A 70,236-nucleotide genomic window follows, 5' to 3' on the forward strand; every position below is an offset into this window, starting at 1 on the left:
CCTACAGGGCGTGAGAGTCGAAACTCACACTAGAAACTAATTCGTCCACATCCCAACCCTCTGAGAATGTGGGGATTCGAACCTCCCACTCCACCCTTCCATGTTGGAAAGGTAGCCATTGAGGCAAACCCAAAGTGGTTTATTGACTGAAATACTCTCTCTCTATTTTTATTTATTTATTAGACTAATCAACAAAAATGACTTTATTTCTATCATTTCTTTAATCCATTTCATAATATAAATGCATTATTATAGCTAGCAAGACGTCATCTTATCTTTTGTTATCACTTTGCTTATAGAAGGTTGTTAATTTTAATTTATGACCTCATATTTTTTATCTTTAAATCTAAATAGAAGATTATAAATTTCTATTTATGACAGCCCATGAATTCACAATCAATTACCTTTTTTTTTTTTTTAAATTCAAATAGTTTGAGCTAATCTATATTTCAATGCTGAAAATTAAATTCCAATCTAATTATTTAGCCGATCTTGACCTTATGAGTGTTTTTCCCAATTAAGTTTGTAGGTTTCTAAAGTTAATATTGCTTATTTTGTGCTTTCTTTTGGAACTTTTCATATTTTAATTCAAATTGCAAGATGAGGATTGAAAATCTAGTTACATCTCTTTCACTTTCAAATTCACAAATTATTTTGGAGGAAAGTTTTAAGCATATTTTAAAGTTTTAATCCACATGCTATGAGAATAAATCTTTAATTGATATTAAGTATCTAATTCATGGTAGATGTACAATAAGAGGTTCCCTCTTTTTTTTTTCCCTTTTCGTGCTTATGCTTTGTTAATATCTAGGTATGATTCAAATATAAACATGTTTAAAATTTGATCATGCTTCTAACACATTAACCTTTTCCATAATTTGATCCATTATTTTGTTTTTTTCATTTTTTATCAAGATCAACTAGATAATTAGATTGAAATTTAATTTTCAACTTTGAAAAATAGTTTAGCTCAAATTATTTAATAAAAAATAGGCAACTGAACGTGTATTCAGAAGCTGTCATAAGTAAAAAAAAAAAAAAATTAATCTTCCATATAGCTTTTGTGAGTAAAATATTAGACCATAATTAGAATGAACAACTTTCTCTAAGCAAAGTGATAAGATAACATGATGCAGGATGAGATAATATCTCGTTGGGTGTAATGAGGCATTTGTAAGTGATAAGCATGCGGTCATCTGTTACTTTTGCATAGGGTCATTTTGGTTCCAAAAATCATTTTTCCTGAATTAAAGCTGTCCGAAAGAGGGCAAACTTGAGAAAGAAATTATGAAAGAAGAGAGAGCCAGAGTTTCGAAATTTAGGGCTGACTCAGTCGGATATGACCCTCACCGGCTCTAAGTGGAGGGGAAGAAATTAAAGAAAAGAAAAAAGAAAAAAAATTTCAAAATTTCAAAAAATATTATTTAAAAGGTCCTCGTAGTCAAAATTGGCCAACACAAATGCAAATTTTTTTAGATTGAATTGATAATAAAAATATTCATAATTGAATTGACACAATTACAATATGTTTACGATATTTTTGGTAATTCTCTCAAGCTCTTGTGCATTTTTGTAACATCTTAACGTTTTGTGTCGAAACAAAGATGTTTGCAAGAAAGTGACAATACAGAGAAAGCAGTTCTTGCATAACCTTTTTGCATTCCTTGCCTTTTAAGCGATCAACAATATGTTTATGGCTAAATAAAAATAATATTTCGAAAAAATTACATGGATAAGCGCTTACCTGTAGGTGACGTGTTTCCAAACGAACTATTCTCCAATTTAAAGTAATCTTTATTTGGAGGCCCACCATTCTACCGAAGAAGTGAATGCACTGATTTATGTGCATTTATGCCAATTTGATAGGACTGAGAAATCAATATTGGGAATTTGAGGACTATTTTTAAGTGCTGACAATCTTAAGTGTTAAAGTTAAAATAAAAAGTTTTAGATAGGCTACCAATAAGTTTATTTCCTTTATTATTAGCGGATCAGATTGGATCATATTTTATTAGGAGGGTAACATTGTAACTTCGGGCCATGGCCCTTTTTTTATTACAAAAAAAAAAAAAAATTGTTTGACAATCATTGAATATTTGTAATTTCTTTCCAATTACAAAACTACAATCATATTTGATAGGCTGGAATCGTATGATCAGTAAGATTCTAACTACTATAAATCATTTTCTCAATTTGAACGAATAAAGTAATCCTTTTTATATGAATTGGATAAGTAAATTTATAACTTAATTAAATCTACTAAATTAATGATAATTGAAGTTATCTAACAAGCTTAATTTCTAACTATGACATGAGAGAGGACTCCGACCCTCTCCCAAATCTAGATAAGGGCCTATGGGGCTGTTGCCTAGGGTTGATGAAGGTCGCCAACCATCCTTGAGGCCTTGCCGAACCCCCATCCATCACCGATGCATCGTAGGTTCTCTCTGGTGGGTTTTCTATTATTAATTAATATTTAGCCTTGTCTTAATCTAATTTGTTTAAGATTTACGTTAATGTATAATGATTTCACTAAAACAACACTTTAATCTTATGCTTAGTGTTTAGTATGTCAATGTTACATAAGAGAGAGAAAATAAAAAGTAAAAAGGCAACAAGCATTATCTATTAGTTAAGTTGGACGAAATTAATGAAATGACTTAATTGTGCCAATTTAATAAATTTTATAACTTGATTACACACTTTTAAAGTTTTAACGTTGGATCGCACTTTTATACTAAATTTTATAAACTCTAGTGCACTTATCGCTAAATGGATTGCTCCCAATGATCAACAACATTGAGGAACCAAATTCTATTGGGGTAAGGACAAACTCTTGGAGTCCTCCATCAAATCAAGAGTTAACATTTAATGTAGATGGCGAGTGGATAGATAACAAAGGGGCCATAGGTATCATTGCATAATATGGTGGAGGCTTCGTTGTCCAAATGTGGAGTGGAAGTGGAAGCTGTGACACTTCTTTTGCATGTAAAGCTGCTCAGTCTCTTGACATCCATAAAGTGAAATTTGGAAGTGAATGGAGTTTGAAGTTGACTTGTTATATTATTAATGAAGTTGCTCATGAGCTTGCAAAATGGGCTTTTCATCGGTTAAGAACGACATATGCTTTCATTTTTAATGATCTCTCTTCTAGAGCTAAAAGTATAGTGTTAGCAGAGTCATCTTTAATTTATCATTTAAATGTAAGCTCTAGTTTCTCCTCGTAATATTTGAACTACTTTGCTACGATAGAAGATTTGTTTTAGAAAAAAAAAAAAAAGAGTTAAACCTTGAAAAACTCCAAATTGGTACAGACAAATTTACCAAAAACTATTTTTTTGACTATAAAAAATCTCAAATTGATACCTGTGACAAATTTATCCCGAGTGACTATAAAAACCATAAACCGATACATTTCTAACAAATTTGCCCTAAACTAATTTATTCAACTACAAAAAATCACAAACCGGTAAATTTGTGACTAATATACCATTCGCTAAATTTGATTAATACCCAAAAAAATCACAAAAATTGTAAACTGTGATAAACGAAGCATAAAATGCCAAAAAAGAAGGGGAATTTGATCAACAACGGTCTTGTCTTGTCTTGTCTTCCGGACTGATTCGTACCGCGAAGAAACAGCCACCAAAAGGATAAGGATAAGCCACGTAACGCTCACAAAGAGTCCACCCATCAGTTGCCACGTGTACACAGTGGGTCCCACTCCGACTCCGTCAGCTCCTCCCTTTCCGTTTCTTCACGGCGGCGGCGAAGCCTCCGGCGAGGGGCCCGGAGATAGTGCGAAGACCAGCTCCATGTCGCGTCGCGCCCGCTCGCTCTCACGCCTCAGCCCGTTCGAGAACCCTTCTTTTGCCTCCACACTTCCTCCGTTCTCGACTCGTCATGGAACCGGCATGCGCCCACCAGGCGTTCGACGAAATTACTCTGTGGGGATGAAGCAAAATTCAACGTCGTGGCCCGCCACGGGGACTCGGAGGAGGAAGAACAGGCAGAGAGAGAGAGAGAGAGAGAGAGAGAGAGGGTAACGGAGCCGTCAAAGAAACGATAAGGTCGGTAGGAAGCCGGGGTGGGGCCCAGCGTGTACCCGTGTCGATTCGCGCATGGACTGGAGCGCCCAATAATTTCTCCTCCCTCCGTCGCCGAAACCACGCGTCGCTCGTTTCCGCACTCCCCCTCCACCTCCACCACTGACGTGCCGAAGAAGAGCAGCCAAAACCATCTTCTTCTTCTTCTTCTTCTTCTTTATCTTCTTCTTTTGTAAGGAGTCAGGGGACGCCGCCGTCTATGGCTTCTTGTAGTGGTCGTCGCCGCCGCCGGAGAGAAGGTGGAGCAGCCGAGCGGGAGGCCGCGGCCGGTCCTCCTCGCCGTGGGAGCCGTTGCTTCTTCAAGTTCATACTCTCCGGCGCGATCGACTCTGGGAAGCTCGTGAGTCGGTCAAATCTTCGCACTCTGTTTTTAAGAGTTTCTCTTGCTCTGTGCTGTTTACCCATCAACCTGGAAAACGGGTCTGCGCGTTTGGTTTGGAACGAGCAATGAACTTTTCGTTTCAATCCGAAGAAATAAAGAACAGGGTATTCTCTAACATGGCTGTCGATCCAGCAAAATTTCTCCTTTTTTCGTACTTCGATGATATGAAAGTCTTCATCGGATGTGCGACCAGTTGTCCTAAACCATGGTGATGGCGGGCCTCATGGCTGCTGCCATGTCTTCTTCTGAAATTTACTTTTTTGTATATATATTTTACGATTTGGGTCGATATGGGTTTTCGGACTATAGTGTTATGTGCATGGTTCAGGTTTCCACAACATCCTTTGAACGTTGCTATTCGGAAAAGAAGAGTAATTTCATGGATACACAGAGTTAACTTACAGATGTTGATATGACAAAAGTAATGGGCTTTTCCAATGAAGCAACCATCACTACAAATCAATCCACAACTATTTCGGAGTACACTTGTGGAAACTGATCTTTCATTCATGCTGCAGAATTTAAAATTCCTTAGATTTTTTCTTTCCCCTGTTCTCTGCACTTTGGTTTGACTATGATGAGTTATTATGATGGACCCGTAAACCTTTTCATAATAGGGAATTCCAAAGAATTTCTTGAGAAGACGTGGGAAGGATCTCTCAAACTCGGTGCTTCTTAAGGTTCCTGGCAGTTCAACCTGGACTATAGAACTAGAAAAGCATAACCATGACATGGTTTTGTTGGGGAAAGGGTGGCGGGAATTCATGGAGCATTACTCCATTGGTCATGGTCACTTCATAGTTTTCAAATATAAAGAGAACTCCACTTTTCGCGTAATAATATTCGATAAGAGTGCTTCAGAGATAGATTATTCCTCGAGCAGGGGTGAACCATCATACCTTGGGAGCGAACTTCCCTCGCCAGAAGCAGAAGATGTTGTAGAAACAGATCGTCTGGAGGATGTCAAACCCCGTCAAAGAATGAGGATGGAGCCACATTTACCTTGTTCTCAGCTAAGTCCGAGTTTCTCACCGCGAGGGTCTGAAGGTGTGACTCTTCATTTTAGAAGTCTCGTATATTCTTGCATCACTCTCTTTTGTTAGCTCTTTTCCAAAAATGCTTGTGAACTTTTTACAATCTAAAGCCGCTAAACTGATATGGTATCATTACATGAAAAAAAAGGCCTCTGCTATGGAACAGAGTAGCTTTGCTATTTCTATTTGTAGCCATGGGAAGTAGGTCGATTGATTTTATGCCTATCCCTTGTTTTGGAGCTAAATGGAAGCTGGTCTCCTCCGTATGTAGTTTCCATGGATACTGACCCTGAAGAACCACATATGGCTCAAGCTCAAGCTGGCCTGACAGAGAGGAGTAAACAGCCAACATGCGGAGCGAGTCATTCTGAGCTGGATTTTCACGGTCCTATGCTTCCAAGACCTCTCACTACTCCTGAATTAACCCGCAAAATTAATTCCGAATATCCCTTTTTCATAAAGGTGATTAGGCGATCTTATATGAGTAAACTGGTAAGTCTTGAGCTCATCACGAGTATAGTTCAATTATGACTGCTGGTACCTACAATGCCATGATCACATTAATTGTGATGTCCACCTATTTGAGATTTTTTTCTCCCATCCATATAGTGTTTATGATATAATACAGTGGATTACTACAACAATACTCATTCCAGGGATTTCTCATTCCACTTAAATAATTTCATTTCTTGGTTGTTCAAACATGTGCACGTGCAGAGTATTCCAGGTGGATTCTTCAAGCAGCATAAGCTGGAAAAGCAAAGAGTAACTCTAAGGCATGCCAACAGATCATGGTCAGTGAGTTTTGGCAGGAGCAACAGACACGTCAGAGGGGCTTTGTGTCTGTTCTTTTCTGCTGGTTGGGATGCATTTGCAAGAGAGACTCATCTGCACATAGGAGATGTCTGCATGTTCAAGCTAATTGATAGGGATGATATTGTATTCGAAGTCTCCGTTTTGAGTGGTGAGGACTTGATTTACATTGTTAAAAATGAGTACTTGAGGTGTAACTTTAGGCTGTTTATCGCATGACTTGCATTCTGGGTTTATAATTATGCCTCCCTTATTTGGCTTTCGTGTCTCTATGTCATTTTAAAATATACTCGTACGTTTTTATAAGAACTTTGTGTGTTGATTAGTATTGTAATAATTGAGGCGGCATTCTAGTTGATTTGTCACTTCCAATGTGAAGAGCACTCATGTCAAATTGTCTGAATTTTTCATTTCATGGTAATCATAATTTCCAATCTAGGTCAATTGAAGAAACGCTCCCACTAAAGTCCTTTTATTCTCAGTTCTTCGCGGGAACAAACTGTCCAAACGCAAATTGAATCATCATGAGCTGGTTACTTGTGGTCCTAGACCTCCAAAGCCCCCCACTACACCTGAAGTAGCCAGTGAATTTGAGTCGGAGCATCCCTTCTTCAAAGTGGTGATACGGCAATATCATATGAAACATATGGTAAGATCTGAAGCCTAGTCCACGACTGGCATATCTTGAGTTCAATTTCAATTGCTATAAATCATGCCTCGATATTGTGTTTTCCCAAGTTGATTTGGTTTGTATCGGAAACTTAGATGACATAATATATTTCTTAAAGTGTCCATGGAGAAACCTAATGATGGAGTAACGTGGAACCATAAAAAGATGAATAAGTAAAGACTGTAACTGGGTCGGGACTGTCCTTTACTGGGATGCCCCACAAGCTGCTCTATTCACTATCCAAGTGAAAGGATGGACCGTCACTTTAATGGTAAACTAACTGAAAATAGCTATTAATGGATAGTCACTTCTTTAATAATGCTTTTGATTGCAGGTTAAGATGGATAACTTTCATAAGCCCCTTAATGCTTGTTGATTAAAACTCTTGAACTAGCAATTATCGGCAAGAATATGCCTCATGTGCTTCTTCTTTTTCACGTGAGTGTATTCTTATGAGATGTCCTTTTAACATACAGTGGTTTGTTCATGCATGTATGAATGGGCAGTATGTTCCAAATCAATTTTCCCAGCAACATATTCAAGAAAACAAGGAAATGGCGACTCTCAGGTTTTCAGATAGATCGTGGCTGGTGAAGCTCTTAAGCTATACGCATAATAAATACCAGGGGGTGTATTTCTCTGTTGGTTGGAAAGAATTTGCAAGAGAAACTCATCTGTGCGTGGGAAATATCTGTATGTTTGAACTCATTGATAGTGATGATGTTGTCTTTCAAGTCTCCGTTTTTAGTAGTGCTGGTAAGAATCTGATTCACATTGATTGAGATGAGCATTTTCTAATTTATTCGGTAGTTGTGAATCATGAAAAGTATACCTTTTATGTTTCTGTTTTCTTCTTCTTTGCACTAGTCTCAATTCGATTTTCACGATGACAGTAATTTTCACACCAAATGACTAGCAAATTTCTCATTGTTTTACTACAGGTGGGATAGAGAAATCTACATGCAGAGCGAGCCGTTCTGAGCTGGATTTTCATGGTCCTGCACTATCAAGGCCTCTCACATTGCCCGAATTTGCTAGCAATATTGATTCAGAGCATCCCTTTTTCAAAAAGTGACCCCCCAAAGTTATTTCCATGGCCTGGTGAGATCTAAAGTTTAAATCATCACTCACATATCTCATATTCATTTTTCACTGTTTCATGTATTGGCTATTCAAAACATGCACATGTGCAGAGTGTTCCGGTTAAATTTGTCAAGCAACATCTTCACGAAAACAAACAAGTAGCAACTCTTCGGTATTCGGACAGATCGTGGCCAGTGAAGCTCATTAGGAGCCTTGGACAGGCCAGAGGTGCTCCGGCTCTGGCCTTCTCCACCGGTTGGTGTGCATTCGCAAGAGAAACTGATCTGCGTGCAGGAAATGTCTGCTTGTTTGAGCTCATCGATAGGGATGAGACAGTGTTCAAAGTCTCCATTCTGAGAGGTGCTGGTAATGACCTGATTCATGTTAATGGAGATGAGCATCGGAAGTATTACCTGAGGCCATTGCAGCATCGAAATGAAATCAGGGGTTCCTAATGATGCCTCCTTATATTAAGCAGCGCAGCAGCGAATCAATCAAAAGCACTCTTTTCTGCTTTTTGTTCTCCTTTCTTCCTTTTTGTGCTAGTTTCAATTCTATGACTACCTTGCTTGGAAAGAACCTCCCAAATCAGTGATCTCTATGGTTTTGCACAGCGGCTCAACCTGACCAGTGGATCTACAGGACAGTGAAGACACAATGCTCTGATGTATGTTCATGGAGTATTTCTCCTTTTATATGTTTTGTCCTTCAAATATTATGGCTTGTCCTCGTCCTCTTCGTTCCCGGAGAGAATACGAAGCTGTTGCCGAGCAGGAGACTCCTCCTCCTAGTAGTAGCCATCACTTCTTCAGGATCATATTCTTCGGGATCGTACTCTCTGACAAGCTAATTTGCCAGGTTACGAGTTTTGATCAACACCCTTGAGAGGTTCCGGAAAGTCATTGATCTCAATTAAGCAGCAATCCAAAGCATTTTCTTTTAGAAGTGACGTGTCATTTAGTTTTCCATACTATTCAAAATCAACTTTGGGAAAAAGCACAACACCGAAGCTTCAATCTGGTCAGCATGTAAGTATTTCTAATGTTCAAATTAGTGGCGGAAAATATCACTAAGAATTTTGTTTTACACTGACGGTAAATGGTCTATTTTTTATTATTTTTTCTTTGATAGTACAAGAGACAAAAGCCTGAAAAGTAGAGTGGTTGGCAATGGCGAAAATTTTGCATACATGATCTAATTCTACATGCCATGATCTATATGCCAAAATAAAGCCTAGCAATGCAACTCCGGATTTTATAAGGATTTGCACAAGCAATCAACCTACGTTCTCTTGGACTTTCAACTTTGAACTTACAACTTTAAACTCCTTGCGAGAATGGTGTTTGGTGCACTCCCGCAAAATAAAATCGAAATGACATTATGTTGGAAATTTAAGTAAGACCAATCTGAACACAATGGGGATCATCATGGATGGGTCATAACATGTACATATATGAATGTAACCTATAAACAATGAGATGAAGGGCGAATAAGAGACTAAATATAAAAAGAGTTGTTGAAATAGCTTATTATCATGAAAATAGGTGATAGTTGGATATGAAGAGAAATGATGGTTGATCATGAAAAGTGATAATAATGGGGATAAGGGACATATTCTCAAGAGATGTATTGATTGGCTATACGTAAATACGACCAAATCATACATTATTCAATACTCCTGTTCAAGAATAGTAGCCTTCTCTTCTTCATATTATTCCCTACTATTATTTTCCTTTTTCACATACAAGTTTGATAATATATTCAAGGTGAAATTCCAAGAGAGAAATTAAGTAATTCTTGATTTTTTTTTGTTTTTTGTAGCTGTAGTGTATATATTGGAGGTGTATTTATTTTAAATCAGTAGCAACAATAGGAACAAATAATACTTTAAAGACAGTCATCTTTATCACGCATCAAAGGACTATATAAACTACTGATCTATCTTCATCAGGGAATGAAGTTCCCAACAAGAGCATGATGGGTGAATGAATGAAACTGTGTAATGGAAACTGAGTTAACACAAAAGACTGAGGTTGGTGGGAATTAATTTAGAACAAAAGAACCTGAATATTCGGCCAACGAGTTAACAAAGGATAAATCGAAAACAAAAACCAAGGACAGGCATGCTGGCTTTGTTTTGTCGTTGACATACTAGGAAGGCATGACGTTAGATCACAATGAAATTATAAGACACGATCGGGGTATTGTGGAAAATCAATCATCTCATACCTGGGACGAGCAAATGATGGAAGGTTTTCCTTGATAGCTTGCGGTTTCGCTCTTCTTGAATCCACGAAAGAGAACATGCTTCCGATGCTCTCCTCAAAGCTCTCTCTCTCAGTACGAGCATAAGCTCGGATGAGTTCTCAGGTTATGGTGACTGAGAGAGATGATAAATATGAGAACGTAAGAGAACCCTTCTTCTATGTCTAACGTATTTTGCTGAAATTCTTGTCGTGACTTTCCCAGAGGTGAACCATTGAGGAAAAGTTAAATAATTACTAAGCAAACAAGGGTCTCCCAAACCCATACTAGTTGCAACTTTGGGATTTTAATTTAATCAATTAAACATGCAAATCAATTTATTTTGGAGTCTCTACTAATCTATTATGGGTAAATTGGAAATCCAAGTACAATGTAGGAGAACATTTCACTTATGCGAATGAGAGATTTCATGGATAAGAGGGCTTAGTTGCGCTAGATAAATCTAACACCATCTCAGTACCTTTTCTCTTTATTTCAAAATGTTTGGTGAGTAGTCTTGATCAATTTAATCCTAAATCACTAATCATGAGGGTGTGCAAACACTAATTTAGCACTCAATAAATTACAACAAGAAATAAATCACTAGAATATGATAAAAAAAGACACTCGGACTCCCGGAATGCTAAAAGTTGACACACACTTAGGGTGTGCATGACAAAATTTTAGAACATAAATTGATTTACAGAAATTGATTTTCCAATTTCTATTTCAAAAATTGAGAAGTTTTTTCTTCAAATTTATTTCCAAATTTGGAATATAAATCTATTCCAAAAATAGAAAAATCAAATTGCATTACAAATGGATTTTTATTCCAAACCATTTCAAGGAACAGAGAAACAGAGAAATTGAGAAATTGAAATTTTAGAGAAGTAGAAATTTTATCATGCATGCCATTTAAGTGCCAAAAGTACGAAAATGACACTTAAGTGTTAAAATTGGAGCAAAATGAATTACTTAAGTGCCATCGGTGAGAAAATCCGACCAAAATACTGACGTGGCAATTTTCCGATGAGCTGCACGCAAAACAACATTATTTTGTATGTTGATGTGGCTAAATAGTAGCAAAACAACGTTATTTTGGTATAATTCGAATTTTAATATAATAATTAATTAATTTAAATTTTTAAATAATTAATTAATTAATTTTATTTAGGGCTTTTTGCCCTCGCTACCACCTTTTTAAGGAGGTGGGGAGTGTCGGGAGGCCACCAAGCCCGGGCCAAGGGTCGGCAACCTTAGCTAACCAGTAGCAAGGGCTTGTGCGCCCTTGCCTAGCCCCTCGCTACCTCCTCTGCCTTTGCCAGGCCAAACCCTACCACCGGTGGTGACCACCGCCTGAGCGACACTGTGAACAATTGAGTTGTCAGACAACCTTGACCACTAGAGATGGGTGGCGGCAAGGCAGCGATAGGCAATGGAGGTGGCGGTGAATCGAATTTGTGGAGGGAAGGGCAGAGTAAATCGTGGCATTTTGAGGGTGCGTTTATGTCTCTATAATAGCTACTGAGCTAGGTTCATTTTTAAGGGGTTGATAAATGGGTTTTAAATGGATACAGATTAGACTTATTTAACACTCATATATTTTAGTCTCTTTATTTTAAAAATCTATTATAGGTATGCTTTGAGAAATAAAACTTGATCTATTAATGGCCATTTAAGTATGGGTCCATAAATGGTTGTGTACTTATTTTGACACCTCTGCATCCGACGTTACGAGAGGCTAGTGTCTGATTAACACTTCCCATGAATCTTTGCCTTGATCACCGAGCCATCTGATTTTGCCAGGACGATGGCCTCAAGAACGAAGGCTCCGCGCTCCTGTAGTTGAACTTGAAACCCCCCAAACCATCTTCTTCTCCTCCTCTTCTTCTTCTGTAAGGAGCCAGGGGACACTGCTGTCTATGGCTTCTCGCAACAGTCGTCGTCGTCGCCGGAGAGAAGATGGAGCTGTCGAGCGGGAGGTCGCGACCGGCCCTCGTCTTGGGAGCCGTTGCTTCTTCAAGATCATACTCTCCAACGCGCTGGAATCTGGAAAGCTTGTGAGTTGATCACATCTTCATCAGTGTTTTAAGAGTTTCTCGTGCTCTGTGCCGTGTACCCGTCAGCCTGGAAAAACTGGTTTGTGGGTTCGGTTTGGAATGAACTTTTCGCTTCCAGCTTAAAAAAGAACAAGAGGGTATTGTCTAACATGGCCTGTTTATCAAACAAAATTTCTCCTTTTTGCATGCTTCGATGATATGAATGTCTTCATCGGATGTGCGACCGGTTGTCCTGAACCGTGGTGATGGTGGGCCTCATGTCCTCTTGGCTGCTGCCATTTCTTCTGCTAAAGTTTGCTTTTTTGTATATTTGTTTTACGATTTGGGTCGAAATGGGTTTTCGGAATATAGTGTAATGTGCATGGTTCAGGTTTCCACAACATCCGTTGGACATTGCTATTGGGAGAGTAATTTCTTGGATACACAGATTTAACTGACCAAAAATGATATGACAAAGTAATGGGCTTTTTCTAATGTGCCTTGCTTCCTTGGGCGGCAAAATTGTCGTGCGCGATCTCAGTCGTGGGAGAAAAGAAAATCGATGTCAGCTGTTGTATGACAAAACGTCTTGGCCATGGGATCAAGATAATTTTATGTGAACTGTTGGATTTGGCACGGCAATTTCACTAATCTTAGTATAAACGAATTTTGGATTCTTGAGCTTTATGCTTGTCCAATGAAGCAACTAGAACTACAAATCAATCCACGACCATTCTGAAGTACAATTGTGGAAACTGATCATTCATCCATGTTGCAGAATTTAAAGTTTCTTAGTTTTCTTCCTATTCTCTGCACTTCAATTTAACTATGTTGAGTTATTATCATGGACCTTTAACTTTAATTTTTTACATAATAGGGAATTCCAAAGAATTTCTTGAGAAGATGTGGAAAGGATCTCTCAAGCTCGGTGCTTCTTAAGGTTCCAGGCGGTTCAGCCTGGACTATAGAACTAGAAATGTGCAACAATGACTTGGTTTCGTTGTGGAAAGGTTGGCGGGAATTCATGGAGCATTACTCTATTGGTCATGGTCACCTCATAGTTTTCAAATATAAAGGGAACTCCACTTTTCATGTAATAATATTCGATAAGAGTGCTTCAGAGATAGATTATTCATCGAGCAGCAGCAAAATATTGTACTTTGGGAGTGAATTTCCCTCACCAAAATCAGAAGATGTCCTAGAAGCAGAAGATCTGCAGGATTCCACACCCCGTCAAAGAATGAGGGTTGAACCACATTTACCTTATTCTCAGCTAAGTCTGAGCTACCCACCACAAGGTTTGGAAGGTGTGACTCTTCATTTTTTAAGTCACGTTTCTTCTTACATCACTCTCTTTAGTTAGTTGCTTTCCAAAAATACTAGAAAACTTTTTTATTAAAGTTTTTTCCTGAGCCAGTTTTTCATGGTCCTACACCTCTGAGGCCTCTCACTGCTCCTGAATTATCCAATGAGTTTTATTCAGAGAATCCCTTCTTCAAACTGGTGATAAATCAGGGTGGAAAAATGGTAAGATCTCGAGTTTCATCCACCGCTGGCATATCTCAAGTTCAATTAGGATTGCTTGCTAAATCTTGCCTCAGTATTGTGTTTTCCCAAGTTGATTTGGTCTGTAACTGATACAATATGACATGTTATTTCTCAGGGTATTTGTGGGGCATCCATTGATTGAATAATGGGAAACAGGGAAAAAGAAGAATTAAAATGTCAGGACTGTCCATTCACTTAGATATTCTGCATAAGCTGCTCTAATCACTATCCAAGTGAAAGGATGGACAGCACTTGAATGGAAAACTGTCTGTTAATGGACATTCACTTTTGGAGAATTCTTTAGATTGCAGGTTAAGATTGATGATGCTTTAGATTGCAGGTTAAGATCATTAAATTTTGTGAGCCTCTTAAAGTTGTTGACTGAAACTCCTGAAACTAGCAAATATCACCATGATTATTCTTCTTGTGTGCTTTTTCCTTAAAATTGTGTGCTGACTCATTTGTACAAACATGTAAATATGTGCAGAATATTCCTGTTGGATTTGCCAGGCAATATATTCAAGCAGACAGGGAAATGGCGACACTTAGGTTTTCAGACGGATCGTGGCTGGTGAAGCTTTTAAGAAATTTGCAGGATCACCAGGCATGCTTCTCTGCTGATTGGACTGCATTTGCAAGAGAAAACTGTCTGCTTGTAGGAGATGTCTGCATGTTTGAGCTCATTGATAGAGATGACGTTGTGTTCCAAGTCTCCATCTGCCGTAGTGCAGGTACAGACCCGATTCACATTGATTGAGATTAACATCAAAACTGTTACTCTAGGCCATACGCAGCGTCCATAGGAATTCAGGGTTCCTAATTATGCCTTCTTCAAATGGTAGTAGCTAGTCAATGAAAAATAGACTCACGTTTTTTTGTTTCCTTCGTCTGCTAAAGTCGATTCTATAAGACCCCATTTGGAAAGAATCTCTCAAATTAGGGACTTCGGCAAGTTTTCTGGTGGCTCAAACCTGACCTTTAGAACTGTAAAGTGTAGTGACATTGAACACCCTTGCCTTAAGCCAATAAGAAATAAATGCATTGGAAGTCTTAAAAGTTGTTATGAAAGTGCTGAGTCACAAAACTTCAAAAACTATAATCAAGTCATAAAACTTATCACAAAAGTGTAATTAAGTCCTAAAACTTTCAAAAAAAGTACAATCAACGGAAGGACTTGATTGGACTTGACAAGTTTTTGTATTTGATTGCACTTTTTAAAAAAATTTAGGACTTAATTGCACTTTTTTGACAAGTTTTAGGACTTAATTGCAATTTTTGAAAGTTTAAGGAAATTGCACTTTGGTTACAAGTTGTAGGACTTTTAATGCACTTATCTCTAAGCCATGTACCAACTCTGAATTACAAGGTGCAACCCATGGTTTTACAAGCTCAATTTGAACTTATCAGATTCTTTTCATTTCTCTATTTGCATACTTGAAGACTTTATAGGAAGTTTATTTGCCTAGGGGTGCATGTTGAAGTTTATTAGTTTCTTTTCATGTGGAGAGCATTTAGAATTTATTTCATCAAACTACCTGAATCTTGATGTGCATGACAGAACATTTTTCCAATCTATACTAAATCTTTTTGTAGTTAGTCAGTTAAAGAAATCTTCACATGAATGTCTGCTAAATTCCTCATTGTTTAACTGGGGAAAAAGGATATCTATTCTCCTGCCTTACCACTCGACCATGCTGCCAAGATGGTAAGGTGTCATTCGAAATAGATTTAAAAAGTTGCCCACTGTGGAGCAGAGTAGCTTTACTATCTCTATTTGAGTTGATTCCTATCCTTAGCAGTTTTGGAACTAAACGGAACCTGGTCTTCTCGATATGTAGCTTGTATTGATGCTGACCCCGAAGAACCAGATGTGTCTCAAGCTCTGGCGGACTTGACAGATAGGATCCAACAGTCTACATGCAGGGTGAGCCATTCGGAGCTGGTTTTTCATGGTCCTACACTTCCAAGGCCTCTTGCTCCTCCTGAATCAGCCTGCAAATTTGATTTGGAACATCCCTTTTTTAAAATGGTGATGCCCCGATCTTATTTGAATTGCCTGGTAAGTCTTGAGCTTAATTCATCACCGGTATATCTAGAGTTCCATTATGATTGCTATCACCTACAATGCCGTGATCACATTAGCTGTTGATGTTTATGAGAGTTTTTCTATGTTTATAGTGTTCATGATATAATCCAATAGATTATTATATCAATAATCATTAGTAACACGTATTAAAAAAGGATGTGGGCTAGCGATTTCTTTCATCCTTGAGCACTTTCAAAAGGATAAATACATCTGTGGATTTCTTCGACGTCAAATGGTTACCTTCTTGCTTTTTGCCCTCCAATTTATCCTTGGATTTCTCATTCCACTTGAACAATTTCATATCTTGGTTGTTCAAACATGTACATGGCCAGAGTATTCCGCTTGGATTCATCAAGCAACATATCCAGGAAAAGCCAAGAGCAACTCTTAGGTACTCAGACAGATCATGGTCAGTGAAGCTCATCAGGAGCAACAGACACCTCAAAGGGGCTTCTGCTCTTCCTTCTCTGCTGGTTGGCGTGCATTTGCAAGAGAAACTCATCTGCGTGCAGGAAATGTCTGCTTGTTTGAGCTAATTGATCGGGTTGATATTGTCTTCAAAGTCTCCATTTTGAGTGGTGCCAGTAAGGACTTGATATACGTTGTTGAAAATGAGTACTTGAAGTGTATGCCTCCCTTATTTGGTTGTGCTGCATAACTGACGAGTACACTTTCTTTTCTATGTTAATTTAAAATATAGTGATTTGTCTCCCTTATTTGGTTGTGCTGCATAACTGACGAGTACACTTTCTTTTCTATGTTAATTTAAAATATAGTGATTTGTCTCTTTCGATGTGAAGAGCACGAATAATATTTTCATTCAAATTGTCTGACTTTTTGATTTAATTAATAAAATTTCCAGTGATTTGTATCTTATTATTTCGATTGAAGAAAGCACGAATAAATTTTCATTCAAATTTCCATTTTTAGTTCAGTGCAGGAACAAACTGTCTAAATGCAGAGTGAATCATAATGAGCCCATTTTTCGTGGTCCTACACCTCCAAAGCCCTTCACTACTCCTGAATTAGCCAGTGTGTTTGAGTCAGAGCATCCCTTCTTCGAAGTGGTCATACAGCAATGGCATCAGAATCAATTGGTAAGATCTCAAGCCTAATCGACCGGTGGCATAATTCAAGTTCAATTATGATTGCTGTAAATCATGCCTTGATATTGTCTTTTCCCAAGTTGATTTGGTTTGTATTGGAAACTTAACGACGGATTATATTTCTCAAGTGTCCATGGGGAATCCTAATGATGGAGTAACATGGAACTAGGAAAAGATGAATAAGTAAAGACAGTATTTGGGTTGGGACTGTAATTGAATATTCCTCACAAGCCACTCTATTCACTATCCAAGTGAAAGGATGGACAGGCACTTGAATGGTAAACTAACTGAAAATAGCTTTTAATGGACAGTCCTTTCTTAAATATTGCTTTGGATTGCAGGTTAAGATCGGTGACTTTCATAAACCCCTTAAGGCTGGTGATTAAAACTCTTGAACTACATCATGTGCTTTTTTCCTTGTTTTTCACGTGAGTGTATGTTTATGTGATGTCCTTTTAACATACAGTGGTTTGTTCCCACATGTATGAATGTGCAGTACGTTCCCCGTCAATTTGCCAAGCAACACATTCAAGAAAACAGGGAAATGGCGACTCTTAGGTTTTCAGACAGATTGTGGCTGGTGAAGCTCAAAAGCTATTCGCATGGAAGCCTGATGTTCTTCTCTGCTGGTTGGCCTGCATTTGCAAGAGAAACTCATCTGTGTGTGGGAAATATCTGTGTGTTTGAGCTCATTGATAGGGATGATGTTGTATTCCAAGTCTCTATTTTCAGTAGTGCCGGTAAGGATCCAATTCACATTGATTGAGATGAACATAGGATGGGTTACTTTAAGCCATTTGCTGCATTAATATGAATTCAGCATTTCCAATTAGCCTCAAAAGTGGACTTTTTCATGTTTCTGTTTTCTTCTTTTCTGCACTAGTCTCAATTCGATTTTCATGATGACAGTGATTTTCAATCTATGCTGGATCTTTTCATAGCAAGTCAATTAAAGAGACATTACACCAATTCTATTAAATTTCTCATTGTTTTACTGCAGGTGGGATAGAGAAATTGACATGCAGACTGGGCTGTTCTGAGCTGGATTTTCATGGTCCTACACTATCAAGGCCTCTCAGGTCTCCCGAATTTGCTAGCAATATTGATTCGGAGCATCCCTTTTTCAAAAAGGTGACCCCGCAAAGTTATTTCCATGGCCTGGTAAGATCTAAAGCTTAAATCATCACTCACGTATCTCATATTCATTTTTGATCGTTTTCATGTATTGGCTATTAAAACATGCACATGTGCAGAATGTTCCAGTTGGATTTTTCAAGCAACATCTTCAGGAAAACAAACAAATAGCGACTCTTCGGTATTTGGACAGATCGTGGCAAGTGAAGCTCATTAGGAGCCTTGGACCGGCTCTGGTCTTCTCCGCTGGTTGGCGTGCGTTCGCAAGAGAAACTGATCTGCGTGCAGGAAATGTCTGCTTGTTTGAGCTCGTCGATAGGGATGAGACAGTGTTCAAAGTCTCCATTCTGAATGGCATTGGTAATGACCCAATTCATGGTAATCGAGATGAGCATCGGAAGTATTACCTGAGGCCGTTGCGGCATCGAGATGAAATCAGGGATTCCTAATGATGCCTCCTTATATTAAGTAGCGCAGCAGCGAATCAATCAAAAGCACTCTTTTCTGCTTTTTGTTCTCCTTTCTTCCTTTTTGTGCTAGTTTCAATTCTATGACCACCTTGCTTGGAAAGAACCTCCCAAATCAGTGAATCCTTATGGTTTTGCACAGCGGCTCAACCTGACCAGTGGATCTACAAGACAGTGAAGACATAATGCTCTGATGTATGTTCATGGAGTATTTCTCCTTTTATATGTTTTGTCCTTCAAATATTATGGCCTGTTCTCGTTCTCTTCCTTCCCGGAGAGAATACGAAGCTGTTGCCGAGCAGGAGACTCCTCCTAGTAGTAGCCCTCACTTCTTCAGGATCATATTCTTCGGGATTGTACTCTCTGACAAGCTAATTTGCTAGGTTAGGAGTTTTTTTATTTTTTATTTTGTCAGAGCTAGGTTAGGAGTTTTGATCAACACCCTTGAGAGGTTCCTGAAAGTCATTGATCTCAATTAAGCAGCAATCCAAAGCATTTTCTTTTAGAAGTGACATGTCATTTAGGTTTCCATAAATTCAAAATCAACTTTGGGAAAAAGCACAATACCGAAGCTTCGATCTGGTCAGCATGTAAGTATTTCTAATGTTCAAATTAGTGGCGGAAAATATCACTTAGAATTTTGTTTTACACTGGCGGTAAATGGTCTGCTTTTTTTTATTTTTTCTTTGATGGTACAAGAGGCAAAAGCCTGGAAAGTAGAGTGGTTGGCAATGGCGAAAATTTTGTATACATGATCTAATTCTACATGCCATGATCTATATGCCAAAATAAGCCTAGCAATGCAACTCCGGATTTTATAAGGATTTGCACAAGCAATCAACCTACGTTCTCTTGGACTTTCAACTTTGAACTTACAACTTTAAACTCATTGCGAGAATGGTGTTCGGTGCACTCCGGCAAAGTAAAATCGAAATGACATTATGTTGGAAATTTAAGTAAGACCAATCTTAACACAATGGGGATCACCATGGATGGGTTGTAACATGTACATATATGAATGTAACCTATAAACAATGAGATGAAGGGCGAATAAGAGACTAAATATAAAAAGAGTTGTTGAAATAGCTTATTATCATGAAAATATGTGATAGTTGGAAATGAAGAGAAATGATGGTTGATCATGAAAAGTGATAATAATGGGGATAAGGTACATATTCTCAAGAGATGTATTGATTGGCTATACGTAAATACAACCAAATCATACATTATTCAATACTCTTGTTCAAGAATAGTAGCCTTCTCTTCTTCATATTATTCCCTACTATTATTTTCTTTTTTCACATACAAGTTTGATAATATATTCAAGATGAAATTCCAAGAGAGAAATTAAGTAATTCTTGAACTCAATTTTTTTTTTTTTTTTTTTTTGGTAGCTGTAGTGTATATATTGGAGGTATATTTGTTTTAAATTAGTAGCAACAATAGGAACAAATAATACTTTAAAGACAATCATCTTTATCACGCATCAAAGGACTATATATGAGCTTCAAAATGAGAAAGTAATTGATTTTGATGTGGAGACACCGGATTCATTTGTTCGAGAGTCTAAATTATGGCATTTTCGTTTGAAGCACATTGGTGGGAAAAGCCTGAAGGTTTTGAGTGAAATGAATCTACTATGTGATTATGTTCCTAAAGAACTAAATGTGTGCAAGTGTTGTGACTTAGGAAATGACCAAAAGTGTAGTTCAATATGACTAAAGAAATCACAGAAATTGCAGAATCGATTCACTTGGATTTTCATAGACTATCACAATTTTCTTCAAGGAAGAGTGACGGATCTATTCTAATAGTTATGGATGACTATTTGAAGAAGACATGGATGTTTGTACAGAGGCACAAGTTTGATGTTGTTATGAGAATTAGGTAGTTAAGAGTTTTAATCAAAAAGGCGACCGGTAAGATGATGAAGTATGTGTAGATTGACAGTAGTATGGAGTTTTGCTAAGGAACTATTAAATGAATTTTATATGAAAGAAGGCCTCGTGAGGCATCACATTAGTGCTAGTGAACCACAACAGGTTATAGAGTTGATGAATAGAAAATTACTAGAGACACCCATGAAATGCTCTCTAGTATTGGTATGATTAGAAGATTCCTCACAGATGTGTTTAGTACAACAAATTACCTAGTGAATAGATCCACATAGAATGTGATTAATGATTTGGTGTCATGCCCAAACCTCAAGCGCGTGTTGCCCATCCCTTGGTGGTCGATAAAACTTGCGATGTCTCAAGATGTGTCACCGACCCATTTATTTTAATGCACATGCAGAAACGAAACAAAACCCTTGACAACAACCAACACGGGATAGAAAAGCAGGAAGCATATTCATAGTCAAAACACTTTTATTAACAGCCCGGTTTATATACAATGCTAGACTATAGACAAAAGTCTACTCAACAGAAAAGCCTACAAGTCCTCTAGGCACTTGAGACCCCAACTGAAAACTCCGAGGTCTCCTAGGGACTCGAGTCCAGCACTACACCACTAGGAAGGTCAGTTGTACCCTCGCCATGAGCAACGTTTATCACCGAAGCTAGGACCTCACAATTCTACGGGGACCCTCTCTATGTCCATTGAGCCTACGACGATACCACGCTCTAAATTGATGGGGTACTCTCTAAGGTAGGCCGCATCGACCCAGGTAGTGGTTGTCATGAGTTCATAGACCCATACCTCGTGGCCCCTAGGAACAGGATTATCAGTAACCTGCTTGGTGACCCTCTTAAGTTAACCAAAATGTTCCGAAGGAACCACCATTTAAGGACCTGAAAAGATTGAGCCCACGACGAGGTGAGACAATAATGCAAGCCTAGGGTAGGCTTTCTCAAACAGTAGGATCGAGAAAGTAACTCGCACACGGGAAACAGGACGAACAATGCAAGCTGCATCAGATAATGTCTCAACAAGTTTACCCCTAAACTCCGACTAAGAATGAAATATGCTTAAAGGCAGTCTATGCACACACAAAACAAAGAACTTACCTTGCCTCAATTCCTTTCTACACATCAATACAATTCATATACTCAATCAATCGATTCAATTCAAACTATTGATTAATCAATCCATCCAAATCAATCAATTCAATTCAATACAATCAATACGATCTATACCATCTATCAATTCAATCAATCAATCACTGCTCACACAAGTTGAGGTATATTTATTCTCACACTAGCTGATGTATATAATATAGCTCATTCAAGCTGATATAGTATATTGCTCTCACAAGCTGACGTATCATTGTCCTCACAAGCTGACTGATCAATGTTCTCACAAGCTGACGTACAATAATGCTTGCACAAGCCGATGATTCAAATTGAACAAGAAAAATTGATATTCACACTTTTAAAATCCAATGATTCAATTTGGTCCTCAAAACCATTTTCGGTGTCAAAACCCGACACCTAGGAAAATTTCACAATTTTGGAATAAATAACCAAAATCACAATTTTCACTCAATTTGCACAAAATAGCATTCAATTGCAGAAACTAAGCACACCATTGCAATTAGCACGAAATTCCGGTCATCAACTATCTCAATATAATTTCCAAAAAATAATAAATAATTAAATAAATACAAAAAAAATCAAAAATACTAACTTAGGCCGGAAATGGTAAATTAAACACCGAAACAAGCCTAGAAAATTTCCAAACCAATTTAGATAAATAGTACGATCTATTTAGTCCTTAATTACACCATTCTAAACACCTAACATGTACAAACGAATAATTAAATCGCTAATCCATTCTGACTAACCACCTAAACCCTAATTAGTTTAAAATAATCAACCCCTGAGCATTATTAACTCCCCTAAGCAGAGTTTAGCTAGTAAACTCACCAGTTTAGCGTTCCAGTGAGTCCACGACGACGGCGACGCGGAGACAAGCGATAAACGACCTTGCGGCGGCACCAAACAAGGCCTAGAAAAGGCCTAAAATGGGCCTCAAAGCCATAAAGCCCTTGTTGGCTTCGGTTTTGGTTGCTAGGTCGAGAGAGCTGGTTGCGGGCTCGGCTTGGGGTTGGAACAAGCAAGGCGGTGGACGAGAATGGTTGCAGTGGGTGATTTGGACGGCGATGGTGGAGCTTCGGTTGAGCTCTTACGGCAACCGAGGCTGTTGTGAGATGGCAAGGAGGCTTGGTGCAAGCGGACGGGCATGAGGACGGCTGGATGGCATGTGTGGGCGGTGAGCGGCGGTCCTGACGGCTCGGGGGTGGTTGACGGTGAAAGGGAGTGCTGCTCAGTCACTCTCTAGTTCTCTCAAGCTTTCCAAGGCTCCAACAATGGATAAAGTGGGCCTTGAGAGGAAGAAGAAGTTGCTGAAGACTTGGAGGGTCCCCTTGGCCTCAAAAATCTTCTATTCTATCCCTTTGTCCCTTGGCAAGGCCCCACTAGCCTTGGCTGTCTTCCTTTGCCAATTTGCAGCCCTCAAACTTCCCTAACAAGCCAACTAAGTGGTCCAAATGTTGCACACCAAGGGACCTACGAATTTTGGAACATTTTCCCCCAAATTAAACTAAATCCCCTCCAATTGAGCCTAAATCAGTCTCCATAAATTCAACCAAGGTGCCCACACTTAAATTCATATTTTTCTTCACCAATTGAACCAACTTGAATCCAAAAAACGTGACAAAAAATGGTCCTCTAATTTTTCCGATAAAAAACAGCCCTATTTTGAATTTTTGCCAAAAATCTCGATTTGCAGAAAAATCTTTGGAGGATGAGTCGACGTTCCTAAAATAAATCGTGACATGACAGAATTTTCAATTTCTGAAATCGGATTTAAATTCGCGGCTAATTTCAATCTGGCACGATTTTAGCGTAACTTAACTTACTGGGTAGCTTTTAAGAATTTTAGTGCAATTGACCCATTGTCGATTATTTTCGAACCACATTGTGCATCTTCGACACATTGGCGACTCTCAATTGTTGTGAAAATCTCGAGATTTCACACATGGTACTAAAACGACAGAAAAATCGGCAATTGACGAAAATTTTGCAATTAGGTTAAATCACCCATACACTAATCACATACCTCAATCGGATCGATCTATCTCCGGTCTTTAATCGATTTTAAGTACGTCGTAATGACCCTTGCAGACTAGTACGGTCAAGTAGTCGATTTTTGATCGATTTCTCAAATATATTACGTTAAAATCCCTTAACGGCTTCACCAAATAGACTAGTTATCCGTAAGTGATCAGCTCAAAGAATAGAATTACAGGCACATTGATGAAAAGCCCGATTCATTCAATTAAAAACAGAACTGGAAATTTAGGATGTCACATTTGGACTCCCCAAAAAGTGTGGTCAAGTGACATTGTTGATTATTTTATTATATTATAATGTTCAGTTACTTGTGTAATGTTTGAGTAAGTGATGATATTCCTAGGCTATGTACAAGGTGAGCGGGGCTATCAATTATGATGTTCGAAATTAAATTCATCTTTTGTCAATAGAGAAATTTCATTTGATGAGTTTCCAATATCTCTAAGTAGAAGTGATTGTGGCGGTGTTTATATTGATTTGAGCAGTGTTTAGTAGAGTTACAACTAGAAACTTTTAAGGTGCTAGGTATTAGCATAGTAATCAACACAGATGGTACTTAGAGAAAAGCAGAGCATATAGAGCCAAGAGTTGTGTAACTACTAAATATAACAATATGCGTATTTGATCTCCTAAGAAATATGGATGCGAGGATAGTTTTGCTTTATTTGTGGTTAAAGTGGTTGTATCGAAAAATCTTTATGGAGTAGCTAAAGGTGCAAGTGGGTTGGTGTTTTGATGAGATCAACGGCACTAGCGAAGTTCAAAAGAGGCTTAGACTTAAAAAATGTCTATGGCAGTTGAGTCCATGAAGGACTGTGGAAGACCAGCAAAGAAGTGTTCATATTTTTTGGAGAAGTTCAAATGCTCGTCAATTACCTCCCGAGTGTTATGAGGCCGTGAAATATTGTGTTAAGATTTTGTATATTTTTTTAACAAAATTGAGAGATTATTTCGTGAGTAATTATGAAGTTAAATAGAGTATGAGTTATTATAACTAATTGGGGATTGAAATCCTCGAATGTTTGATTAACTCGAACGTAGTTATAACCTCGTCGTATCGTTAATTTATATTTCTACCCTTTTCACCCAGACACCTTTTTCTTTTGGGTCGAAGATCCCCTGACATTTTGCCTCCACGTTACGTATCTGATTAACACTTCCCATGAATCTTTGCCTTGATCACCGAGCCATCTGATTTTGCCAGGACGATGGCCTCAAGAACGAAGGCTCCGCGCTCCTGTAGTTGAAGTTGAAACCCCCCAAACCATCTTCATCTTCTTCTTCTGTGAGGCGTCAGGGGACACTGCTGTCTATGGCTTCTCGCAACGGTCGTCGTCGTCGCCGGAGAGAAGATGGAGCTGTCGAGCGGGAGGTCGCGACCGGTCCTCGTCTTGGGAGCCGTTGCTTCTTCAAGATCATACTCTCCAACGCCCTTGAATCTGGAAAGCTTGTGAGTTGATCACATCTTCATCAGTGTTTTAAGAGTTTCTCGTGCTCTGTGCCGTGTACCCGTGGTTTGTGGGTTCGGTTTGGAATGAACTTTTCGCTTCCAGCTTAAAAAAGAACAAGAGGGTATTGGCTAACATGGCCTGTTTATCAAACAAAATTTCTCCTTTTTGTATGCTTCGATGATATGAATGTCTTCATCGGATGTGCGACCGGTTGTCCTGAATCGTGGTGATGGTCGGCCTCATGTCCTCTTGGCTGCTGCCATTTCTTCTGCTAAAGTTTGCTTTTTTGTATATTTGTTTTACGATTTGGGTCGAAATGGGTTTTCGGAATATAGTGAAATGTGCATGGTTCAGGTTTCCACACCATTCTTTGGACATTGCTATTCGGAGAGTAATTTCTTGGATACACAGATTTAACTGACCAAAAATGATATGACAAAGTAATGGGCTTTTTCTAATGTGCCTTGCTCCCTTGGGCAGCCGATCTCAGTCGTGGGAGAAAAGAAAATCGATGTCAGCTGTTGTATGACAAAACGTCTTGGCCATGGGATCAAGATAAATTTATGTCAACTGTTTGATTTGGCACGGCAATTTCACTAATCTTAGTATAAACGAATTTTGGATTCTTGAGCTTTATGCTTGTCCGATGAAGCAACTGTAACTACAAATCAATCCACGACTATTCTGAAGTACAATTGTGGAAACTGATCATTCATCCATGTTGCAGAATTTAAAGTTTCTTAGTTTTCTTCCTATTCTCTGCACTACAATTTGACAATGTTGAGTTATTATCATGGACCTTTAACTTTAATTTTTTGCATAATAGGGAATTCCAAAGAATTTCTTGCGAAGATGTGGAAAGGATCTCCCAAACTCGGTGCTTCTTAAGGTTCCAGGCAGTTCAGCCTGGACTATTGAACTAGAAAAGTGTAACAATGACTTGGTTTCGTTGTGGAAAGGTTGGCGGGAATTCATGGAGCATTACTCTATTGGTCTTGGTCACCTCATAGTTTTCAAATATAAAGGGAACTCCACTTTTCATGTAATAATATTCGATAAGAGTGCTTCAGAGATAGATTATTCATTGAGCAGCAGCAAAATATCGTACTTTGGGAGTGAATTTCCCTCACCAAAATCAGAAGATGTCCTAGAAGCAGAAGATCTGCAGGATTCCACACCCTGTCAAAGAATGAGGGTTGAACCACATTTACCTTATTCTCAGCTAAGTCTGAGCTACCCACCACAAGGTTTGGAAGGTGTGACTCTTCATTTTTTAACTCACGTTTCTTCTTACATCACTCTCTTTAGTTAGTTGTTTTCCAAAAATACTAGAAAATTTTTTTATAAAAGTTTTTTCCTAAGCCAGTTTTTCATGTTCCTACACCTCTGAGGCCTCTCACTGCTCCTGAATTATCCAATAAGTTTTATTCAGAGAATCCCTTCTTCAAACTGGTGATAAATCAGGGTGGAAAAATGGTAAGATCTCGAGTTTCATCCACCACTGGCATATCTCAAGTTCAATTAGGATTGCTTGCTAAATCTTGCCTCAGTATTGTGTTTTCCCAAGTTGATTTGGTCTGTAACTGATACAATATGACATGTTATTTCTCGGGGTATTTGTGGGGCATCCATTGATTGAATAATGGGAAACAGGGAAAAAGAAGAATTAAAATGTCAGGACTGTCCATTCACTTAGATATTCTGCATAAGCTGCTCTAACCACTATCCAAGTGAAAGGATGGATAGCACTTGAATGGAAAACTGTCTGTTAATGGACATTCACTTTTGGAGAATTCTTTAGATTGCAGGTTAAGATCATTAAATTTTGTGAGCCTCTTAAAGTTGTTGACTGAAACTCCTGAAACTAGCAAATATCACCATGATTATTCTTCTTGTGTGCTTTTTCCTTAAAATTGTGTGCTGACTCGTTTGTACAAACATGTACATATGTGCAGAATATTCCTGTTGGATTTGCCAGGCAATATATTCAAGAAAACAGGGAAATGGCGATGCTTAGGTCTTCAGATGGATCGTGGCTGGTGAAGCTTTTAAGAACTTTGCGGGATCACCAGGCATGCTTCTCTGCTGGTTGGACTGCATTTGTAAGAGAAAACTGTCTGCGCGTAGGAGATGTCTGCATGTTTGAGCTCATTGATAGGGATGACATTGTGTTCCAAGTCTCCATCTGCCGTAGTGCAGTTACAGACCGGATTCACATTGATTGAGATTAACATCAAAACTGTTACTCTAGGCCATACGCAGCGTCCATAGGAATTCAGGGTTCCTAATTATGCCTTCTTCATATGGTAGTAGCTAGTCAATGAAAAGTAGACTCACGTTTTTTTGTTTCCTTCGTCTGCTAAAGTCGATTCTATAAGACCCCATTTGGGAAGAATCTCTCAAATTAGGGACTCTCTTATTAAGCAGCGCAGCAGTGAATCAATCGAAAGCACTCTTTTCTGCTTTTTGTTCTCTTCTTTCTTCCATTTTTGTGCTAGTTTCAATTCCGTGACTACCTTGCTCGCAAAGAACCTCTCATCTTTATGGTTTAGTACATCTGCAAGAGCAAAGATATCACTTCCTGGTGTAAGTTCATGGAGTATCTCTCTTTATATACGTTTTATTTTTCAATACTATGGCTCTTCTTTGTCTTCGTCCTTGTCGTTGCCGAGAGAATGACAAAAAAATAGGAATTAGTCGAGTAAAAACTGAAAAGAAAAAAAGAAGAAGAAAATCTCCAATGAATTTGTTTTTGAGTAATACTCAAATTAGTGGCGGAAAATATCACTGTAAAAATGGTCTATTTCTCGTTCTTTTTTCTTTGGTGGTACGAGAGGCAAAAGCCTGTTATGTAGGGTGCTTGGCAATGGCGAAAATCTTCTTTACAGTCGGTTAGCTATGGATCCAGTGGATCTTAACGATTGGTGTGTTGCGGAATTACTTGCTTGTGCTAAGTCCATCGAGCCGAGCCTATGTCAGTGCTGAAATCACGTGACGTAATCCATACTTGAAGCCAACTTAATGCCATGATCTATGTGCCGAAATAAGCCTAGCGACCTGACTCCGGATTTATTTCATAAGGATTTGCACAAGTAATCAACCTACGTTCTTTAAACTCCCTGCGAGAATGGAGTTAATGCACTCCGGAAAGATGAAGAAACCAAAAAGACAGAGCGTTGGAAATTTAAGCAGAAATGTAGCCTATAAATAACTACAGCAATACCCACCCACGCATGATTGTGCTAGTTGAGGCATATCCCATGATTTAGCACCAGGTTAGGGGTTTGACTTCCTGAGTTGTCACACGTAGTTCTCTCGGTGGGTTGTTGGGAGTAGTTACTCCCGAAGGTGAGCTATGATTTAGAGCAAGAGCGGATTGTCATGGAAACACTGGCGGTGGGTTTTTTTGTTTTTTTGTTTCGAACGAAATGGGAAACCAAAAGAACAAAAATCACTCTTCTCTCTCTTCTTCTTCTCTTCTTCTTTTTTTCTTTTTTTTTCTTTTTTCATTTTTCGCCGGCCTCGGCCATGGCCGGGCGACCAGCCGCCGAGGCTTTCCGGCGAGCCGAGCGTCGCCGGCCCCCGCAAGGCCGAGGTATAGTCGGTAAGGCTCGGCCTCCACGTGTACTCCCGAAGGTGAGCTAAGTCAGTGAGCTAGGCCGGATCCTTGGCATCCAAAAAAAAAAAAAAACAACTAGAGCGAAGAAAAGAAAAATAAAAAGAAAGGAAAAATAAAAATAAAAAAAATGTTTAAAAATTAAAAGAAACAAAAAAATAATAAAATTTACCAAAGTTTCGTTCATTTTTTATTCCCTGACCAAACGTTACCAAAGCAGATTGATGGCTAAATGTACAAGAACTCTATGCTCAAAAGAACCTGATCATTATATATCGAAAACAAAAACCAAGGATAGGCATGCTGGCTTTGGCTTTGTCGTTGACGTGCTAGGAAGACATCACTTTTGAGCATCGTGGAAAATCAATCATTTCATAAATCGGACGAGCAAATGATGGAAGGTTTTCGTTGATGGCTTGCGGTTTCGCTCTTCTTGAATCCACGAAAGAGAACAAGTTGCCGATACTCTCCTCAAAATTCTCTCTCTGAGTACGAGAACGTGAGAGAATCCTTCTCGGTCTAACATATTCTTCTGCAACTCTTGTCCCGACCTTTCCCAGAGATAAATTACCAAGAGAAATTTAATGAACACCTAAGTGAACACTTAGCGCGGACTCTTCCAAACCAGTATCAATCACAACTTTAGAGTTTTAATTTAATCAATTAAACATGCAAATCATTTCATTTTGGGGCCATCGCTGATCTATTACAGATTGATTAGAAATGTAAGTAAAATGTGGAAGAATATTTTACTTCTATAGAGTAGGGATTTCGTGGTTATAGAGGTTTGGTTACCCTAGATAAATCTAACACCATTTTGGTACATTTTCTCTTTATTTAAAATTTTTTTGGCAAGCGGCCTTGATTGATTTTAATTCTAAATCATTAAGATGTGATTGGTGATCACGCGGGTACGCAGACAATAATTTAGTACTCAATAAATTAAAACAATAAATAAATCGCTAAAAAAGGATAGAGAACCGTGATGCGTTACGCAAAGCAAAAGCGAAGCTTCATCATCCAATGCACCATGTGTTTCTGTAAAATATTAACTAAAGACCAAACAAGCATGCATGCCCTAAACATGACTTCTAAATGCAATGTCTATTAGTTTTTTTCTCGTTATTTTCCTTTTATAAAAGCTAAACTATACCCAATGCGTAAGATGCAATTATTAGTTAAATCTATTTATGTGATGTGACTTCAATCATGACACTAATTATAATTTTTTTTGGGCCGACACTATTAATAAATTAAGCTACTCACTAAATGACATGCAATTTGTGACATGCACATTATAGAACTAGCTAATTCTGTATAAGATATGTATGCAATATTTTTTAAGATTTTCTTTATGAATTAAAATAGGAGATTGCCTCAATCTATATGATGACCTATATTAAACTAATAAATAATTTATATTAAATCCTAATCTAAATTTGATAATTTCCTAAGTTATTTCATGATTCCTAACACTCTTAATATATGAACTTCTAAATTAGGAAGCACGCATGAATGCAAACTGAACTAAATGCAATGTGTTCTTTTTAATATATTTTTTATATCATGCATGTGCTTAATCAAATGACATATGAAATCGAACACTCTACATGACTAATTATTAAATATTACCATGCCCAAATAAGAAAATAAATTCAATCAAGGGTCCAATCTTTAGTCCCCAAGATCAAATCCCCAATTATCAGACCTATTTATGCAAGGACTCAAACGAGGTATTTGCCTATCTAGAAATAGCCTAACACTTCAAATCAAATTGGATTAGAATCTCATAATTCCATATTAGAAAGTTAAAAAAAAAAATCAATTGTGCATGTACATTAGGAAATCACCTAAATTTGAATTGATTTCCTAGTTTGAGCACGTTTCCTAAAGAGTTTTCTTATTTTAGATCCACTTATATGTAATTAGTGGGGAAAATTTCAAATAAGGACCTACAGTACCATCATTTTCTCAAAAGATAACCTGAAGTGAAGTTTGTCTCAAATAAGGATCCAAAGTGTCTTTATTTTTCTCAAAAGAGGACTTGGAGTGGAGTTTGTCTCAAATAAGGACCCAAAATGATCATTTAGTCTCAAAGAATGACCTCATTTGCCAACTGTGAATAAATGCATATCCTATGCATATTCCAGTAGCCTGATCAGGGATATTTTTGTTAATTTTTTTTTAAATTTTTAGTTGTCTTGTTCTTTATTATTATTATTATTATTATTATTATTATTATTATTATTATTATTATTATTATTATTATTATTATTTTTTTTTTTGGGTCAATGGTGGCACTTGTTCATCATCTTCTTCATCTCTTGTTCGTCTTCTTCTCAAGAACATTAGACTTGGGAAGGGCCAATGAGCGCTAGCCGTTGGTGAGGGTCGGCGAGGGTTGGACGCCCATCGTCAACAATAGGTGAGGGCTTATAGGCTGACCCTCACCAGATTTGGCGAGGGTGGCCTCGGTTGCGGTTGGCGAGGGCCGTCGAGCCCTCGATGGCTGCACGTGAGGGCTTGCAAGCCTTCATCAGCCCTTATTAGTGGCCAGTGAGGTGGGCGAGCCCTCACCCAGGGCCGACAAGGGGTGACCTCGCTAATGGCCGTGAGGGGCGACCTCCCCCACCTCCACCCGCTGCTCCACCAACAACCTCATCTTACGCTAGGACTACTAGGATGCTGCGTCGCTTTCTTCATCCCTTCCTCCCACCACCGCTCCTAGATTGATGACTTCTTTGGCTACCTCTTTTTCCCTTGAGGACCTTCTTGTAGGGCCTCAATTTGGATGGCCCCCCTCCCCCATGGCCAGCAAGGGCTTGATGGCCCTTGCCCATTGTCGGCAATGGGCATGGAGCCCTTGCTCGCTGCCGGCGATGGGCATCGAGCCCTCACCGGCCCTTACTAGCGGTCGACGCTCACTGGCCTTTCCCCAAGTCTGGTGTTCTTGATCTGGGCAAGAAGAAGTGAACAAGGGACGAAGAAAATGATGAACAGGGCAACCAAAAATGAAAAAAAAAATGGACGAAAATATCGTAATCAGGCCACAGGAATATACATTGAAGATGCATCTATTCACTGGCCGGCGAGTGAGGTCCTTCTTTGAGATTAAATGAATACTTTGGGTCTTTCTTTGAGACAAACTTCACTTCAGGTCCTATTTTGAGAAAATGATGGCACTTTGGGTCCTTATTTGAGACAAACTTTACTTCAGGTCTTCTTTTGAGAAAATGATGGCACTTTAGGTCCTTATTTGAAATTTTCTCTAATTAGTGGGTGTTCTTTATGAAAAATATCTAAGAGGAGCTCATGCTCGTGAATTACAACACGGGTGTTTTAAAGTTGTGAAATCTTGTCTTAAGATTTTTTGTAATTCTCTTGTGAGATTGAAAGATTGTTTCATGATGATTATTAGGAAAAAATATTGTGTGAATTATTGGGAGTAATTAGGGGCTTAGAAACACAAAGAACATTTAAGTAACTCGATTGTTATTGAAATTCTCTACTATATCTCGATAAACTTAAGTTACACTAACTAAACCACGTGAATATGATGTCCAATTTATTTCTTTATTCTATATATATATTGTTCAATTAGTTGTTTCCATGACAATTGGTATCAAGTCTAGACTTTGCTTAGCTGAAGTGAATTGATAATGATGAGATGGAAAAGTGAAAATCGACAAATTTGATTAAAAGAATTTTGATTTCTAAAAAATACAGATTGAGGATTATTTGTACCTAAAGAATTTGCATGCATCCCTATTTAGGGAGAAGCTAGAGTCAATGAAGCAAGTTGATTGAGAATTGCTAGATACAAACGTTAGGTGTTATTAGGCTAACGTTGGCTTGTGATATTGAGTTTAACATCATGAAAAATAAGATAATTGCAAGATGGATGAAGGCCATGTTGGACATGAACAAGAAGCCCTCTAGAATGGACAAGGTTTGTTTGATGTAATGTTTGTTTAATTCAAAGATGAATGAAGAGTGAAGGTGCGTCAATTGCTAATCATATCTGAATTCAATGTGGTCATTAGTCAATTGATCAGTTGAGATTGACTTTGAAGATGAGATATGTGCTTTGATTTAATTATCCTCATTGTGTAATGATTGGAATACTACCGTTACCGCTATTACTAATTCTTAGGATAACAAGTTTGACATTTGATTGGGTTCGTGATTTGATCCTAGATGAGGACAATGAGAGAGTAGTAATTTAAATTAAAAAAAAAAAAAAAGCTAGTGCTTGTGTTAGTAGGAGTATTGCAAATCTAAATAGACCTAGCAAGTCAGACTTGGGATTGTGGCTCTTGAGTTGTAGCAAGAGGGGCATCTAAAAACAAATTTATCTTAAGTTGAAGAATGAGAAGGGTAAGAGAGTTAAAGTTAAGTCTACTAATGATATTGTTGTGATTGGTGATAGTACTCGTGAGGTCATGGAGTGAGAAAGGCACATTCCAAAGAAGAAGAATGTAATTTCCTTGAATACTATGGATTTAGCTGATTATTAGTATCTTTAGAAGGTGGAATTCTGAAGGTTGTTCAAGGTGCCTTGATGATAATAAGAAAAATTAAGAATGGCATCCCATAAGAGCTTCAAGGTGAGATCGTAACGGGTTTCCCACAAAGACATCATATGCATCAGTTTGAGAGTCCAAATTATGGCATATCTATTTGGGACACATTAGCGAAAGAAGCTTGAAAGTTTTGAGTGAAATGAATATGCTATGTGATTATGTTACTAAAGAACTAAATGTATGCAAGTGTTGTAATTTAGGAAATGACGAAAAGTGTAGTTCAATATGACTATTAGATAGACCATGAATATTGTAGAATTGATTCACTTGGATGTTTACAAGTTGTTGTGGTTTTCTTTGAAGAAGAGTGCTAGATCTATGCTAATGGTTGTGGATGACTACTTGAAGCAGACATGGGTGTTTGTGTTGAAGCACAAGTTTGATGTTGTTGTGAGACCAAGCAGTTAAGAGTTTTGATTGAAAGGGAGACCGGTAAGATGACCACGCATATGTGGATTAACAGTAGCATGGAATTTTACTCAGAATTGTTAAATGAATCCTACATCCTCATGCTAGTACTAGTGAACCATAACAGATTGCAAGGTTGATAAGTAGAATATTACTAGAGATGAAGCATAAAATCCTCTCTAGTGTTGGTATGACTAGGACATTCTTGGCAAATGTACTTAGTGTGATGACCTACCTAGTGAATTTGTGGTTAGGTAGCATTGCCGATTATTTTGTTATTATATATTTGGCCGCCCATGTTGTATTTGAATAAGTGATGATAGGTTCAATGGGAGGACAAGAAAATACATATTCTTAGGCTATGTATACGGTGAGTGGGGCTATCAATTGTGATCCCAAAATTAAATTTATTTGTTGTCAATAGAGAAATGACATTTGACAAGTCTCCAGTACTTTTAAATAGAAGTAATTGTGGGAGTGTTTATAGGAATTTAAATACTATTAAGCTCAATATGGAGTTATAACTAGAAACTCTTGAACTAGTGGGTATTAACATAGTAATCAACAAGGATGTACTCATAGCAAGGTGGAGCCTGTACAACCAACAATTGTTGTAACTGCTAATTATAATAAGGTGCATATTCAACCTCCTTGACAAATATGGATGCATTGATGGTTTTGCTTTATTTGTTGTTGTGTTGAAGAATTCTTATAGAGTAGCTAAAAGTGCAAGTAGGTTGATGTTCTGATGAGGTCCATAATATCGGTGAAGTTTGAGTGAGGCTTGCACTTGAGAGTCATCTACGGGGTTAAGTCCATGAGTGTGGAAGCGTAGCAACGAAGTTCAACTGTTCGTGAATTACATTCGAATGTTTTGAAGACGTGAAATCTTGTATTAAGATTTTGTGTAACTCCTTTGTGAGTTGAGAGATTATTTCGTGAGTAATTACAAGGTTAAACACCGTGTGAGTTATTATAGTATTTGACTAATTTAAGTGCGGTTATAGTCTTTATTATATTACTTGATTTTATAGTGAAATTTTTTACAATTTTCTTCGTAGATGTGAGTCACATCGACCGAATGAGTAAATCGAATATCATCTATATATTTATTTATTTATTTTATTATTTGATAGCTTGTTTTGCAACAGTTCTGTTAGTCGAACCATTCGCCGGTTCCATTTCTTTGGCACAGTAACGTGTTTCTGCAAGACTCCAAAAGCTCCATTCTCAGAGGTGTCCCATAACGAATGCTGGCCCCCGAGGCAAACCGATTCTCGGCGCTACTTTATTCCCTGCCCTTCGGTCACCCACTGACGTTTGCTTCCACGCTATGAGAAGCTCGTGTCTGATTGACACTTACAGAGAATCTTTGCCTCGATCACCGAGCCATCCAATCTTACCAGGACGATGGCCTCAGGAACAAAGGCTCCACGCTCCTGTAGTTGAAGTTGAAACCCCACAAACCATCTTCTTCTTCTTCTTCTTCTTCTTCTTCTTCTTCTTCTGTAAGGAGTCAGGGGACACTGCTGTCTATGGCTTCTTGTAGTCGTCGTCGTCGTCGTCGCCGGAGAGAAGATGGAGCTGTCGAGCCGGAGGTCGTGGCCGGTCGTTGTCGTGAGAGTCGTTGCTTCTTCAAGATCATACTCTCCGACACCCTTGAATCAGGAAAGCTTGTGAGTTGAGCAAATTTGCAGAGTCTGTTTCATCCGATTCTTTATCGTTGTCAAGAGTTTCTCACACTCGTGCTGTGTAGCCGTCAACCTGAAAACCGGTTCATGTGTTTGGTTTCGAATGAACATTTTACTTCCAGCTAAAGGCAAAGAAAAATAAAAAAATTAACAACAGGGTATTGTCTGCAAGCGTGGCCCGTAGATCGAACAATATTTTTCCTTCTTGATACTTCAACACATGAATATCTTCATCGGATGCGTGACCGATTGTCCTATGGTCGTTCTCTTGTCCTTCTCGCTGCCTTTCTTCTTCAAGAGTTTCTGATTTATTTACATTATGCTTTGGGTCGAAATGGCTTTCAGAAGGCAGTACAATACTGTGCATGGTTCTGGTTTCCACAACATGCTTTGAACATTACTAAGAAGTATCTTGGGTTCTCTACCTTTGCTCCTGCAGAAAGAAGTCAGTATTACTAAAATTCAGCCCACGGTTATCAAAAGCACGCTTGTGGAAACTGATCTTTCATCCATGTTACAGAAATGACAGCTTCTTAGTTTTCTTCCTGTTTGTCTGCACTTCGGTTTGACTATGATGAGCTTTTATCAAGGACCTTTAACTCTAAGCTTTTCATAATAGGGAATTCCAAAAAGTTTCTTGAGAAGATGTGGAAAGGATCTCTCAAACTCGGTGCTTCTCCAGGTTCCAGGCTGTTCAACCTGGACTATAGAACTAGAAAAGTGTAACAATGACATGGTTTCGCTGTGGAAAGGTTGGCAGGATTTCATGGAGTATTACTCCATTGGTCATGGTCACCTCATAGTTTTCAAATATAAAGGGAACTCCACTTTTGGTGTAATAATATTCGACAAGAGTACTTCAGAGATAGATTATTCATTGAGCAGTGGCAAAAAAACAGACCTTGGGAGCAAATTTCCCTCACCAAAAACAGAAGATGTCGTAGAAGCAGAAGATCCAGAGGAACTCATAACCCGTCGAAAAATGAGGGTCGAATCACATTTACCTTATTCACAGCTAAGTCCAATCTACTCACCACGAGGATCCAAAGGTGTGACTCTTCATTTGATATGTTGCCTTTCTTCCTATGTCACTCTCTTTTGTTACATTTTTTTCCAAAATACTCAAAAACTCTTTTAATAATGCTTTATGTTGACTGATAAGATGACGTTTTTGGTATTTGCAGAGTGAATAATCTTTTCAGAGTGAATCAATCGCTTACCTAATGAAATTTACAACCCTACGCCATTTAAAGTTCTCATTGTTTGTAAATTACAGATGGGATCAGACGGTCTAGATGCAAAATGAATCATTCTGAGCCGTTTTTTGGTGGTCCTACATGTATAGGGCCTCTCTCTGGTTTTGAATTGGCCAGCGAATTTGAATCAGAGTATCCTTTTTTCAAGGTGATGATGCAGCCGTCTTACCTTAAGCATCATATACTGGTAAGATCAGAAAACTAAATTCATCAGTATTAAGCAGCACATTTCCAATTCAAACACGATGCTCTCTGTATCGTTGTTATATGCTAGTGTTTTCCTAAGTTGATTGGGTTTTGGTTGGAAATGGCGTGATGTTATTTTCCTCAGAACTGTTCATGCGTATCGGTTTAAAGGAAGAAGATGCTCTACCCAACCATGAGTAGAGACCAACATTTTGACTTTTATCCAGTTAAAACTGCTGATTATGAGTCCTGAAAATACAGCAATCAATCTACATTTTTCGTGCTTGCATTATAAGCATGTCCTTTCTTTGTCATGCAGTATGTTCCCCGTAGATTTATCATGCAGCACATTCGGAAAATCAAGGAAATCGCAATTCTCAGGCATTCCGGCAGGTCATGGCCAGTGAAGCTTAGGAGCTGTGGACATCGTGGGGCATGTTTTGGTTCTGGTTGGTTCAGATTTTTGAGAGAAGCTCATTTGCGCTTAGGGAATGTCTGCGTGTTCGAGCTTATTGATGGGGAGGATATTGTGTTCAGAGTTTACATTTTCAATAGTGCTGGTAAGAACTAGACAACCTTGTTTGAAATGCACACTGCAGTATCACTTTAGGCTGGTTTTAGAATGAGATCTGAATTTACAACTACACCTCCTTTGTAAGTTGTGCTGCTTCTCCTAAAGGTACACTTTTTCTTGTCTGTTCTTTTACAGTCTACTTGAAAACGTTTGACTAAGGTAACCTAATGATTTAGGTGGTGCTAATTCTAGTTACTTTTTCCCCTCTCTTGTGAAGGGCATTTACAATTTATTCAGTGAAATTATCTGAATTTCCTTTTTTCCTGATAATAGTTACATGTTCTGCCAAACCTTTTCATAGTAAGTCAATTAAAGAAACATTCACACTGATCTCTAGTTAAGTTCTCCTCTTTATCTAAAGGTGGGAGCAAACAGTCTAAATGCACAGCAAGCCTTTCTGAGCCAGTTTTCCCTAGTCCTACATCTCCGAGGCCTCTCGCTACTCCTGAATTAGCCAATGAGTTTGAGTCAGAGCATCCTTTTTCAAACTGGTGATACCTGAATATCAGGCTAAAAAAATGGTAAGATCTCTAGTTTCATCCACCACTGGCCCATCTCAAGTTCAATTATGATTGCTTTCTAAATCTTGCCTCAGTATTGTGTATTTCCACGTTGCTTTGGTTTGTAGCAGATACATATGAAATAGTAATTCTTGGAGTGTTTGTGTGGAGTAATGGGAACCAGGGAAAAAGAAGGATAAAATATCACGACTGTCCATTCACTTGAATATTGTCTAGAAGCTGCTCTAATCACTATCCAAGTGAAAGGATGACCAATTTACTTGAATGGAAAAAACCGTCTCTTAATGGACAGTCACTTCTTGGAGAATTCTTTGGATTGCAGGTTAAGATTGATGATGTTTTAGCTGACAGATTAAGATTGTTGAATTTCAGGAGCATCTTAAGGCTGTGGACTTAGCAAAAAGAAGGATAAAATATCACTCCTGAAATTAGCAAATATTGCCATGAATATCTATCTGTGTGCTTTTTTCTTATGATTGTATGCTGATGTTATGGTCCTTTTAGCATACATTCATTTCTACAAATTTGTACATATGTGCAGAATATTCCTGTTGGATTCACCAGGAAATATATTCAAGAAAGCACGGATATGGTGGCGGTGCTCAGGTATTTAGACAGATCATGGCCAGTGAAGCTTTTAAGATATAAGCAAGACCACAAGGCATTCTTCTCTGGTGGTTGGCCTGCATTTGCAAGAGAAAACTGTCTGCATGTAGGAGATGTCTGCATGTTTGAGCTCATTGATAGGGAAGATTTTGTGTTCGAAGTCTCCATCTTCTGTAGTGCTGGTACGGGCCCAATTCTCACTGATTGAGATTAATATCAGAAGTGTTAATATAGGCCATTTGCACTGTCCATATACTTTCAGGAGTCCTAATTATGCGTTCTTCATTTGGTAGTGGCAAGTCAATGAAAAAATAGACTCATTTCTTTTTCTATTGCCTGCTAATGTTGATTGCCCCTTTCCGAAAGAATCTCTCAAATTAGGCGCTTCTTTAAGGTGGATCCAACAGGACCATTAGAACTGTACAAGTGTAGTGATGTCAAACACGCTTGCCTTAAGCTATGCCAACTCTGAATTTTGAGGCGCAACCCATGGTTTTACAAGCTCAATGTGAACTTACATCAGATACTTTTCTTTTCTCTTTTCGAATACTTGAAGACTTTATACGAAGTTTATATGCCTACGGGCGCAAATTGAAGTTTGTCAGTTTTTCCTTTCATGTGAAGAGCATTCAGAATTTTTTTTGTCCAATTACCTGAATCTTGATATGCATGACAAAGCAATTTCCAATCTATACTAAATTTGCACACCAATGTCAGCTAAATTCCTTATTGTTTATCTGGAGAAAAAGGATATCTACTCCCCTGCATTACCACTCGACCGTGCCACCAAGATGATATGGTATCATGCAGATTAGATTTAAAAGGTCACCTGCTGTGGAACAGAGTAGCTTTACTATTTCTATTTGCAGTAATCTGAAGCAGGTTGATTAAGTTGCTTTCTATTCCTACCAATTTTGGAACTAAACGGAACCTGGTCTCCTCGATATGTAGCTTGCATTGATACTCACCCCAAAGAACTAGATCTGTCTCAAGCTCCTGCGGACTCAGCAGACAGGATCCAACAGTCTACATTCAGAGCGAGCCATTCGGAGCTGGTTTTTCATGGTCCTACACTTCTAAGGCCTCTTGTTTCTCCTGAATTAGCGTGCAAATTTGATTCAAAACATCCCTTTTTCAAAATGGTGATCCCGCCATCCTATATGAATTGCCTGGTAAGTCTTGAGCTTAATTCATCACTGCTATATCCAGAGTTCCATTATGATTGCTATCACCTACAATGCTGTGATCACATTAGCTGCTGATGTCGAGTTTTTCAATGTTTATAGTGCTTATGATATAATCCAAAAGATTACTGCAACAATACTCATTAATAACATGTACCAAACAAGGATGCTAGCTAGCGATTTCTTTCATCCTTGAGCACTTTCAAAAGGATGAATAGATCCACGGAGTTCTTCCACCTCAAATCGTTACCTTCTGGGTTTTTTCCCTCCAATTTATCCTTGGATTTCTCATTCCACGCAATTTCATATCAGCACTGTTCAAACATGTGCATGTGCAGAGTCTTCCGGTTGGCTTCATCAAGCAACATATTCAGGAAAACAAGGGGATGGCAACTCTTAGGTTTTCAGGCGAATCGTGGCCAGTGAAGCTCTTAAGCTATACTCAGACCAGAAAAATACTCTCAGGCTATACTCATGACACCCGGGTGTTCTTTACTACTGGTTGGACTGCATTTGCAAGAGAAACTCATATGCGCATGGGAAATCTCTGTGTGTTCGAGCTCATTGATAGGGATGATGTTGTGTTCCAAGTCTCCAATTTCAGTAGTGCCGGTAAGGAGCCTATTCCCATTGATTGAGATGAACAATGGGAAGTGCTACTCTAATCCGTCTGCAGTGTTGATATGAATTCAGGATTCCTAATTATGCCTCTTTTATTCAGTAGTTGCAAATCGATTAACAGTAGACTCTTTTATGTTTCTGTTTTCTTCTTTTTGGTGCCAGTCCAATTATGTGATTTCCATTAGAAAGAAACTCTCAAATTTGGCACTTCTTTAAGGTTTATAGTGGTTCAACCTGACCTATAGAACTAATGAAACATCCTGTGGTTTTACAAGGTCAACTTCTACGTACATCACATTCTTTTTGCCATCTCTTTTCAAATTCTTGAACATTTTATGCAAGTCTCTTTGCATGCTGGTGCAAACTTGTAGTTTGTTAGTTTATTCTGATATGAAAAACATCTTGTGAGGCTTCCACGTCACCCCCCAACGATAGCAGTAATTTCCTATCTACGCAAGATCTTTTCACAGCAAGTCAAAGAGACGTTAACGCCTATGTTTGTTGAAGTTCTCATTGTTTCACTACAGGTGGGATAGAACAGTCTCCATGCAGAGCGAGCTGTTCCGAACCAGATTTTCAGAGCCCTACCCTTCTGAGCTCTCTCGCATCTCCTGAATTAGCCAGCGATATAGATACAGAGCGTCCCTTCTTCAAACGGGTGATCCCGCGATCTTATATGAGTTGCCTGGTGAGTCTCCAGCTCAAATCATCACTGACACATATCATGTTCAATTCACAGTTCTCATGGATTGGATATTTGAAACACGGACATGTGCAGGGAGTTCCGGTTGGATTCGCCAAGCAACATATTCAGGAAAACCAACAAACAGCGACTCTTTTGTACTCAGACAGATCATGGACAGTGAAGCTCGTTAGGAGCTATGGACGGACCAGACGGATTCCGGGCACATTATTCTCTGCCGGTTGGGGTGCATTCGCAAGAGAAACTCATGTGCGTGCAGGAAACATCTGCGTGTTCAAGCTCATTGACAGAAATGCTGCTGTGTTCCAAGTCTCCATTTCGAGCGGCACTGATGATGACCCGATTCACATCGATTGAGATGAACATCAGAAGCATCACCTCAGGCCATTTCCGCGTCGATATGAACTCGGGAGTCCTGATAATGCCTCCTTTTATCGAGCAGCGCAGCGGAGAATTGATGGAAAGCAATCCTTTCTGCTTCTGTTTTCTTACTTTCTTCTTTCTGTGTTAGTGTCAATTCTGTAACTACCTTGCACGGAAGGTTTTGCACAGCAACCTGACCAGAAGATCTAGGAAAGTGTAAAACTATCATGCTCTGATGTAAATTCATGTATGGAGTGTTCCTCTTTGGTTATGATCACCCCATAGTTTCAGACCACGACGGTAAATGGACTTCCATCCTGTCATGGTCGCGACCCGTTAGGGAAAAACAACCATCGACATGGTCCGACACGGCACCCTCTTCCACGCAAAGAGCCGGCAAGCAGGCCACGGAACCACCCGTGCCGCCGCAGACCTCATCCGAGATCCGAAGCACGGGCTGCCGAAGAACGAAAGTGATGGCGGAAGTGAGCAAGTTGAAGATGAAGAAGCGACACACGAGTTTACGTATGGCATGACTTCAGCCCGCGGTCAAAAGGGCTCAGAACCGGATATTGAATTGGCCAAGAAAATGCTCCCCATCATCATCTCTTTTTCAAACTTCTTCCTTTTACTATATCTGCGTGTTCTATATCTCGACGCAAGTTGACATTTTGACCAAAAGACGAAGCCCCCTCCATGCCGCATTCCTCCCTTTTGACGAAGTTGAATCATGGATGATGCAACGAGACTGGTTTTTCTTTTTCCTTTCTTGTACAGTGAGAGCACGCTTCGTCCGAGTCCCCCGTCATGTACGTATTTCGCAACGATGCCGAGCCGTGTACTCTACTGGAACCGACGTGCTGGTCTCTATATCCGTTTTACTGCCGGCCCCTTTTACTATGTAAGGTTTAAAACCCGTCTTTTCTTGCCTTGCCTCTCTTTACCTCATCAAAAAAGCATTTCTATACATGTATTTCGCAATTATGCCGAGCCGTGCACTACCGAACCGAAAAACAAACCAAATCGAACCGAACCAAAAAAATTCGGTTTTTTTGTTTGTTTATTTGGTTTTCATTTGGTTCGATTCTCATTAAAAACCGAAATTTTTTTTATCGGTTTGGTTTCTGAACCGAACCAACAAACCAATAAGAGCTTATTTTTTGGAAACGAAAAATATATACAACAGATTAAAAAATGAAAAAAAAAATACAAAACCTGAAAACTAAAAGCTGAAAATCAAAAACCGAAAAACTGAACCAAACCAAATCAAATTTCAGTTTGGTTCATATTCGATTGGGTCTCATTCGGTTTGATTCGGAAGTTTTTCCTAATGGTTCGGTTTGATTCGATTTTCAAACAAACCAAGCTGAACCGAATCGTTGACATCCCTAGTGTACTCTTCTCAAACCAGTGTACTAATATCTATATCAATTTTATCGTTGGCCCCTTTTACTATGTAAGATTTAAAACCCGTCTCGTCTTAGCTTTTTACCTCATCAAAAATGCATATCTATACACGTATATGACACCAACCAGTCAATTAAATACTTTCTATTGTTCAAAAGTATTTTGCCCATGAGTAGATATTCGTGGTATGGATAAGGTTACGTTTAGTAAGTTTTTGTTCAAAAATTATTTCAAAAATAGAAATATAAAAAAATATTTCGAGTTCGCTCAGCCAAGGCGAGGTCGAGTCTCACCAAGGGCCGATAACGCTCCAACGAGGTCGCCAGTCCTTGACGGCCAATCATTGGTCATGGCCGAGGCCGGTGACTAGCCAAAAAAAAAAAAAAAAAAAAAAAAAAAAAGAGAAAAAATAAATAAATAAGTTTTGTGTTTATATTCTTTTGTTTCTTCAAAAAGTGTTTCTGAGAACAAGAGTATAAACAAATGCATTTTTGTTCTTTTTTGTTCTCGGAACAAAATAACAGAAATTGTGTCCCGAGAAACAAAAAAAGAACACAAACAAACAGGATCTAAGTGAACCGATTAGTATGAATTTGATGAAGGGTGATATAAACAGTAATTGGTTTTCGGATTTTTTTGTTTTTGAAATCGGAAACCTAAATTATCCAACTTAGCAACTGCAAGGTTTGGAAAGTTTCGCTCGGCCTCAGACCATCACAACGTGTCTTAAAGGACATGTGGGCTCATTCAAAGCGGACATTGACAATGTCATGTTGCCAAAAAAAGGCCCGGGGTGGGGTCGATTGAGGTAAGTGGGATCGACATTATTATCTAGATAAAGGTTGTCGCGTAGCGAATACGGTCATCGAATTTGAGGGCCGCATGAGATGGTAAGCATATCGCACGAACATAATGATCGCTGCGTCATATCTCATTTACTGAGCTACCGACACGTGAAAAATACTCTTCGATCCGGCCCTTTCCAAGAATAATAATGCACAAAATAATTCACATTCAAATACTCAACAACCATCTTCCAAATCTTCTCATAAATCAATTTTCAGATAATGACATAAATAATTCTTGAACTTTTGGATGTAATATAGTTCGTGACCATGAATTTTTATTTATTCAATATGGTTCTTAAACTTTTATACATATTCAACTTAATTTTTTGAACAATGTTTAATACCATCCTTCAATTAATTTAAGTTTAAGGACAATATTAAATATTTTGATATAGTTCAAGAATATACTAGACTCGTAAACGGGTGAGTCAAGTCGAGTTTGGGTCGAGTCATAAATGGTCCAACCCAAATCAATCCCTTTAACCCACCTCTAGTAGGATTGATTAGATCATGGGTTATCTTTAACGGGTTGGTAAATGGGTCTTAAATGAGTATATACTCATTTAAGACCCATATATTTTTAGTCATTTCATTTTTAAAACCCATCATGAGTGTCTTGAGAAATAAAGTCCGACTCATTAACAACCCATTTAAGTAAACACGGGTTCATAAATGAGTTGTGTACCCATTTTAATACTTCTAACATATATCAAAAGTTTAGAAAATATAATCTTGAAACAACATAAAAAAATGTTTAATACTATCCTTCCATTAACTTTAGTTTATGGATAACATTAAATATTTTGATATAGTTCAGTATTTAAGTTGACATATACCAAAAGTTCAAAAAATATGTGAACAAAATCGAAATTTTATTTAGTAAGTTGCACATTATGATATAATTTATTAATCATATTGAATAAATTAAAATTTTACAAATCATATTACATATCGAGCCAAAATTCGGGATTTCCCATCAATTCAGCATATGATAATTTTATTTACTCCGGCGTTAGCAGCACAGAAATTCGGATTCGCGAGGATAATGCCCAAATGGAAAAAGGAATAAAGAAAAGGAGAGGGGAAGTAGGACATACGTGTCGAAAAGCGCACGTGAACCGTCCACGTGGCGGCCCCTCCCTGATCCCCAACAGACGGGGGCGGCTTTCAATTGCTTGTCGGCCCGCCAACCACGTGAAACTGCAGCCGTCATCCGGAAAAAGCGTCCAACGGACAGCGCCACGTGTCGATCGTTCGGTGGAGGCGTGGTGGAGGGGGACGGAAGCGCGCCGCTTGCCGTCCGATCGGCAGTTACGCGTCGGTGCAGGATAAGCAAGAGCGCGGTGAGGAGTACCGTATTCCCACCCTCTCTAATTGCGTGAGTGGACTGAAAATCACTTTGGCCAGCTCGCTTTAGGTGTCTTTATTGAATCTCCATGACATGTTATTACGACATTATAATTTGTTTATGTATTTTGTCCTAACGCATAATTAAAAAAAAAAAAAAGCAGCGAGACTTGACAATGCACATACACTACATCAATTAGGAAATATAGGGTCTAAAGGATTCGAATCTCGAATGCGAGAAAAACATCTTGATCAGTAATCACGTGTTTCTCGAGCTAGTTGATTTTCATTGAGTCTCTTTATCTTCATATGAAAAGCATGGGTATGTATGAATTCATGAATCGGGCGAATAACGATAAAATAGGGTTCAATGAGAAACCGAACAATTAATTCAGACACGGAAAATTTTCGTGATGGAATCGTACTGTTACTCGTCTGAAAGAAATCCCACGGATCATGCTAATCACGCTGTGAATCAAGACCATATCAAACTCATATGGGAACAAAGTTTGGAGTGCACTTATTAAGATATTAAAGATTCGGATAATTCATAATTATGAAAGAAAGTCTCATCATAACTCGTTTGCTTCTCTTTTTTTTTTAATAAAAAAATGTGATTTGATGTATATCACTCTCATTTGTTTTGACAATTAATCATTTTATTGTCGAAATTGACTACGTAGGGACGATGGGGATTACCTTTACCGTCACAAAAAAGGAAAAGTTGCAGCCGGCGATTCCTTTTCTTGACTTTTTTCTCTTATTTACTGATTTATAAGCCTAATTAAAACAAGTTTTATCCTCTCTTTTTTTATTAATTAAAAATGCTAAGCAGCCAGTGCAAATAATTAATTTGCAAATACAACTCTCTCTCTCTCTCTCTCTCTCTCTCTAATACTACTACCAAACGAATAAAAAAAAAAAAAAATTAAAAAAAAAAAAAGATAAACGAGGATTAATCATGGGAAGATGAACTGATGAACACGTGGCCAATCATTAAGTGGCTTCTCACCTTCCAGAGTAGCTGATTTGCTGAGCTGTCTCTAGATTCACGACCCCACTGGCATATGCCCTAGGCCCAAAAGGGCCCCCACAAAGTTGACCCACGTCCTGAAATTAGAGAATTCTACTTCCTTTTTTCTTTTTTTTATTCGGGTAAAAATCAACGTGAGCCGTGACGTTAATTTCAAAATAAATAAATGATTAGATAACAGTGTTCAATTTAAAATGAAAATAATCACAAAAATCAAATAATAAATAATTATAACTTATTGTAAAAGAGATTATAACTACAAAAAGCTATTATTTCATAATAGCATAATAGCAAAAAACCTATCATGCTTGCAAAGCCCTTCGAAATATCATTTGATAAATTGTAAATGTGTCATGAAAATTAAATGAACTGCACCTTTAACATTACCTATGATTTTTTATTTTGTTCATAAAACTAATTTTATTGATCAAGAATAAACTTGTTAAAAGAAGCGCATCAGATCGTCAAGCCATATGCCTTTGGCGCGAGGGTCACTCGATTAATGATCTACCGATGCACCCGAGTCGCAATGTTGTGATGGCAATTGGGAAATTGCAATTTCACCGTTTGGTCATGCGTTGCTTCATTCAAGAGTCAAGACGTGCATGAGAATCTAAGTAGCACAATATTCATGCGTAGAGAGAGGGCAAAAAAGAGCATCCAGTCTTGTTTTTGACCATGGACACTCTAACGAGTTGACTTTATTCACCATTTTGATTACTCAAATTCACTAGCATGGCAATGGATAAATTACTCTCGCCAACTAGCCTTTTACCTTTGGATAATATCACAAATGACTTGGTGATGGAGTTTATATATATATGTATGTATGTATTATTTTCTTTCATCTATTAATTTAAACTTTCAAATCAGAGATTATAGCATGACATTAAAATCAGATTTTACCCTTAATTATTTCGGGTATGTGGCCTTCCTTTCTTTGAATTCCACATATCGTCTTTAATCTAATTAGCACATGAGAAAGGGTGTTAAGTTATCTCGTATTACTTGTCTAACAGATTTATATGCTTTTATAACACACGATCTCCTTGTACTTTTTAACTTCAACGGTTGGGTTGGACAATAGTAACTTTCGCAAATTTAGGACAAACTAGCCTTCTTAAAGGATCAAAGAGTCCGTATTTTGGAACTTCTTGCGATGTGACCTTTTTGAGTCAATATAAGCGACAAAAAATTGAGATATTTTGGTTGATAATTACAAGCTAATTGGTGGTTTAATTGAGATGATGTGAGATACACATGGTTTTGTTTTGTTTTGTTTTTTTTTTTTGGCAAAAGTTGTTGCAATTTTGACAAAATTCAGAAAGGTAAAATTGATGTGTCCGAGGAATTTGAAATCACAATTTTATTTCTTTTTTTTTTAGCTATAGGAGAGTCGATTGTTATTTGTGATTTATTTACCCTCCAATATATGACTAATTAGTGAAGAGAGATCTAATGGCTGAGGTAAGAAATGGATCTTGACCGTTCATCTATTATTTTCAATTCCTTTTTTTTTTTTGTGGGAGGAGGATTTTTTATGAGAAAGTCTACATTTGAACATCCAAACCTAGAGGTATTGTCTTGATATTATTATGATATATAAATTATTGTGATTGGTACTGTAGTACCACATGGACAAAGACATCTAGAGTGGAGATGATCCCAATGAGGGTTGCAAATCAATGACTTTTTATGGGAAGCACAGAGAGGACCCAAATCTGTTGTCTCTTGAAAATCTTCTTCTTCTGTTTTTCCCCTCCTCTTAGTAAGTAAAAGAAAATCACATTTTTTTCCTTATGTACTGTTACTTATATAGCTCAGTGCATTGAGAAAAAAAAAACTTTTAATTTGCCCTTTCATCGAACATAGACAATCACCGTCTTACATGTGATTTGGTATAATTGATTCTATTTATGGTATTTGATAGATCATCAAAATTGATTCGAAACGCGTGGTTAGTGTATTGAAACAGTAAAAATCAATTCACATTGAATGATATCTCTTGAGTGATGAATTTGTCTTCGATCTCGAGCTTACGACATCATGAGCACATACCCAATTTAGTGAAGACCTCAAGTAATTCAATTTGCGAAAAGGGAAAAAAAAATAAGAACAAAAAAATAAAATGGAAAAGGAAAGGAAGCAGGCGTGCCATTGTGTTTTGACTTGACAAAGTCACTTAAGCAAGCTGAATCCCCCTCTTCCCTCCCACCTCTCTCTCTCTCTCTCTCTAAAATTCAGTTGACCGACTTCATCTCCAACCCCATCTCATCTCTACCCTTATATAAGCACAAACCCATGCTCACAAAGCTCCCACACCTCTCTTTCTCTCTCTAAAAACCAGCAGTCTCTCAGCCACTGAACATGGCGCTTGAAGCTCTCAACTCGCCCACCGCCGCCGCCCCTTCGGCCACGACGACGCGGACGGCCACCCGTGGGCCAAGCGGAAGCGCTCCAAGCGCCCCCGCGTGGACCCTCAGGACCAGCCCTCCGAGGAGGAGTACCTGGCCCTCTGCCTCATCATGCTCGCCCGCGGCGGCAGCGGCGGCGAGGGCAGCCAGCCGCCGGTGGTGGCGCCGAAGCTCTCCTACAAGTGCTCCGTCTGCGACAAGGCCTTCCCTTCCTACCAGGCCCTCGGCGGCCACAAGGCCAGCCACCGCAAGTCCGCCGAAGCCGCCTCCGCCGCCCCAACCACCCCCGGCGATAACCCTACCTCCTCCTCCTCCGCCGCCGCCGCCGCCGCACCGGGCAGCGGCAGGCTCCACGAGTGCTCCATCTGCCACAAGGCCTTCCCCACCGGCCAGGCCTTGGGCGGCCACAAGCGGTGCCACTACGACGGCGGCAGCAGTAGCAGCGCCGCCCGTGCGGCCTCTTCCTCAGAAGCCGGCGGTCCGAGCCACACGACTGTCAGCCACCGCGAGCCGATCGACTTGAACTTGCCGGCCTTGCCGGAATTCTGGGCCGGCGCCGATGAGAGCAGCAACAGGGACCGTAAAATCCAACTCTCCGGCGAGCAAGAGGTGGAGAGCCCTCATCCGGCGAAAAGGCCAAGGCTGTTCATGGATCAAGAGGATGTGGGGACTTCCCAAAGATGATTTCAGACATTTACGTGAATTACAAAGCTTACCCTTCTTTTTCATTTTCATTTTCATCTTTCTTTTCGAAGGATTTATTCGTTCATTAGGCTTTTGTATTTAGCTAGGGTTGATCCGATTGTTCTGTACAGCAAAAGAAACTGATGATTGTCATTTGTGGAATTCTTGCAGCCTCTCTTGGCTGCCTATATTATCTAATTAGTTGTCACTGAAACATCATTCTTTCATTCTTTGAATGAACAAATTACAGAAATATGACGTCATAAACCCGTCGCCTCGCTGTATAGATCTTTCTCCGCAAGTTAGGGTTAGGTATGACGTCCAGCCAACTACGGAATTCCAATTCAACTTCTCGCAATTTGCACATAAATTATACCTAAGTCAAGGTCCACATTTTTTAACTATATTGGAAAGTAAACGGAGAACAGCGCAGCTACAGCAGGCAAACGAACGGGGCAATCACTCGAACCCATGTTCGATTTGCGTCCGATGCTGCTGCTGCTGCTGCCGCCGCCGCCGTCGTCGTCGACGCTAACCCTCGCGAACCTTTCGAACGTGCGGTTTCTTCTGACGAGCGGAAGAACCTTTAGGAAGCCATTCAAGTTACGTTACTTCGAGTGAAGCTAAGCGACTTTTCCACGTATTGCCAAGGGGGAGGAAGGGGGTTAACTTGGAGATCACAGCAACTTTTCTGGCTGCGGGATGGCGTGCCGTGCGGTCAAGTGAGAATGAATGGATGGGAACGGATCGATTGTTTTCTTTAGATTTATTCTCGTCACGGGATCGGCGGACGATTCTTGCCTTAACTGGCAGAGCAAGAGTGTGGGAATGTTCTTTCTTGGGAGTTTTCACAGGTCAGGCTTCCCAAGAAGATGCCTTGATTTGTTGGACACTTGGTGGAGTTTTGATCCTCGAAAAGTATAGTCAATCGGGTCCTTGAATGTTTGGCCAAAAAGAAAAGTGGGTCTTAATGTTCAGCCTAAAAAGAAGATTGGATTCGAAATTTGGAATGTTACTGGGTTAGATGCTCTTTTTAAACACGTATGATAAATTTTCTCAAATTTAATTTATTAGATAACACGTCAATTTTCCCTTGACATGAAAGCTATCCAGTTGTCGAATTTCTCGTCCCCGCTATCTTTATGATCCATATAAAGAAAATTTCATCACATATGATATTACTTTTTGGGTCGAAGATTGAGAACCCACTAATTCGTGTTGGAGTAATTTCGTATCTCGATTCCGAGATTTTTATTGGTTAGGTTTTCTGAGAACATAACATCTCAGTGCTGTTCACTAGATGTAACGCACTTCAGACAAAATCGAACAAGAAAGAACCCGCGAGCACGACATCAAACTAATCGGTACACATGCAGGTGTCGTCAATTTCCTTACTTTTCTTCTCATATGACACCGAATTTCATATGGTGATAAGCTCGAATTATCATACTGCGAAAATACACACCAAAATATCTCGATTCTACCATCTCGAACCGATCATTCAGACATTTCAATTCGTAGACGCGGATCGTTCGGCTCGATTCATGCGACAATTCGTCGTGACTTAGCTAAACCAATCGGAGGACACTTAAGAAAGTACAAAAAGCAGCAAGCGTTCTTTGCGTGTGGGGAGCAAATGTGAAAGCATCTGTTCACATTGATAAAAAAAAAAAAAACATATATATTATTTTTTTAATTACATTTTGCGAATGGTTTTGAAGTTGTCAATGGGATGGAGTTTAGACCGGGCCATAAGCAAAGGAGTTCAGTACAAGGAATAATTCGACGTGCCTTTCCCTGCCGAATCACATGGGAGAGACGCGGGAGATACGCCTTCCATGTACACTCAAGCTCATGAAACCCTAGAAATACATAAGCGACTAATTTGGATTTATTGGTTGATTAATTTGTGTACTGCTCTATTTGGATTTATTTGTTAACTAATTGGGCTAAGCAAGAGTTTAGTACACGGAATGATTTGAAATCCCAGATCGATTTTACATACCGAGTCAATAAATTTTCCCAAAGAAAATCACGCTGTGTGCCCTCTATACGAAGAACATATTGTGCAAAGTCAACTAATCCACTTTTGGATCTCTCACTAACCATCAATTCAATGGTGGATAAGGCCGCTTGTTGAATAATATTTTACAATGCCAGTGCTAGAATCACTCATTAACAAATATCATCGGTGGAGTCTTTTCTATTTTTGTGTTTCGCGCGCGATACGTAATAATTTATCCTCATCGGATGTAGTTTAATGTGATCTATGTAATTTATGATTCTCATAAATACGACCTAAGCAGCAATAGCCAAGTCCTTTGGGGGCATGGGCATCACGATTCAGACCGGCGGCATTGGATCCACCGTCGTGGGTCTGCTCTGGCCCTACCTGCTCCCGACCACGGGTTGTGCACCGGTCGATTCGAGCACGCAACTTTCCGATGCTAGGTCGATTTGCAAAATTTGTTTGTAAGCAAGTTAGCAAGTCAAGTCGTGTGTGCAGACTGCTTCATTGATTGTAACAACTACCGAAGGTGATTGTGAAGAGGTGACCAGGTCAACTGCCACCAATTATCGTACCGAACTGTCCAGAAAATGGCCGTTAGGATAGTCACTGTGTCACACGTTGTAATAAAATAGTCATGTCTTGATAATCGGTATTAGGTAAAGAATAATGGTTTGGCCACTAGTCGAGCCATTGGATGGTTATTTATGAAGTTAAAAGTTCACCATATAGATTAATTAATTTATGTGATGAAGAAGTGTCTGTGTTGACACGGGAATTTTCATACAAAATAAAATATCTCGTTCTCACGAAGTAATATTTTATTACTTAATTACAAAAATTCATTCGAAGAAAATATTGATATCATGAAAATTTTTGGATATATATGCGCAAGCACCGTCATTGTCATCTATGTATTCTTAAGTTTCATTGAATCACATTTTCAAAAGCCCTGTTGTAGTCGCCATCATCAGCATCGCTATATTGTGTTTTCAAACCCTATCGTTTAATTGGCTTTTATTGAATTCTGACCGAATAAAGACTTTATCGCCTCGGAGAATTTCAAGAATCAATTTTTTTTTCATTATTTAATTTGAAATCAATAGTCGAGGCACTCGGATTAATCTCAAATCAAGTATCAAATTTAGAGATTGTACTCATTTTGCTGATATTAATAAATTTGACACCAATTTTCTTGTAAGATTTTAAAACTTAAAACTTCTCTGGGAACTAATCTTCGGTCCCCCTCTTGGGACATCTCTATCTCTACATTTCAATCCCTTTTCTTTCACAAATTATGGCTTCGATAGTTTTTATTCAAATAATATTTTTTACAAAAAAATAAAAAATGGACGGACTAAGGCCACAATTTTGTTTTATAATTCAATTATATATTTTGATTATTTTGATTATTTTTGGCCAAGTAAACACCGTTCACTTTCCCTATCGTGGCCGGACCACCACGACGTGGACCAATCACACCGGACCACCACGACAAAGGCGACCAATCACACCGTTCTAACGACATAAATCGCTGTTAAAATCCGAATATATGAAGTCAAAAGTACCATTTGTCTCACTTTTGATATGTTCCACTAATACCCTTGTGTCGAAATATATGAAAACAAAAATTAAAACTAGTTATTCTCAGCATCAAGCCGAGCATAGTTGAATTATTCTTCTTCTTATATATATTTTTTTCATTTTTTGGGCCGACCATAGTCGAAAAGATTTGAAATTGTATTTTGATGGCATCAAGGTTAGGCAAGGCCAAAAAAGCCCAACAAAATTGGCAGCCCAAAGTCGTTCAAATACATTTGGAGGCCACCAAAAGGGATTGGCAATGAAGGCCTCCAGCATAATCCCGATTTGAGATTTAAGTCAACAAAATTAGTAAAGGCGTTGACCTAAACTTCAAGCCCAAAAAAATCGAGGCATTTGGTTGAGGGTAATTACTAATCTTTGGATTTATCAAGTAATAATATTGATGGGATAAATACACGTGTTGCTTATGTTGATACGACGACGGATTACACGCAATTTTGCTAGAGGCCGCTCCAAATCCCGCGATTCCCTAACGTCTTGTTCCCTTGTCCACATTCATTTCGACCTTATGCAAGTCCATTCAATCGACATGATGCCATGTACGTGTTTGCAACTCGACGAATCAGAATATATTGACAATCTTTGTGTTTGTAATCGATCGATTGGAAGATTCAATGGAGAAAAGTTTCTTGTCATTAGGAATCGAGAAAAGTATTGGCCCACCCATAAATTAATTTAATTGAGAAAAATCACTAAAAATATCCTGATATTCTTATACCCTTCAAAACCCTATATTTTACACTCTTAACGTTTTGAAACCCCTCACCAACCTTAAAATGTAAAATGATAATTATCATTGTCATCGTTATTTTCAATTATATTAACTATGCGATTTGCTTTGTATTTAGTCCACAAAGGATAAATTAAACTCTGCGAAGTACCTCCGGTAAAATGGATTGAAACTAGATAAGCGATTCAAAACGAGCATTACCCAATTAATTAAAAATTTGGGGGAGGTGCTTGCCCTAATTGAAAATGAAACAGGAAAAGTGGCTTTTAGGAGATCAAATGTTTCCAAAAGGTTTTCAAAAGTCAATTGCTTTTTCCCAGCATTTCGTCCCGCAACTTTTTTGCTCGCACGCCTTTTCTCTTTTTCGCGATGCATGCACGTTCAACCCTAGAATCATGAGATCCATGCACATCAAAGTGAGGAATAATACTATATACAAAGAGTCATGTACTAAATGGGTTTATTAAACGATGTGGCGGATTTTGAGGAAATTGTACAATCATTCTAAGCATAGTGTACAGATATCAATTCAACACTGAACTTTCTAATTTTACTAATTTAATCTTAAACATTTCATGTAATTCCGACATAGTCATTTCAACCAATTTTTGCTGGAGATTACTAATGTAGCGATGTGCCATGTGGAATGGCCGGTGATGATTCAACAACAACATCAACAATTTCCTAGAAAATTGGTCAAAAAGACTTCATTGGAATACTTGTAAAAGTTTAAAACAAAATTGGTGAGATTGATAAAATTTAGAATTGAATTAACATCCATACAATAAATTTATGATTAATTAGTTGCTTAAAGTAGTCCACTAACTTAAATAACCACTTACAATATCCCACGTAATCTAATAAATTCATGTATTGTGGGGATCTTAGTAAACTTTTTATTTTATTTTGCAAGATCTTAAAGATCAATTGCTTTAACGTTGTTCCTCCTTCCTCGTTACGAAAACTTTTTCTCCTCTCTCTCATGCACTTTATCCGGAGTGGATTAGCTACAATGCATGCACGGAGCGCAATTGATTAGAAAAAGTTCATTAATTTCTGAATGTAAGTGGGAATGGCAAAAAGAAGAAGAAGGAGGTATTATATAGAAAAAATAGATGGAAACTATTTAGTTTATGTATGAAAACTTCTATGTAAGTGTTAATTTGAAGGCATGAGCTCTCAGGTGAATATTGCACGTTGGATAGGCCTAATTATACTCGTAGTTTACTAGGCACTTGGGTCAATTTAGGCTTGAACTATTTAGACAAACATGTCTGGTAAAAGTAAACTATTCAATCCAATCCAATGTTTGAGCCTATTTACAACAAATTACTTTTGGACCTAAGCAAGTCCTTAAAAGACTCACGGAGGAAACAGACGGGAGAACCGCCCTAGGGTGAGAGACCCTGTGTTGTCCTCATATTCCCTATCTGTCGGGAAGATAAAGATAAATAGGGAATTAGGGGGTCTCACGGTGGTGAAGGTAGACACCACGCCGGAACTTCAATTATGGCTACTACCGGGTAGGCAGGTATAGTAGCCTCCCGCGTCTGGAGTGAGTGAGGGTGGGTTAAATGCCTACAGCTGGGTGGACACGCCTTACGGCACCGTCCTCAACCAATGTTTGAGCATATTTACAACAAATTACTTCGTTTAGAAAAGATTTTTTGATTTTCATATGTTTATATTAAAAGAGTTTGAAGGCTAAGCTGCATTCTAAGGGTATCATCGCCTTAAGAGATTCCATACGCTTCTTAACCGATCGGTACTATTGTCTGTGCTACTTTTATTGCGCGTGCAAGCAAGATGAAAAAGAACTAATTCTTTTTTGTTCTAGTATATATTTATCCTCTTGTTGATATGTTTCTAGTGCTACATTATCTGGATTTCAATAATGTGCTTGCTGCTTACTGAGCTGAAAAATGGACAAGTATGTAACGAAGATTGAAGAACATGCTGGTTTGCAAAGTAATATCAAAATACTTCATCCACAAGTGTGTCATGTCGATAGCTAGAAGAACAGTTTAATATCAGTTGTATAGCTCGCAAACATGCTTAAAATTTTCCCAAAATCAATTTCATAAACGGGTTTCGATTGCACAAGATGAGGCCAACCTCATAAATAAATGTCACGGAAAAAATGAATGTCCCGCTATATACTTCCACATATATATGTACAATATGAAGAGAAAAAAGAATATATATATATATCAGTATTTACTTATTTGTCCAAGCAGTGTAATCTTTCCTTTTTACAAACACAACCTTCAGGACCATTGATTTAGATAATGACTTAGTTCTTATAAATGTGATTATCTATATTAATTTGATGATGGGGGTTACTTGTACATAAAAAAATTATATAGCTGGTTGGGTACTAAAGATTAATCCTATAAGTAGAATTCATCATTCTTTGAGTTATGCTTGATATTGAAAGTTTCCATTGAACTTTATATTGGTTTATTTGAGTCCAACTTAAGAAAAAAAATTGAATCGTTATAGTTGATTAAAGTATTAAGGGATTTCCAACGTAGAAGCTTAAGGTAATCATTTCAAATTTCACGGACTAGATGCAATCCGTTGAGTGTCATTGAAGCTACCTAAACAAGCCAAAACATGAACTTAATCGGTTCATAAAAATGTTTGAATGTTCCATAGACCTTCAGATAATCAGGTCTCTACGCTCATACTCCTAAATTATAAGAAAATAACTTATGCATAAATGACTGATGTTGTGAAGTACACATTTCGTTTACACTCGACACTCCAAATGTGTTGAAGCTAGTTGGCAGAGGTTTTGGAAAAACTAGATTTCTCTCTGGCTACTAGTAAAAGATTAAATCGTTCCCGTACAACACGCGAAAGACTAATGGAAAATTTAGGGTTCTTGCAAATCATGATTTCGCATCAAACCCATTTTCTCGAATCAAGCTACAAACTCTAAGGCGTTCTTATCAATTCAGCTCGGTCATACATTTCAAATCAGCGAAGAACACATGCAATCGATCCCAAAAAAGGCTCCCCCCCAATTTTCTAATGTCGCGCAAAAGTAATGGACTAGTATCGTGCCATTACTCATGCATTTTTTAAGACATACGTACCTGACACGAGTTAGACGCCAACTCGAGCACGGCGGCAACATTTGGAGTTTCTTTTATGGATTAAGCTAGGTTATCTTGCCTTATTCGAGGAGCCGATCGGATAAATTCGCTTCAAAAAGTGGATAGGATAACATAATCTAGGATTCCTCACTTTTTTCACCGGTTTGGTGACGATCCCTTTATTAATAATTTGTGCTACCACTTCAATTTATTGGAACTTGGGTTTGACCCCACTCTCGAAAAGGCGATCGACGCAAAATTATTCATGCCCCTTTTTTCTCGTTAGGCGCCAATTAGTTGTAATGTGGACCACCTTCATTAGTTTAGCAACTACAGATTTGTCGCAATCAGAGTAAATTGAGGTCGTTGATAGTCCGCATAGGCTAAATTATGTGCATCTAAAAGTCGTCAAAAGATAGGTCCACGACATTAATCCCGGCCTCCCGACACTAAACAAAAGAGTTTAATGAAAGATCATAATATAATTTTTTTTTTCTGTCGGATGCATTATTCAAGTAGGGGCTTAATTGTCGCTTTTCGAAAACTACAAGGGTAATAGATTCTGCTTTTCTATGCCATATGGAGCGTGGTGGACAATGATTTATACGATAAAGAGGATACATCAAAGTGGGCTTCATTTATTTAAGCCAATGAAAGCTTTCGTCTCTCTAAAGTGATTCATATTCATGTAACTTGGAAGAACTCTTATTATATAAATTCAGTCAATTACAATGATGACATGATAGATAAAATCAATCACAATAAACTAGGTGAAATATGGACATTATTATACCTAACCAAGATCAAAGGATTAAATGAACAGGGTGGGTTATTAGGTCAGCTCTCTCGAGGTATTGACGCTTGGTCCGGGGTGCACCGCACACTTTATGGGCCGTGGGCTACCTGGCGTAAGCCTGGCAGGCTAGGCGGATCCTCGATTAAAAAAAAAAGATTAAATGAATGAAACGCAATCAAGGCGTCTAGGAGGGGGAAAATGAGGACTGAGGCCGTTGAGGTGACCAATTAAAGGAGAATCGTTTATTCTTAGGGGTGAGCAGCGGTCTAGGGTCGACCCTGGACCGACCCTGGACCGGCCCAACCCTGCTGGTCCTAGTCTGGTTCCCAAAGGGACTGGGTCAGTCCTTGGTCCTAAAATTCCAGGACCAACACTATACGGGTTGGTCCTCAGTCCTAAGAGTTTTGGGTCGGTCCAACTCTGGACCAACCGTGTATATTATATTATATTATATTATATTATATTATTTATAATTCTTTTATATATTCAAACCTAAGTAAAATGTCTGTTATATTATATTATATTGAGATGTTCTATTAATAACACTAATAGTAATTTCAATTTAAAACTTTTGTTGAGTATTAATTTTATGTAATTTGTTTTGTTTTTAGGTGTTTAGAAGTTCAAGTGAATTAACAAGATGTGAAGTTATATATTCATGGTTTATATTAAGTATTTTGACTTTTTATGGTTTAATTGTACTAATGAATTTCAGTTGCACTTTGTTTTTCAATTTGTGTCAAATGATAGAAGTTTTTGAAGAGTAGAGTAGTACTGCAGTGGATATAATGATTTGCTAGTCAAGTGGTGTGAAGCTCATTTTTTGGTTAAGTGAACTCTACGTGATCGAATGTAGGAAATTGCTTTTGCATATGGTGTTATAAATATTAAAGATAGATGATTACAAGAACTTTCCATCTTATCCCATATCTCGATGAACGGTTAGTAGGTACGAAATTTTTATTATTGTGTCATCTTAGATTTACTAAATATGTATTGGTATTTATAGTTTAATTGCACAATGCCGTATTGTCGATGGATGTGTAATTTAAATTTGTAGGTTTGCTTTTTTAGGAAGTATAAAAAATAAGACGAAAAAAGCAACTCGAGATCTCCCCTTCCTTAGGTGTGCTCGCGAGTTCAGGCCTATGTTCTGGTGTTTCGGTTGCTGAGGGAGTTCCTGTGGTTGTATTGAGCTCAAATTTGGAGGGTGAGGTCGCCTTGCACCCCTTTCCATCCCCACCGAACCGTTTTGCAGCAGTGGCCTTCAAGTCCGGACCTAGCCACTTCAGCAGGGGTTTTCTCTCGGGTGTACCTGTTCGGTTCGTGCATTCTCGTGCTCCCGGCCCGTGGTCCGTTGACCGGTGGTTGCGGCCGTTACTCGGTGGAAAGTGGCGCCTTCCACCCCTCTTTGAAACCCCATTTCGTTGACCCCTGGTATGTCCTTCCCTCTCGGTTCGCATGGCTTCGTTGGTTAGGGTTTTCGCCCGCCGATCCGCCGAGAAGTTGATGTCCTGGTTGGATTGTGAGGGGGATAACCCCATGTTGCGGATGGGGATGGATTCCCGTGGGAAATCCCCTTTGATTGGGGATGAAGGCCCCTCTTCGACCTTGCCTTCGGATTCTCGGAATCTCATTCTTGCTCCTTCTTATGGAAAAGTCCGCCGACCATCCCAAGCGTCTGCAGATGTGCGGCCTATGAACAGGGGAAGGTCAAGCTCAAAGAGGCCTACTGGTCGAAGTAATTCAAGGAATCCTCAGCAGAAGTCTTGGGTGGCTGTGGCTCGGACGGTTGCAAAGGGCTATGACTTGATTTATACACCACCTACTTTAGTAAACAATAAGCCTGTCATTGAAATCACAGATCAGGACTTAGAAGCTGTTGATCCGAAGATGCATCAGTGCCTTATGGGTCATTTTATTGGCCGTAGGTTACCATTTAGAGTTGTGGAAGAAGCTATTAAGAAGCTATGGGGGCCGAACTTGTTCGGTTATGTCGAACAGCAAGGGATTTGTATATGTTCCACATTCCCATGCAGACTTTCGCAGAATGTCCTCGAAGGTGGCCGTGTCACGGTTGCTAATGTTCCTCTCATCCTTCAGCAGTGGACTCCAGGTCTTGAGCTAAGGAAGGAAAACCATCCCACCGTCCTTGTATGGATTCAACTGTCCAATTTACCTTTCTCCTGTTGGTCGGCTCAATTCATAGGAAAGGTTGCAAGTGCGGTTGGTAAACACATTTTATGTTGATCGAACCGAACAACTTAAGAGCCTCTCTTTCGCTCGAGTTTGTGTTGAAATTGCAGCAAACCAGACCTTTGATGAGGTGATAGAGACAACTTACAACGGTGAAAAATGTGAGATAGGAGTTGAGTTTGAATGGAAACCTTTGGCTTGCGCTATTTGTGGTGTCTTCGGGCATAATTGTGCAGGGAAAATTTTTCCAAAAGCCAAGGATTCTGCTGCTGCGGCAGCTCATCCGTTGTTGAGGCGCAGCCTCGTTCTCATGTAGAGGGAAGTTCACAAAGCAGATCAATGAGGACCCGAGGTCTTTAGCGGTTGCTGCACATGACTTCTCTGTGGAGGGCAGTATAGTGCCTGTAAAGGAAACAACCCTGGTTGCAGAGCTTGTGCAACAGGAGGCAGTGGACCCTCGAATCTCAGCTTTGGGGGTGACTCCTGGTGTCTTGGAATCTCATAAAGCTGATAGCCTACAGGCTGATCCTGATTCTGTGTTACCTCCTGTCTCTGACCCTGGAGAGGCCGGCTGGAATCAGGTAAAACCGAAGAAGAAGAAGCAACAGTTCTCAGTAGATGCGGCCTCATTTGAGTTGTCCCCGCCGGGTGATGGGGGGCAACTCCTAAATCCGAAGGAACCTAGGCCTTCAGAGTCTGTGCAGCAAAAGAAATACCCCAATCGACCCTCAAAAGCTGTGGGCAAGGATGGCACCGGCCGTTCCTCACGAGCTGCAGGTGATGTTGATCATTCAACTACTGCTCCTTCTCCCACTCAGGAAGATGAGATTTGCGATTTCTCCCTTGGAGAAGATGCAGCTGCGGTCAAGTCTGTTAAAGCTCCCTCGGCTCTTGCGGAGGGATCCATCCAGGAGCAGCTATTACAGATTCGCCCTGATCCCCCTGACTTGTTACAACCGGAGACTTCAAAGGTGACTAAGTCAAGTCGCAAAGCCCACAAGCGGAAGTAGGTTCTCTCATCCCTTTTTTGATATTTTTGGATTCTGGAATGTGAGAGGAATCATGGACCCTGTGCGAAGGGCCGAGGTTAGGAAGCTTGTTGCTGTAAATAAGTTGAGCCTTATTGGCCTTTTTGAGACGAAAGTCCCGGAGCAGCTTTTTGATTCTATTTCATCCTCTATTCTAAGAGGATGGCGTTGGACTGCTAATTATGACTATGCTCCTAGAGGCAGAATCTGGATTGGATGGAACCCAACTTCCGTTGATTTTGATGTGATATCCCTTAATGACCAAGCCATCCATGGTCGTTTAAATATGAGTTCGTCTAACTTTTCTTGATGCGTTTATGCTATTTATGGTGAGAACACCTTTGTGCGTCGGAGGCCTCTTTGGGATGATCTTATCTTTTGTGATGAGCTCTTTCAAGATACCGCTTGGTTAGTTTCAGGTGACTTTAATGCAATCAAAGATCCTTCGACCGCTTTGGTGGCTCTAATGCTTGATCCTGTTTTGATGACTTCAAGCTTTGTCCGGATCAAACGGAACTTGAAGATCTCAGTACTCGGGCCTCGATTCACATGGTCAACCTCGGTGGGAGAAGCCGAAAGATGCGAAGATCGACGAGTTCTTGTGAACTCTAAGTGGAGGATGGACTTTTCTTATTCGGAGGCGTCCTTTCTCAACCCTGAATTTCAGATCACACCCCTATGGTTGTTAAGGTTGTTGATCCGCAGCCAAAGAGAAAGCCTTTTAAGTTTTTTGATTTCTTGGTTGATCATCCGAATTTCCGGTCTACAATCTCTCATGCATGGAATAGTCGGGTTTGGGGTGTTCCGATGTTTAGACTTGTTTCTAAGCTAAAGGTGGTGAAAGCCCGCTTAAAAGATCTTAATATGGAAGCCTTCTCGGATATCTCACGAAGAGAACCCTTCAAGCGAGGGAAAACTTGCGTTCTACTCAGATGCTCCTTCGTCGGATCCCGAAAATATCCCGCTTGCCGAACTTGAAAGAGGTCGGCGGAGTGCATTTATTGACCTTCGTCGTCAAGAAGAATCATTTTACAAACAAAAATCCAAAATTAGATGGTTGAAGGAAGGTGAGCGTAATACAACATTCTTTCACAACTATGTCAAAGCTAGATGCCTCAACAACCGAATTCTCTCGGTTAAGGACTCGCAGTGTGGTTGTTTCGGATCCTGTTTTGGTGCCTAAAGTTTTCCTGTCCTTCTTTACGGATCTCCTTGCCCCTCGGGTCAATTTGGCTAAACCAGATCTTCAAGAGCTGACTTCTCTTATTCCGAGGCCACTGACGGAGGGCCAGGTATGTTCTCTAGCCTCACCGGTGTCTGATTTGGAAATTAAGAATACTTTGTTCTCGCTAGCCAAAGGAAAGGCCCCTGGTCCAGATGGTTTTACAAAAGAGAATTCTTCAAGAATAACTAGAATATTGTGGGATCCTTAGTTACTGAGGCGGTGCAAGATTTCTTCTCCTCAGGTTTTCTTCTAAAGGAAGTCAATGCGACTATCCTAGCCCTTATCCCTAAGGTGTCGAATGCTTGTGAAGTGAATGACTTTAGACCAATTGCATGCTGCAATACTTGTCTACAAGCTTATCACTAAAATATTGGCCAATCGAATAGCACTCGTACTTCAGGATCTTATCGGTCCTACCTGAATGCATTCGTTAAAGGAAGAAGAATTAGGGATAATATCTTATTGGCCCAAGAGTTGTTTGCAGAGTTTTCACCTTGACCCATATCTTCCAAGATGTGCGGTAAATGTGGATTTCCGTAAGGCATATGATACCATTGATTGGGATTTCCTAGAGCTCACACTTACAGCTTTTCGGTTTCCTCAGTGGATCATCACTCGGATTATGGCTTGTGTTCGTACACCCAGGTTCTCTATCTCTATTAATGGGGAGCTTCATGGCTTCTTCCCGGGAGGCAGAGGTCTTAGGCAGGGTCACCCAATGTCACCGTATCTGTTTACTTTAATCATGGAGATCTTCTCGGGCATTTTGAACCGAAGGTCCTCGGCCAAGGAGTTCAAATACTGGAGATGTAAATCTTCCAAACTCACGCATCTGTTTTTTTGTAGACGATGTCTTTCTTTTTTGCCAAGCGGATTGGAAGTCGGCTACGATCCTGAAAAGAAGCCTCGACATTTTCTCTTCTTGGAGTGGACTTCTTCCTAACAAAGAAAAGAGCGACATTTTCCTTTCGGGAGGTGATCCTTCTCTACGTAGCAGAATCCTCCTGGCCTTCGGATTCCAGGAAGGAAAACTCCCGGTTTGGTACCTTGGAGTGCCGATCATTTCTAAAAGGTTGAGCAAGGGAGATTGTGTTCAGCTAATTGACCGCATCACCTCGCAGGTTCGCTCCCGGTCTCACGATTTCTCTCCTTTGCGGGAAGGCTCCACTTATAAGGTCGGTGCTTCATGCAATTCAATCGTTTTGGACTAGTGTTTTCACTTTGCCGGCTTCGGTAATCCTGGGGATTGAGAATATTCTACGTAGATTCCTGTGGAAAGGTATTTCTTTGGCCATGGGAGGTGTGAAAGTTGCTTGGGCGGATATTTGTTTGCCTAGGGAGGAAGGGGGGCTGGGTATTTGATCTATTAAGTATTGCAACAAGGCCTCAATGCTGAAATATATTTGGATTTTGTTCACTGATAAGGAATCATTGTGGTGCCGCTGGATTCACTCCAACTTCTTAAAAAGCATAACTTCGGGTTGTTGCCCAAGAGCCTTCAATGTGTGCTTGGAGCTGGAAAAAAATTCTTCAATTAAGGGGCCCGTTCAGCAGTCCTTTGGGTGGGAGGTCGGTAATGGCCACTCTATTTCCTTGTGGTTTGATAATTGGTTGCCCAGTGGCCCTCTCCATCTACAGTTCCCGAGCACTTTGTCTCGATTCCGACATTCCTACTAAGGCGACCGTGGCGTTTCTCTATTCGCACACCGGGCAGTCTTGCAAACGGCGTCCGGAGGATCTTGGGTTTTCTTTTCCATCTCTCGGCTAGTAATGATCGCTTTGTGTGGCATCAACATGCTTTGGGTTCTTTCTCAGTGGCCTCAGCTTGGAATTTTATTAGAATTTCTAAAGCAAGAGTTCCGTGGACCTCCTTTGTGTGGGACAAGGACTTAGCCCCTCGGTTTCAGTTTCTTTTATGGCTCACCACTAAGAGACGTTTGCCTACCCAGTTTTTTTTTTGCTCTCTCATGGAAGAATTGACTATTCGGTGTGCACCTTTTGCAATTCTCAGCCGGACTCAATTGACCACTTGTACTTTGGCTGCAATTTTCCAGCAACTTTAGTTTACTTCGGGCTACCAGATGCAATTTACCGTGGAGAAATGGCACCTGGGAAGAAAACCTTGATTGGGCCCGGAGGTTCCTTACCGGTAAGGACTTCTTTCATAGTCTCTCTCGGTATTCCTTTGGTGCTCTGTGCTATCTTATTTGGAAGAAAAGAAATGCCATGATTTTCCGAGGGGATTCGTTGGATATTCCCACTTTCAAGAACTGTTTGATTAGGATGGTTAAGGAAAAGACCCTTACTTATAGAGATGTGCCTGACACTCCAAGGAATCGGCGCCTTCAGAGAGGTTGGGGATTCGACCCAGCCATCTTTGTGTAAGACTGTAGTTCTTTTGTTCTTCCGTTTTGCTTCCTTTTGATCCCTGTATCGGTCGCTTCTGGCCTTTGTGTTCCTGCCTTGCACAATTGCTTCACGGCCGTCCTTGGAGGTTTATGGTTGAAGCCGGTGGATGGGTAGTTCTACGTGTCCTGCCTTGCGCTCTTCCCCTTCACTTCCCTGGCGTCTTTGGTGGTTACGTGGCCAATTTTTTGGCTGGGCAGAGTTTGTTATAGTTAGTGCTTTTGCCTTTTATGGCTTTTACGCGGCTCCCTTCCACTCTTGTGCTCTTGCATCTAGAGTGTAAGCTTTTGGTGCCGTTTTTTGTTCATTTGTCCTAAGCTATCAATATATTCTTACCTTTACCAAAAAAAAAAAATAAGACGAAAAAAATTATCGATCAGTCTCGTTTGATCTTGGAACCGGACCGAATCCATTGGGTCGGTCCGGTTCGGTCCTTGGTCCCAGACTCAATAGGGTCGGTCCTTCGTCCTAAAAATTGAGGACTGACACCGTACGGGTTGGTCAGGGTTAGGGGTGGCTCGGACCAACCCGGGCCATGCTCACCCCTATTTATTATTGTCTTATTATTTATTAATTAATTTTAGAAATGTAATGATTGGATATATTGAAAGGACCATGTTAAGGAGTGCTCTCGATAGTTGTTAAGTATTATTAATTTTGAATTATTTAACTTTTCAAGCATTGCACGTAACATGATGACAATCAATACATTAAAAATTGCAAAGATTTTCGGGTTTATTTATTTTGAGAAAAATGAATGATTTAAAAATATATATTTTAAAATAATTATATGTATCACATGAGATAATTAGTCAACAAAAATTATTTTCATTATCAACAACAATTATACTAAAGATTTTCATGAATGATAAGATTTTTTTCGCTCATTTATTTTTATAGGTGACCATTTTTATGAAAATATTTTTAAAATTATTTATTTTCTGTGAAATAAATGAATCCTTAAATAGCTATGTAACAAGCACTCTCAAGCACTCTTTAATTGAATCCACCTTAAAATCAGTTGATCCGATCCATAGATTAAAATGACTTTTTAAATTATTTATTTTCCGTTTTGCCCAAAAAAAATTATTTATTTTCCGTGAAATAAATGAATCCTTAAATAGCTATGTAACAAGTGCTCTCAAGCACTCCTTAATTGAATCCACCTTAAAATCAGTCGATCCGATCCACAGATTATGATGACTTTTAAACCACTTTTCCTATTTCTTTGTAGAAATTATTAATTCCGCTCCTGGGCTCTTCATCTCTCATCCAGTCAATCAATGCATTGGACCGTTCGTTCTAGGAGGCAGTTATGATACCAAACTTCTATAAACAAATTTATTATTTAACTACTATGCCGACCAATCCCGTACCTTCATTTATATTTTATTCATTCGAGAGATCGAAAGAGATGTAATAATGTCAAAGGCGACATGGTGGGGATTATCCTAACAAGCAAAAGTAGTATATGATTTAGGATCGTACTTGCAACTAGATGGTTGAGCTTGCGCTAAGTACACTATCGCCTTATTTTAATTAAACAAAGTCTAATAATAATAATAATAATAATGAAAGAGTGACTTTAAGACCCTTTTAAACATCGATATATGCAAAGAAGACAGTGGCATAATTTGCATTAGCGTAGCAACGGTTTTAAATTTATTGAGACACTAGATTGAGACTCATTTAAACTAAATAGATTTCTTAAAAATATGCAGTTGCGATCTTCTATGTTTGTGGATTATCCGTAATCTTTTCTGATTAACTCATTTAGCGTCCTCAAGACACCCACGATTAGTAAAACCCCTTTGACGCAATAGCAATAATTGGTACCATGTCACTATATTCTTATCATCGATTATTCAAATCGATTGGAGAAATTGTCCAATTTGTATTAAATCTATTATTCGGGTGTCACTTTGATTTTAAACTTTTAAATTTTGATGATGTAGTTTTAAACTTGTGCACGGGAATCTAATGTAGCCATTTTCGGCCGATCTTCGTTGGAAATCACTGACGTGACAGTCAACAGATTTATGACCGATTTAGTAATTAATCTCAATTATAATGTATATAGTTTTTTTTTTTTTGTTAATAATGAGTGAAAACGTATCTATTCTTATCAATTTCAAGTATAAGTCATGTCACGACGAGTTGAGATCGCTCTCTCAATAAATTCAAGGTACGTCCGAGTGGTGCAAGTAGTTGTCCATCTATGTTTCCGATTACAACAGTCCAACTCCATCATGTGCCAACACGAGGGAGAAAGGAGGAAAAGAAAGGACTACTCCTTCAGTCGCTCCGATCAAAGAATCTCAACTCATGGCACATGGCCACCGTCAAAATAATTAAGCCGAAAAGACTATCTCCCTTTTACACGAAACAAAGAATAATTGCGACCGCCGCTCTAATCTCTCCATGTGATGTTTAGTACTGAAACTGAGTGAGCAGCAAAGAGATTCCATGGATGCTCTCAATTCCATGAATGCTCTCACTCAGTCCTAAATCTTTTGTTTAGATGTCAATTCAGTGTCAAATTTCTTGATCTTACTAATTTAATCTTAAACATTTGAATGAAATTTCAATATGGCATTTCTAGGCAATTTTAGTTGGAAATCATTGACATAAGGTTGTGCCACGTAAGGAGTTGTGCTATGTAGGATGGACAGAGATGAGACACAAATTTTACAAATTTAGGATTAAATTGACATCCATATAATATATTTAGGATTGATGAATCGATTTTTTCCAGTGGAGAATAAGGTTGTATCCAGCACAAGCACAATTATATTTTCTCTTTCTTTGTCTTAGATAAAAGTATTGGAAAGTTGCCATGACCACTCCCCCTTCGTTTCTCCGTAATTACACCGTCGCCGAACCCTATTGGACGAGAAAAAGTACAAGCATTTATAGCTCATGTCTCGTTGATAGTGGCATCTTGTGTGGCGTCCATTTTCGCCTAGGGACATTAGGCCACCAATTAATTGACGTATTTTCTTCCTCGGAACTTGGGGGGATCTACTTTGTACCAATTGGGAAGAGATTTCACTTTAATGTTGGGAAAAGAATCATTTAACAAAGTTGGGAGTGCATGCCAAATAAGAAGCAGGTGCATGTGTTAATTGTGTGGATCAAGGTTGTCATAAGATTGACCAAAATGGTCTGTTTACAACAACAATAATAATAATATACTTTCAATTTTGTTCTACCAAATCACGCGATTCAAGCAATTCTTAGGACTTATCAAATTTTAATTTTAGAATATTAAATTTTGGCGGGAAATGTCAAAGGAAACTTTTTTGTTTAAGATAAGAGAACACACACGCTGGCTATAAACGCTGATTTATGGGATTGATTTACAAAATAAAGCGGTAAACTCTAGCAACATGCGTATCAAAGGAGAAGGAAGAGTCCCATTTAAGTATCCAATGAGTATTTGACCCTTATATAATAAATCGATTTTATAAATAAGTCTGAAGTGTAGAAAATTTGTGGCACCATTGTTAACTATTAAAAAAAAAAATTAGTTGTTAGATGAATATGTAGTTTCATATTTGAATATTTTAACATTCTCTTTCATGTATAAGCTGAATTTTGGTGTAAGCCTAATAGTAAAATATATAGTGAGGGAGTTGAATAAGGAATTTGGAAAGACTAAAAATCTAAAATTTTGTAGAATAGTTACCAACTATTAAAAAAATTTATATTGGTAGATAAAAGCGTGATTTAATATTTACATTTTTGAACATCTATATCTCTAGCTTTAGTCATTTATTAGTGGTGAAAACCCTAGTTCTTTCCATGAGCCGTTGACTACTAAATTCCATGGTCAAAAGCTTCTCTGCTTGGTGACCTTTCATTGAAGCTGTTCATATGTCATCTGAGGGAGCTGGAGCTTTGACCAAGATCGAAGATGGAGGAATCGAGTGTTTCACAAGAAACCATGTCCTAATATCATTATTATTTATTTATACTAAAAGATATTGTAAAAGCATATGCATGCACAGTCAGCACCATGTGAGAGGGTTATGAGATAACATGCAAGTCATGGAGGGCAAAGAGAATTTGAGATTTGATTCTCTTTTTGCGCGACAACAAAAATCGGAATATTAAACATTATCGAAAACCCAGTTTAATTTATTTGCCTTTTCAACTTCTTATGAAAGAATAATTTCATTTAAATCCGTACTCAATTTCGTACATAACAAGGCAGCCTAAAAAATAAATAAAAAAATCTAAAACTCGAGATATCTAATTATGATATCATGCACAAATTTTGAGAAAATTACCTAATCAATCATAAATCAGTTATATAAATGTATATTCAATGCTAAGTTTTGTAATTTTTCCAATTTAATTGTAATTCAATGTATTCATATCAATAAATTTTGCCAAAAATCGCTGATGTGGTGATTTCCAAATGAAAATTTATCAGAATGACTATATTGGAATTTCACAAAAAGATTGAGGACCTAATTGGAAACTTTAAGATTGAGTTGACATCCCTACAATAGGGTTAAGATAGATTGGACAATTTTCCTAGAATTTTTTTTTAAATTATTGCTAATTATTCTAAAAATTTCAAGAACCTAGAAAAATATGACGTTTGATACTTAAATATTGCAAGAGAACTTTGAAAAGCAAAATCTAGCAAGTACCAATATATTCATATTGTGGAACAGTAAGTATGGTTATAGCTATTACATGGATTTTTTGGTGGACACTATCTCAATAATGCGAGGAATTTATTGCCGGAAGTTTTCGATAATGCCAAAGGAACGTACAATACTTAAAAAGGAGGTGCATGGTGTGCATGAAAATGATGGTATAAGCGTGAGGTGTGTGTCCACATGCGCCTTGTTTCCATCTAATAATAATTTCATGGTGGTCAAAAGTTGGCCACATCGTCGGCAAGAATGATCCAAACCCACACAAAAGTGGACGTGGACATCTCCATTTGTAGATTTACATTCTTCTTTCACCATCGATCCTTCAAATCATTGACTGAAAAAAGGGAAAAGATGTTAGATTAATCATCATGCTCCCCATGTCAATGATATGAAAATAGATTATGAATACACTTGATTCAACCGGATATGCCTATCAAAAAATTGTCTAAGAAGTCTCAAATCTATTGTATTTTTACTAATTCAAATATAAACCTATCAGTTATATCAATTGAGTTCTAAATATTTTCACGTTTCACTAATTTAGTTCATCTAACCAATTTTAATTGGAATTCACTGACATGAACAATTTTAAAAAAAAATTGATTCTTTTTAAATTTTATTTGTAATTTTTTTTTTATTTCTCTTCCTTTTTTTTATACCAAATTCAGTGATGGTCGTTGGCCAACCCTAATCAACTGCTAGACGAGGGTCCTTGTCCTCCCTAGATTGGACAAGGACTGCAACTCCTCGTCGAGATTGGAAGGAAAAAAAAAGCAAAAGAATGAAGAAAAAAAAAGAAAAGAAGAAAAAGATAATTAAAAACAAAAAAAATTCAAAAATCATAAAAAGTATTCACGTTAGCGTTAGCATTGGAAGATGTTCACGTTAGTGATTTGGTTAAAGTTGGTCGGATGGATTCAATTAGCAAAATTTGAAAATATTTATAACTCACTTGACAAAATTGAAAGATTTAGGATTAAATTGGCAAAAGTTCAATATATATATGACTTTTTTTTTAACAATTTTCCTATTCACATAGAAAGAAGATAATGTGCTAATTATCGAGAAAATGGAGAGACAAGGAAGCACTTGTGACCTAAATGTGAAAAATAGATACTAGTGTTATCCAAAATAGGACGCATATGCGTGCAATCAACAACTATCGAAACTTGATAAGAGGATAAA

General features: G+C 38.7%; 7 protein-coding genes across 12 annotated transcripts; all 7 read left to right on the top strand.

Moving 5' to 3' along the window:
* Positions 1-3,773: 3,773 nt before the first annotated feature.
* Positions 3,774-9,030, top strand: LOC104453091 (B3 domain-containing transcription factor VRN1). 6 transcript variants are annotated; one of them, XM_039316924.1, is made up of 8 exons: positions 3,779-4,446; positions 5,106-5,535; positions 5,794-6,014; positions 6,240-6,486; positions 6,818-6,984; positions 7,482-7,761; positions 7,947-8,106; positions 8,199-9,030. In XM_039316924.1, exons 1-7 carry the CDS (start codon positions 4,306-4,308, stop codon positions 8,078-8,080), a joined length of 1,620 nt encoding a protein of 539 aa, XP_039172858.1. In that variant the 5' UTR covers positions 3,779-4,305; the 3' UTR covers positions 8,081-8,106; positions 8,199-9,030. The 6 variants fall into 6 exon arrangements, 5 of the variants coding, with proteins under 5 accessions (XP_039172860.1, XP_039172857.1, XP_039172858.1 ...); XR_005553004.1 differs by lacking the exon at positions 7,947-8,106 and having other exon boundaries at positions 3,774-4,446; positions 7,482-7,860; positions 8,113-9,030; XM_039316926.1 differs by lacking the exon at positions 7,947-8,106 and having other exon boundaries at positions 3,775-4,446.
* Positions 9,031-12,084: 3,054 nt separating this feature from the next.
* LOC104453089 (B3 domain-containing transcription factor VRN1) lies at positions 12,085-16,843 on the top strand. The gene is made up of 6 exons (XM_039316320.1): positions 12,085-12,392; positions 13,249-13,678; positions 13,789-13,898; positions 14,407-14,650; positions 15,758-15,978; positions 16,338-16,843. Exons 1-6 carry the CDS (start codon positions 12,255-12,257, stop codon positions 16,539-16,541), a joined length of 1,347 nt encoding a protein of 448 aa, XP_039172254.1. The 5' UTR covers positions 12,085-12,254; the 3' UTR covers positions 16,542-16,843.
* An 82-nt stretch (positions 16,844-16,925) lies between these two features.
* Positions 16,926-19,217, top strand: LOC120296376 (B3 domain-containing protein Os03g0620400-like). Its single transcript, XM_039318301.1, has 5 exons — positions 16,926-17,102; positions 17,608-17,851; positions 18,112-18,272; positions 18,365-19,095; positions 19,134-19,217. Exons 2-4 carry the CDS (start codon positions 17,656-17,658, stop codon positions 18,692-18,694), a joined length of 687 nt encoding a protein of 228 aa, XP_039174235.1. The 5' UTR covers positions 16,926-17,102; positions 17,608-17,655; the 3' UTR covers positions 18,695-19,095; positions 19,134-19,217.
* Positions 19,218-25,007: 5,790 nt separating this feature from the next.
* On the top strand, positions 25,008-27,463 carry LOC104455248 (B3 domain-containing transcription factor VRN1-like). Its single transcript, XM_039317633.1, has 4 exons — positions 25,008-25,237; positions 26,065-26,494; positions 26,605-26,714; positions 27,194-27,463. Exons 1-4 carry the CDS (start codon positions 25,100-25,102, stop codon positions 27,461-27,463), a joined length of 948 nt encoding a protein of 315 aa, XP_039173567.1. The 5' UTR covers positions 25,008-25,099.
* Positions 27,464-33,680: 6,217 nt separating this feature from the next.
* LOC120295990 (B3 domain-containing transcription factor VRN1-like) lies at positions 33,681-37,549 on the top strand. The gene is made up of 4 exons (XM_039317634.1): positions 33,681-33,827; positions 36,156-36,390; positions 36,882-36,979; positions 37,298-37,549. Exons 1-4 carry the CDS (start codon positions 33,681-33,683, stop codon positions 37,547-37,549), a joined length of 732 nt encoding a protein of 243 aa, XP_039173568.1.
* On the top strand, positions 35,181-41,903 carry LOC104453095 (B3 domain-containing transcription factor VRN1). The gene is made up of 10 exons (XM_010067603.3): positions 35,181-35,521; positions 36,156-36,585; positions 36,813-36,979; positions 37,298-37,538; positions 37,914-38,073; positions 38,615-38,861; positions 39,631-39,851; positions 40,202-40,475; positions 41,012-41,172; positions 41,263-41,903. The coding sequence occupies exons 5-10, from the start codon at positions 38,071-38,073 to the stop codon at positions 41,542-41,544; spliced, it is 1,188 nt and encodes a 395-aa protein (XP_010065905.3). The 5' UTR covers positions 35,181-35,521; positions 36,156-36,585; positions 36,813-36,979; positions 37,298-37,538; positions 37,914-38,070; the 3' UTR covers positions 41,545-41,903.
* Positions 41,904-48,477: 6,574 nt separating this feature from the next.
* Positions 48,478-49,502, top strand: LOC104453096 (zinc finger protein ZAT10). Its single transcript, XM_010067604.3, is given in 2 exon segments — positions 48,478-48,595; positions 48,598-49,502. Coding segments are annotated over 2 exon segments (729 nt in total). The 5' UTR covers positions 48,478-48,552; the 3' UTR covers positions 49,284-49,502.
* Positions 49,503-70,236: the final 20,734 nt, after the last annotated feature.

The sequence above is a fragment of the Eucalyptus grandis genome, chromosome 7 (assembly GCF_016545825.1).
Source record: "Eucalyptus grandis isolate ANBG69807.140 chromosome 7, ASM1654582v1, whole genome shotgun sequence".
In the NCBI taxonomy this organism is placed as follows: Eukaryota; Viridiplantae; Streptophyta; class Magnoliopsida; order Myrtales; family Myrtaceae; genus Eucalyptus; species Eucalyptus grandis.

Bases quoted from the DNA above. Each gene is read 5' to 3' on its own strand.
- LOC104453091 (XM_039316923.1), top strand. From the start codon at position 4,306: ATGGCTTCTTGTAGTGGTCGTCGCCGCCGCCGGAGAGAAGGTGGAGCA. The intron at 5,536-5,793 runs GTGTGACTCTTC...CTCCGTATGTAG, and splicing joins CTCACCGCGAGGGTCTGAAG to TTTCCATGGATACTGACCCT. The intron at 6,015-6,239 runs GTAAGTCTTGAG...GTGCACGTGCAG, and splicing joins GATCTTATATGAGTAAACTG to AGTATTCCAGGTGGATTCTT.
- LOC104453089 (XM_039316320.1), top strand. From the start codon at position 12,255: ATGGCTTCTCGCAACAGTCGTCGTCGTCGCCGGAGAGAAGATGGAGCT. The intron at 13,679-13,788 runs GTGTGACTCTTC...TTCCTGAGCCAG, and splicing joins CCCACCACAAGGTTTGGAAG to TTTTTCATGGTCCTACACCT. The intron at 15,979-16,337 runs GTAAGTCTTGAG...GTACATGGCCAG, and splicing joins GATCTTATTTGAATTGCCTG to AGTATTCCGCTTGGATTCAT.
- LOC120296376 (XM_039318301.1), top strand. From the start codon at position 17,656: ATGGCGACTCTTAGGTTTTCAGACAGATTGTGGCTGGTGAAGCTCAAA. The intron at 17,852-18,111 runs GTAAGGATCCAA...GTTTTACTGCAG, and splicing joins CTCTATTTTCAGTAGTGCCG to GTGGGATAGAGAAATTGACA. The intron at 18,273-18,364 runs GTAAGATCTAAA...GCACATGTGCAG, and splicing joins AAAGTTATTTCCATGGCCTG to AATGTTCCAGTTGGATTTTT.
- LOC104455248 (XM_039317633.1), top strand. From the start codon at position 25,100: ATGGCTTCTCGCAACGGTCGTCGTCGTCGCCGGAGAGAAGATGGAGCT. The intron at 26,495-26,604 runs GTGTGACTCTTC...TTCCTAAGCCAG, and splicing joins CCCACCACAAGGTTTGGAAG to TTTTTCATGTTCCTACACCT. The intron at 26,715-27,193 runs GTAAGATCTCGA...ACATATGTGCAG, and splicing joins TAAATCAGGGTGGAAAAATG to AATATTCCTGTTGGATTTGC.
- LOC120295990 (XM_039317634.1), top strand. From the start codon at position 33,681: ATGAATATTGTAGAATTGATTCACTTGGATGTTTACAAGTTGTTGTGG. The intron at 33,828-36,155 runs GTGAGACCAAGC...TTTTCATAATAG, and splicing joins AGCACAAGTTTGATGTTGTT to GGAATTCCAAAAAGTTTCTT. The intron at 36,980-37,297 runs GTAAGATCAGAA...TTTGTCATGCAG, and splicing joins ACCTTAAGCATCATATACTG to TATGTTCCCCGTAGATTTAT.
- LOC104453095 (XM_010067603.3), top strand. The intron at 39,852-40,201 runs GTAAGTCTTGAG...GTGCATGTGCAG, and splicing joins CATCCTATATGAATTGCCTG to AGTCTTCCGGTTGGCTTCAT. The intron at 40,476-41,011 runs GTAAGGAGCCTA...GTTTCACTACAG, and splicing joins CTCCAATTTCAGTAGTGCCG to GTGGGATAGAACAGTCTCCA.